Below are 72,089 nucleotides of genomic sequence, written 5' to 3'. Positions count from 1 at the left end.
CTGCAGCGATCGGACAGGATCAGACTCCCGCCTCATCGCTCCGGGAGCTGCCGGTAATTCAGCACATAAGTGAGTATTATTTTTTTTTTTTTCTACTGATGCATCAGCTGATTGTATAACCGGCTTTTATACAATCAGCTGCTGTGTGATGTGCTTCACATCCTTTAACCTAACACATCATCTGATCGGTATGCCTTCCAGCAAACCGATCAGATGATATTGGATCCGGATTGGACGGCGCGGGACCCTGACCCAGGATTACTGCGGAGGGGGGTTTATTTCAATAAAGATGGAGTCACTAATTGTGTTGTGTTTTATTTCTAATAAAAATATTTTTCTGTGTTGTGTTTTTTTTTAATCTTTACTAGAAATTCATGGTGGCCATGTCTAATATTGGCGTGACACCATGAATTTCGGGCTTAGGGCTAGCTGATAATATACAGCTAGCCCTAACTCCATTATTACCTGGCTAGCCACCCGGCATCAGGGCAGCCGGAAGAGTTGGATACAGCGCCAGAAGATGGCGCTTCTATGAAAGCGCCATTTTCTGGGGTGGCTGCGGGACTGCAATTCACAGCGGGGGTGCCCAGAAAGCATGGGCACCCTGCACTGTGGATTCCAATCCCCAGCTGCCTAGTTGTACCCGGCTGGACTCAAAAATGGGGCGAAGCCTACGTCATTTTTTTTTTAAAATTATTTCATGAAATTCATGAAATAATTTAAAAAAAAAGGGCTTCCCTATATTTTTGGTTCCCAGCCGGGTACAAATAGGCAGCTGGGGGTTGGGGGCAGCCCGTACCTGCCTGCTGTACCCGGCTAGCATACAAAAATATGGCGAAGCCCACGTCATTTTTTTTTTTTGGGGGGGCAAAGAAATCCTGCATACAGTCCTGGAAGGAGGATGCTGAGCCTTGTAGTTCGACAGCTGCTGTCTGCTGTCCTGCATACACTATTGGATCGAGGATGCTGAGCCTTGTAGTTCTGCAGCTGTCTGCTCTTCTGCATACACTAGTGGAGAATGAAGAACACATTGAAGAAGGAAATGACATCAGACCTTTTTTTTTTTTGTTCACTGATAAAAAACGCATAAGGACGCAGTGAGCAAAAACGCAGCAAAACGCAGCAAAAAAACGCACCAAACCGCGTTTTTTCGACGCAGGTGCGTTTTTGTGCGTTTTTAGCGGCCAAAAACGCACAAAAACGCAGCGTCAAAAAAACGCAGCGTGTGCACATAGCCTTAATAGGATTGCCAGTGAGAGCTGAGTGCTCAGCTCGTTTTCAGCTCTGCTGTAAAGGCCCCTTTACACACTGAGACTTTCAGCGATCCCACCAGCGATCCCAACCTGGCCGGGATCGCTACAAAGTCTCTGGTGAGTCGCTGGTGAGCTGTCAAACAGGCAAACCTGGCCAACGACGCAACAGCGATCCGGACCTGCAGAACGACCTAACTAGTCATTGGGGACGTTGTAAAGCAGCTTTTTGAAAGGGAAGTCGCTAACGAAGTCGCTGTAAAGTCCCCTTTATATACACTGAAAATTTCTAGCGATCATGCTGCACAGCGGGAAACAAAGGACCAAAGAATGGTCCTGAACGATTTGCAGCGATCAGCAACTTCACAGCAGGGGCCAGGTCGCTGATGTGTTTCACACACTGCAATGTCGCTGGGGAGGTCGCTATTACGTCACAAAACCGGTGACGTTACAGCGATGTCGTTTGCGATGTTGCAGTGTGTAAAGCCACCTTAAGGGTACCTTCACACTTTAGCGATGCAGCAGCGATCCGACCAGCGATCTGACCTGGTCAGGATCGCTGCTGCGTCGCTACATGGTCGCTGGTGAGCTGTCAAACAGGCAGATCTCACCAGCGACCAGTGACCAGCCCCGAGCCAGCAGCGACGTGCAAGCGACGCTGCGCTTGCACGGAGCCGGCATCTGGAAGCTGCGGACACTGGTAACTAAGGTAAACATCGGGTATGGTTACCCGATGTTTACCTTAGTTACCAGCTCACACCGCTTAACAGCGTGTGCAGGGAGCAGGAGCCGGCACTGGCAGCATGAGAGCTGCGGAGGCTGGTAACGAAGGTAAATATCGGGTAACCACCTTGGTTACCCGATGTTTACCTTGGTTACAGCTTACCGCAGGCTGTCAGACGCCGGCTCCTGCTCCCTTCACATTCAGAATTGTTGCTCTCTCGCTGTCACACACAGCGATGTGTGCTTATCAGCGGGAGAGCAACAATAAAAAAACGAACCAGCACTGTGTGTAACGAGCAGCGATCTCACAGCAGGGGCCAGATCGCTGCTCAGTGTCACACACAGCGAGATCGCTAATGAGGTCACAAAAACCGTGACTCAGCAGCGATCTCAGTAGCGATCTCGCTGTGTGTGAAGTACCCCTAAGAGTGCATGGAGCAGCAATGCACATGATTGACCAGAGCTTTATTCACATGGGGCTCTTAAGAAGCCTGGTTCTCGGGATTGGTGATGATTAGAGCGCTAGGATTACCAGCAACCAGGAAGCTATCCCTTAGATAGGGGATAGCTTTCAAATATGAGAGTACCACTGTAACAACAAAGAAGGGCAATGATGTGTCCATGACAGAGTCATTATTGCAGGGAGTGAAGGGTAGTCAATCTGATCGGATCACACTGAAGACCTTTAGTCTATGTCTAATTTGTGTTAGAACACACTGCACCTTGTGCCTGCTCGATAACAAAAAATTGCAATGAATAATTGAGCAATGCAAGATGATCTGGTCTGATTTATTACATTTTAGAAAAGCAGATGGCCGGTTGTCTGTGATTCATATCACGAGAGACCACCCCAAGAGATTCCACCGGGATCCAGGATGAGAAGGCCAGCCGCCGGAGGTGAGGGTTTCAATTGAATAATTTAAAATGAATACCCTCCCATACACAAAACTTGTATAAAGTGATAAAGTGCTCAAAATGTGCTTTGACTCAGGGAACATCATAGATTATGTTTTGAGGGAAAAATGTAATCTCGCGCTTTACAGTTATTCGCCAAAAAAACTGCTTACATTAAAGACAATGGATCTGAGAGCTACAGGTCATTAATAGCAACTTATTGGTTGCTATAGGCAACAAAGGACATTTTTAGTATAAAAAGCTTATGTGTGAGGTAATGTCATTTTAGTATAGACAGACACACAGAGACAAACACACATTCAAACACACAGACACAGAGACAGACAGACAGAGACGGACACAGAGGCAGACACACAGAGACCGACATAGAGACGCACAGAGACTGACAGAGACACACAGAGAAGACACACAGAGACAGACTCAGAAACACACAAAGACACAGAGACAGAGACACATACAGAGATTGAGACAGAGACAACGACACACAGAGACTGATACAGAGATAACAGAGACACACAAACACAGAGAGAGGGAGACAGACAGACAGACAGTGAGAGAGACAGAGAGACAGTTACTATCCCGGGCAACGCCGGGTACTACAGTTAGTGGTCAATTAAAACAGTTCAGTCTCACCATAAGATCTTCACGATGAGGCCATTCGGAGCTGAGGAAGCAGACTCTGGGCAAAGACAGGGGGAAGCCCTATTAACCCTGTCATGCCCCGTGCTTACTCTCCCGTTCTCACAAGGACAGAAGTCTCCACTGCTGCTCCCATTGTCTATTTTCCGCCGTATTGACTCACAACACTCAGTGAGCTCAGTGGTTTTGAGTGACTGAGGAAAAGGCGCCAAATTCAGTTATAGCCTGCAACACTGTCAACATGGCATCAGCGATGTAGACAAATACATACACCAGGAATAACGATGGAGATTCAGCACTAGACCTAGCGACTGGTGCGATAAGTACACGGAAAAAGGAATATTCTGAAACCAGAAATAAAATGTGCTGCTATCATCTTGAAGCAACATGGCACAGGATACCTTCAGAGATCTTGTAGTGTTGATGGGCCCAATTCATAATTGCCTTTATGCCCATTTTTGTCTAATTTTGTGTTGTGCCCATTTTTCTTTGCACTCAATTATTTTTTGAGCCTTTTTTAAAGTCTACTTTATATGCTTGCCTGTTTTGTTTATTTTGCGCTTTCTGGGCAAAGTTTAATAATTCCAGATATTTATGGCCGATTCATCAATTGTGACTTTTTATAAAGTTGCAAAATTTGTTGCCACTCTGCTCAAGGTCACCCCTAGTGTAGTCATATTTTCAAAGTTGCATCTTTTGTGGCATTTTTTAAAAAACTACGATTGTTTGCTCAAAAAGTCGCAAAAAATGGTTAATGACAGGAAAGAAGTCGGACGGACAACCCCTTTAAGAAGAGGATATGGAAACATAGAGGACAAGGAACTTGTAATCTAGACAACACCCTTTTGTATTCTTTATATATTAACTCCATATAAATCTAAGGGGCACTTTGCACGCTGCGACATTGCTAGCGATCTCGTTAGCGATGTGAAATGCTAGATCGCAAGTGTGATCTTTCGAGATCGCACGTGTGATCTTTCGAGATCGCACATGCGTAAAATGACCTATGTGCGCACTTGCGATCTAGAATTTCACATCGCTAACGAGATCGCTAACGATGTCGCAGCGTGCAAAGTGCCCCTTACTGTCTTGAGAATCGAATGTAAACCGGTAAGGCAGAAAAGTTGAAAATCTGTTCTATTTTCATCACTTTTCTTGACATTTCAATAGTTAGGAGTTAGAACCGGCAAACAGGGAAACACTGCCAATACTTCTGACGTGCCAGGCAACAGGACGTCAAATTTGCACAGATGGAAGTAATCTTCTGGTTGCGGATTAGCACATTCCACAGGCAATCGACGTCAGTATTATCATGGCTACAGCTTTGATATGAGCACGTAGCATTATATAAACCTTTGTATTATTCAGGACATCGACTTAGAACTAACAGCTTTTCACCATCAGACAAATTTTCATGTTGCTTCCCTTTTATCAAAGAGAAATACATTTTTTATTTTCCCATTGACAGCCATATGAGGGTTGTTTCTTTTCTGGAAAAGTTGTACTTTTGAACGACACAATTTCCTTCTTTCCAATTTCCAAGTGGTATCAAATAGGAAAACATCAAGCAATTCCACCATTGTTTTTTGGGGTTAGATTTTAAGCGTATGTGCACAATGTCTTTTTCAGCCTGGAATCTACCTGAAAAACGCTAAATAAACATTAAAAAGAATAAAAAGATGCACCGCAATGTCAAAACATCTTGTGCATATATTTCATCTTTTTCAGCTTCAGGCTTCGAAAGTCGTCATGAAGTGGCTAAAAGGAGAGGCTGGCTTCTAACTTAATATATAGTTAACAGAAATAAATAAAAATGCAGCAAAAACGTCAAGATACCATAGATGATGTTTCAGGAAAAACAATGCCTTATCGTGACGCGTTTTTTTCCTTTAGCAAATACTCAGCGGGTACACTCGCATTTATAAGGTACCATGTGCAGATACCCTAAACTGACCTGGCACCATGATTCTCCAGATCAGTACTCTTATGGCAACACGAGCTTTGTAAAAAGAAAAAACAAAACACAATTGAGAAGAACAAATGTATTTTTCTGGCGATGGACCTTTGTCAGGGGTTTTTTTTATGTCTTTTTTTATCGATACCATTTTAGGATACATACGTTTTGATCGCTTTTTTATGGACGGCAGAGTGGCTCAGTGGTTAGCACTGGAGTCCTGGGTTCAAATCCCCCCAAGGAGTCTGCAAGGAGTTTGTATGTTCTCCCCGTGTTTGTGTGGGTTTCCTCCCACACTCCAAAGACATACTGATAGGGAATTTAGATTGTGAGCCCCAATGGGAACAGTGTTGGTGCAGAATATGTTAGCACTAAATAAAAATTATTATTCCATTTTTTTGGGATGCAAAATGACAGAAAAAATGCAATTCAGACATATTAATTTTTCTTACTTTACGACAGTTCCCATATGGGTTAATTAGTATTATATTTTTGTTGATTGGACACAACAAAACCAAGTATGCCTAAGCAGCAGTAATCGTAGCTGGTTTTGGTCACCTGTCTGCATAAGGCTACTTTCACACATCAGTTTTCTGCATTCAGGCACAATCCTTTTTTTCCTGATCCAACGGATCCGGCAAAAAAATGTAAAAACCGTATCCACCGGATCCGTTTTTTAACGGATCCGTTATGCCGGATGCGTAAAGAAAGGGATCCGGTGGATCCATTTTGTCTGTTTTTTTTGCTGGATCCGGTTTTTCAAAACATTGGAGCATGCTCAGTTTACAAAAACGGATCCGGCAGCTGCATCCGTTTTTTGCCGCATTACGCAGTAGGCTTCCATTGTAAAACACGCCATATCGCGCCGAATCCGGCGCGATGCGGTTTTTTTGCCGCACAAAAAAAGTTACAAGATACGTTGCCTTCGGCCGCCGCTTTAATTAATTTTGCCACATCCGGAAAAAAACGGATGCAACGCAAAGCCATCAGGCACAATCCGGTAACAATGCAAATCTATGGGGATAAAACGGATGTGGTACCGGATCCGTTTTACCCGTGTTTTTTCGGATTGTGCCTGATGGAAAAAACCTGATGTGTGAAAGTAGCCTAACAAAGCCAGCACCTGTAGTGTATGGAGCAGGCTCATCACCTGTGCCTGCTCCATACCACATGTAGGACATTCATGTACTTTCTACATAAAGAACGTAAATCCTGGGCATACAGGACTTATACTTCTTGCTTATTTTACAGTATAGATAAATCCAGCATTAAACCAAATTCATACATCTGTTTGTAAAGTACAGCACATGTAAGTCATCCATTTTTTGTCCATTCCCATCACAGACTCACTCATTGAAATGTAGAAGTTTGTTCTACAATTTAGGCAATCTCGGATATAGATATGTATATATATATTTATGTTTGTCGTCCATCATTTTGCAAAAAAAATGACGACAAGTGCTAAAACCACAAAGGTAGTTGAAATATTACAAAGACCACGTGATATATTTCATCTTTATACAGTCACAGTTAACCAAAAATGCAGCTTTGCTTTATTGGTATGCTGTCACAGGTGTGTCAGGTGTGACAGACAGTCATGTGGTTTCTGGCCATCGAAGGACACAGCGTTTGGTTGTGTAGTATGCTCAATGACTTTACATTGTTGCTACTGTCAGTATGCCTTAGTATAGGTAGCTTTCCTGCTGGATTCATCTCTCTCCTTTTTAAACCCGGGGTAAAACTGTGGAGAGAAAAAGCGCAATAGGGTCTTATCCGGTACATATCCGGGGAAAATAATAGGAATGCACTCACCTTAAGGAGTTGTGACAGTCACAACTCCTATGAAAGCTTATGTTGTTGGGATGAAATCTGCTGCAGCCCCCGTGGTTGATAACAGAGAACAATAGAGAAGGAGTTTATGCCGCGCTATTCATCAGGAAGGAGAACAGAGAGATGATCAATGTTGCTTTATTGTGGCTTGCGTCTACGCGTTTCAGGAGCTCTGCTCCCTTCATCAGGACATACAGCACAAAAACAACATAGATATGTTGTTTTTGTGCTGTATGTCCTGATGAAGGGAGCAGAGCTCCTGAAACGCGTAGACGCAAGCCACAATAAAGGAACATTGATCATCTCTGTTCTCCTTCCTGATGAATAGCGCAGCATAAACCCCTTCTCTATTGTTCTCTGTTATCCTTTTTAAACCCAGCAGGAGCTCAACTTCCACCCAGCTGTCGATTAACGGTATTTCCTTGGTGTTTAAATACCCCTTCCTTCATTGGACTGTGCTGGTGATATTTTCAGTTCATTCAAGCTGAGGTTGCAAGCAGGTGGTTTGTACTCCTCTGTGATATCGCTGTTGAACGTCTACCTGAGTCATCTGTAGATAAGTAGTTCATGCTTTTCTTCCTGTGTGCTCCCCTTGTGTCTTCTATAGTTTAGTGGGGCTGACGAAGAGCTCATCCCATCCGTTCCCTATTTAGGGCCCAGCACTAAATATACCTAGGGTCAGGTATCCGGCTTGGCACATAGGTGCGGAACCTATCTAGGGTTGTGAGGGACCCCAGGGACCAGCAGTAATTTCAAGCAGGGGCCACCATCTTCCCTCTCCCTAGACACAGGGTTTCCCTTACCTTCTGCTTGGTACTTTCCCATACCTAGCGTGACATATGCTTACCCTGAAGATTCTGCAATGGAACACATCAAAGCAAAATTTTGTTCCATACACAGCATGGACTTACCGCACACAGCACTTCTGGACCAGCAGGAGAATGTAACTGGTCAGCATGCAGACTTAAATCAATTCAACACATTTCACACCCTTGAACAATCTTGGCCAGAACTCAGATACCTGTGGCTAAGGTGCAAGATTTGTGACATTTTGCTGTATACCAAGACACCTCGATTTAAATCAGTAATTAATTCATCAATAAAAGCAGATGATCTCTAATTAGGTGTAAAACTAAACTTAAGCTCAGCTTACACTGTACGATTTGTGGCTATGTTTGCGATTGGTAGTCATCTAATAGCCCGTATAGCCAGGCCTGACTGTGTGTAATATGCACACAGAACAATCAGTAATACAAAACTATTTCAGTGGACGAACCAGCAAGATGCTCGCAATTGACAGCCTAATTCCGTGCCCCATAGACTCCTATGAACAATACCTCCATGGTAAAGCCCATAAAATTAACATACTGGGCACACTACATAATGTCAATCTTTCCTAAACTATATAGTTCACTTGAGGTCTTAATTGTATAGCGGCACCAATCATATGTGCATGAAATGACTCGTCATGTACCGGAAGGCTGATTTAGGCCTCTTTCACACGTCCGTTAAAAACCACGCACGTTTTTCACGAACGTGTCAAAGGTGCGTTTTGCCCTCCGTGAGCCGTGTTTATGGCTCACGTGTGTTCTCCGTGTGTTATCTGTGATAACTTTCTACTCACCTGTCCCTGGCGTCGCTGTACGTGGTGCTGATCTTCGGTCTCCGGTCCTGCCGACTCCCCTCTGCTGCTGCTTTCGGCCACAGTGAAGTGAATACTCAATGAGCATAATGAGCGGCGGTCGGAAGCGAGTGACAGCAGCGGCAGAGACTGCAGGGCTGGAGAAGGTGAGTAATGTTTTGGGTTTTTTTCTCAGACACGTATTCTCTCCGGTGCGTGTCACATGGAACACATCCGTGTGGTCCGTGTGTGTTACGTGTTACACCCGTGACGCTGGAGAGAAAACGGACATGTCGGCGTGTGGAGCGCACGGACACACGCAAGTACGGAACAGACACACGTTCCGTGCCAATATACTTAAATGTGTCCAAATCCATAGGAATCCATAGGTCCACGTGTGTTTGTGTCTCCGGTACGTGAGAAAACTGCCAAACACGTACCGGAAGCACGTACGTGTGAAAGAGGCCTTAGAGTGGATGATAATGCAGACAAAAGTCAGACACCATGTTATAAGCCATTTAATAGCCTGATGATCTTGCAGAACTTGGTGCAGGGGTGAGCAGTAACCCAGGTATAGCACAATGCAAAACAGCATTAATACATACCACCTGCAAATTCAGTTCATCAAGTAAAAGGGTTTACAATGATCCACGAGAATGTGGGCATCAGATGCTTGGAAGGATAATGGTAAAACACACATGGGAATAGGATAGAGCTAGGGATTTTAAGGGAATTAAAAGTAGGACAACTCTGCCGAGTCCACACAGTACAGTCCACAAATTGTCCGTTTAGGTCATCAATGGGCAATGGAAGAGAATGAAAGTGGAGTCCAAAGTGTGCCAGTGGAAGGATCAATCAGTCGCAGGGGAATAACAAAATTATGACTTTTTCGGGTCTTGTGTGCTTCTTCTTTTCAGGTCATTGAGATCAACTGGCTTAAATGCTGAAAAAACAAAAGGCAAAATCTAATTAAAAAGAAACATTTTGAAATTCCCAGAAGAGGTCCTACACATTATGGAGCTCATTTTTATTCCCTCAGGAATGCTTCATCCATGCACTGATTATAGCATTTGTGGGGTTGTGATCTATTTTATCCAGAAAGCCTTCTACTGTGTGCTGAATCTTCTATTCCATAACACAACCCCCTGTACAGTCACCTACAGCCCCCTGTACACATACCACCCCCTGTACAGTCATATAAAGCCCCCTGTACAGTCACATACAGCCCCCAGTACACATACCACCCCCTGTACAGTCATATAAAGCCCCCTGTACAGTCACATACAGCCCCCAGTACACATACCATCCCCTGTATAGTCATATAAAGCCCCCTGTACAGTCACCTACAGCCCCCTGTACACATACCATCCCCTGTACAGTCATATAAAGCCCCCTGTACAGTCACCTACAGCCCCCTGTACACATACCATCCCCTGTACAGTCTTATAAACCCCCTGTACAGTCACATACAGCCCCCAGTACACATACCATCCCCTGTATAGTCATATAAAGCCCCCTGTACAGTCACCTACAGCCCCCTGTACACATTCCATCCCCTGTACAGTCATATAAAGCCCCCTGGAGAGTCACATACAGCCCCCTGTACAGTCATATACAGCCCCCACTACACATAACATCACCTGTATAGTCACATACAGCCCCCTGTACAGTCATATACAGCCCCCAGTACACATACCACCCCCTGTATTGTCACATACAGCCCCCAGTATACATACCATCCCCTGTACAGTCATATAACGCCCCCTGTACAGTCATATAAAGCCCCCAGTACACATACAATCCCCTGTATAGTCACATACAGCCCCCTGTACAGACACATACAGCCCCTCTGTACAGACAAATACAACCCCTCTGTAGACACATACAGCCCCTCTGTACAGACACATACAACCCCTCTGTACAGACACATACAGCCCCTCTGTACAGTCACATACAGCCCCTCTGTACAGACACATACAGTCCCTCTGTAAAGTCACATACAGCCCCTCTGTACAGACACATACAAACCCTCTGTACAGACACATACAGCCCCTCTGTACAGACACATACAGCCCCTCTGTACAGTCACATACAGACCCGTGTACAGTCACATACAACCCTCTGTACAGTCACATACAGCCCCTCTGTACAGTCACATACAACCCTCTGTACAGACACATACAGCCCCTCTGTACAGTCACATACAGCCCCTCTGTACAGTCACATACAGCCCCTCTGTACAGTCACATACAGCCCCTCTGTACAGTCACATACAGCCCCTCTGTACAGTCACATACAGCCCCTTGTACAGTCACATACAGCCCCTCTGTACAGTCACATACAGCCCCTCTGTACAGTCACATACAGCCCCTCTGTACAGTCACATACAACCCTCTGTACAGACACATACAACCCCTCTGTACAGTCACATACAGCCCCTCTGTACAGTCACATACAGCCCCTCTGTACAGTCACATACAGCCCCTCTGTACAGTCACATACAGCCCCTCTGTACAGTCACATACAACCCTCTGTACACACACATACAGCCCCTCTGTACAGTCACATACAGCCCCTTGTACAGTCACATACAGCCCCTCTGTACAGTCACATACAGCCCCTCTGTACAGTCACATACAGCCCCTTGTAGAGTCACATACAGCCCCTCTGTACAGACACATACAGCCCCTCTGTACAGTCACATACAGCCCCTCTGTACAGACACATACAGCCCCTCTGTACAGTCACATACAGCCCCTCTGTACAGTCACATACAGCCCCTCTGTACAGTCACATACAGACCCGTGTACAGTCACATACAACCCTCTGTACAGTCACATACAACCCTCTGTACAGTCACATACAGCCCCTCTGTACAGTCACATACAGACCCGTGTACAGTCACATACAGCCCCTCTGTACAGTCAAATACAGCCCCTCTGTACAGTCACATACAGCCCCTCTGTACAGTCACATACAGCCCCTCTGTACAGTCACATACAGACCCGTGTACAGTCACATACAACCCTCTGTACAGACACATACAGCCCCTCTGTACAGTCACATACAGCCCCTTGTACAGTCACATACAGCCCCTCTGTACAGTCACATACAGCCCCTCTGTACAGTCACATACAGCCCCTTGTACAGTCACATACAGCCCCTCTGTACAGTCACATACAGACCCTTGTACAGTCACATACAACCCTCTGTGCAGACACATACAGCCCCTTGTACAGACACATACAACCCTCTGTACAGACACATACAGCCCCTCTGTACAGTCACATACAGACCCGTGTACAGTCACATACAACCCTCTGTACAGACACATACAGCCCCTCTGTACAGTCACATACAGCCCCTTGTACAGTCACATACAGCCCCTCTGTACAGTCACATACAGCCCCTCTGTACAGTCACATACAGCCCCTTGTACAGTCACATACAGCCCCTCTGTACAGTCACATACAGCCCCTCTGTACAGTCACATACAGACCCTTGTACAGTCACATACAACCCTCTGTGCAGACACATACAGCCCCTTGTACAGACACATACAACCCTCTGTACAGTCACATACAGCCCCTCTGTACAGTCACATACAGACCCGTGTACAGTCACATACAGCCCCTCTGTACAGACACATACAGCCCCTCTGTACAGACACATACAGCCCCTTGTACAGTCACATACAACCCTCTGTACAGACACATACAGCCCCTCTGTACAGTCACATACAGCCCCTCTGTACAGTCACATATAGCCACTTGTACAGTCAGCTACTACAGGGCCCATAAGTTCCAGCTGAGTTTATAATGCAATTACTAGGGACGAAGCACCTGTTCTATGTAGCTGAAGGGTGGACCTTCAGTCTTATAGAGTCTGGTGTGCTCCAGGCATTCCAATGAGGAGATAATCCCTTTAACGATGAGCCCTGTTTATGCCTTGATGTCACACTTTTTATCCCCTTTCCATGTTTCAGCAGTAGTGATGAGCAACTCGCCACTGCTCGATCCTTAATCAAGCATTGGGGTGCTCTGCCGAGAATCACGGGGGCTCGGAAGTGTCATTTGTGAAACATCCAACACAAAGCACAGGCTCGGTTGAGTGAATGATATGAACCGGCACCCCAGTGACAGGCACTTGCAATCTCCGAATGACACTCACTGGAGGTAAAAAAATGTTTTCGGATAAAGTGTGTCCTAAAAACAAAACAAAACAAAAAAAAAACACACACAACACCCCCCACCTTCCCTCCCCTGGAAATACTGATTACAGCTGGCTGTATGTGGGTGGAAAGCCAAACTGTTCAAGCAGTGACTTCCATTTTCCATTATACTCGTTACACATTTTCATCATTAATTGTTATTTCAGTTGCTTGTATTCATATTAACTATAGGTTATTCCAAGTCTAAAAAAAGTTCTGCAATCTTGTAATTTTCTGGGGGGGGGTTTCTTTTCATTTTACACTGACAGTACTCACATTTCAAGTTGTTGCTTGGCTGCTTCTCCACATATTCTTCCACAAGTCCACGGTCCACACCAGATAGTTGGTTTCTTAAGTCCCGCTCCACACACTGCCACGCTACAGAGACAAACATACTACGGTATAAATCAGTGGAGCACTATCCGCCTCATCATACACAATAACGCACTACAATTATTTTCTATTGACGGAACCGGGAGCTGAGTGTCAATCTACTGTGCGCCGATATTGTGATCAGATCACAGGTGCGGAGAAGAGGGAGAGAGTATCCATCTCCTCCGCTGCCTGTCTGTGTATATCACACTACACTCGGATGACATCAGAGTGCAGTGCAATATTTCACATGCACCTATAAACTTGTATGTAAGGGGTCGATGGATTTAGCTTTAAAAGTACTGAATGCCCCTATCTGCTGATTGGTTGAGATTGATGATACTGAAAAATTCCCTTTAACTTGAGAAATAAATGTTGATCTAAACAGCCAATAAAGGATTGGCCATGTTGAGATCCGCCATCCTCAACTCTTGGCTCTCGTAAAACTCAGGCTGCTATCACACAGATAAGGCAACTGACAAGACTGGAGGGTATTTATCTAATGGTTTAATTTAATCGTATGAACGTATACCTTACCATCATATAAAAATAAACACCAGACAATAGACAGTGTTGAAAAATATCAAAAGGATAAAAATCAAAGTTGAATATCAAGATTTTCTATATATGCAATAGCGTTATCATTTACAAAATAGAAATCATTCTTGTCACCATGGTAGGATCTCAGGGGGCACTCCTCAACAATGTGCTGGATAGTTTGACGATCTGCTCCACAGTCACAGGTCGGAGTCATATTTTCCCCACTTATACATAAAATCTGCACAGACACCAAAGTTTGTTCTGATACGATTTAGAGTAACCCATGTTTTCCTTGGTAGATTGAAGCCTGGTGGAGGGTTTTGTAAATTAGGGAACATTTGGGGATCACCTTTTACTACACTGACCCAAAGTTCTCGCCATTTCTCCTCTAAATTAAAGTCTTGTTCATGCAAGGTGATTGCAGTTCGGATGGGTGGGTGTCTTGATTTCAATCGTTGTATTGTAACATCTCTGATATTTTGGCGTATTGGAAGTTTTTCATTATTCACTACTTTAGTGTATTCTTTAAGTAGGAGCTTTTGTCTTCTTAGATTTGTGGGTGCGATATGACCCAGCACAGGTAACCAGTGAACATGTGTTGGTCTAATGGCACCAGATATTAAACGCAAAGCGTTATTAAGCTGAGTGTCAATTAAGTTTACATGACAGCTATTTAACCATGCTGGAGCACAGTATTCTGCAGCAGAGTACACCAGGGCAAGAGTAGATGTTCTCAAAACAGATGTTGCTGAGCCCCATGAGGATCCACAAAGTTTCTGAATAATATTATTACGTGCTTTCAGTTTCTGTGCCAATTTATCCAGATGGGATTTAAAAGTTAGACTTCTATCAAGGGTTACACCTAAGTACTTAGGATTGAAATTGTGTTTAACAGATTGGCCTTCAAATTGTACTTTAAGTTCAGTCTTAGCACTTGCATTGTGTAAATGAAAGCAACAAACTCCAGTTTTTGATGGGTTAGGTTTTAATCTCCATTGTCGGAAGTACTTTCCCATTACACTAAGATCTTTTGTAAGAACATCTAATGGTTATGGCTAGCTTTACACAAGAGAATCTTTATCGTGGCTTCAGACGTCTTACCTTCGTATATAAAACGCACGTTCTCCTCATGAGCTGGGGTAAATATCTCGCTGCTGCTCGGAGAGCGTGTGCTGCTCGTAGGCCGCTTCCCGTTATACACTACACGAGACACTGGGGAGCTAATGAAAAAATAGGATATGTAGAAATGACTAGAAATTCTCATTGACGACTGACTTGGCACAGTATAATTTTTATTTTTTTTAACATTTTTGTATGCAAGTAGGATCTCGCAGAGGGGTTAGCTATGAAATAAAATACATTTATGTCAATTATCTTGCTCGTCTTTTTACCTGGTCATTGCTGAGCAGTCAGGGGTTTTGTCTGGAAAGTGATGAGCACCTCCTGGTCAGAAGACTTGAGATTCTGAGAAGAACATAGTTGTCAGACAAACAGCTTCCACATTGACAGAAGGTCAGGCCAGAACACTATGAGCATAGGGACAGCTTATCACATAACCCACACCTACAAGATCTGCACAGGACTGCGCATAGCTTGCTGGTGTGAAAGGTTGTGCGAGGACAGAGAAAAACAGGAGGATAACATGCAAGCATTTTCTGAAGGGGATTTAAAGGGATTTTGCAGGCTCCACATACATTTCTATAGCCACTCTATGTAACTAAAGATTGATGAATCCTAACAGTGTGCAATGTGCACACTGTCAGGAATCACCTTTCCTGGTCAGTACATGAGCACAAGTATGCAACTTTTCCCTGCATCTCTCAATGTTTTATTGAGAAAAGTGGATGAGAAGCTAGTCGGCACAAACCCGCCAATATGAAACTCACATATAAGCAGTCACATGACTACTCCCGCCGGCAATGGAGAGGAATCCTGACAGTGTGCGTATATACATGGCGCAAAATTTAAATTGCAACATCAAGGAAAGGATGTGGAATTCTGAAAATTACTGGACGGATAGACATGTTAATTGTAAGCAAATTAAGTAAAATAGAAAAACAAATTACTATTGAGTATGAGAGCCATGAACACAAATGCACACACATACTCACCTTTGCTGCTATCAATGTGGTTATTAATGGCTGTCTAAAGAATGTTCTCCTATGGTGAATGCATCTGGATACAGAAATCATCAAGATCTGCTACTGGCAGCAACCTTTGTAATGATCAATCAATGAGGTCCTAGATTTGTGCAATTGGAGACAAATCCGAAGATGCTGCAGGCCATGGTAGAATGTTTCGACCACACAGGCTGCTTACAGTAGCACCAGCAACGTGCAACCTAACGACGTTTTGTGGAAAAATGTCTCCTGTAACAATTTGGAGAAATTGCTGTATCACTGGTTATACAACCAAATCAATAAAATGTTGTATTGTTAGTACCTGAAATGAAGACTAGAGGGGTCCAGCTACCACACATTATGCCTATCCACAATATAGTCTTGGGAGTAGGACTGGTGTGACTTTCCCTCTTCATGGTGTTACCCACGTGGTCTCATCAGATTCGAAGAATGGCAAACAGTGATCCTTTCCATACTGCAAAGGAAACTGAATGTCACATACCTAGCCTAAAATGTCAGTGTCTACACAAATCAGGTGTTTGCACAACATTGGCCTACGAGCCAGACGTCCAGTTACCTGTTTTCCATTGACCTGACACCACTGCTCTCAAAAGCTATAATGCTGCAGAGCTAGATGGCAATAGAGGTGGGAGTGGAGGTCTGTCCTCTTCAGTGATGAGTCTCGCTTTTTTCTTGGACCCAATGATAACCGGAGATTGGTCTGGAGACCACGTGGGACACCATGAAGAGGCATTCACGAGGGAATGTGAAAGCGTCCCAGGAGCTATTTTGGAACACAACACCAGGCAAGTTACTCATGCTATTGTGAGTAGCCTGAGTGGCCTAAATGTGATTCCAACCTGGCCTGCAGCGTCTTTGGTCTCACATCTGAAAAGTCATTGATCACCAACTGCAAAGGAAGCGACCAGCAGAGAATCTTGAGGACTTACCCAAGTGCATTCAGTGTGGTAGAACACTCCTCACACAACCAATAACCTCAATGATAGCAACCAAGGAGTGTAAGTGCGGGGATTTCTACACATGGTGCTCATACCTGATGCTGAATAAATCAAGATGTTTTACAAATGTTGTCTCCATTTTTTCATAATTTCCATATCATTACCATGTCTATCAGTCCTATGATTTCCATCATTCCACGACTTTTCCTTCTTGGTGTTGCAATTTCATTGTTCAGGAGTGTATTTATGTATCACCTAGAACACTACACAGTACAGAAGCCTAAATCAATGCAATATTTAGGGCCATTTTCACTATTATCAAGTAAGGAAAGCTAATCTAGGTACTGTAGTCATTAACAGCACTGCCTTATATAGGGAATTAAGTAAAGATTCTTGGCGAAGAAGCCCCTTCCTAAAATTTCTAACAAGATCAGTAACCAGTCTAGCTGGAGTGAGCAATCACCCCTCACTCAAAGATAACAATAGGGGTACATCCACTTGGGACTGATTTACTAAAGGTCCAGTCACACTAAGCAACTTACCAGCGATCCCAACAACGATAGGGATCGCTGGTAAGTTGCTAGGAGGTTGCTGGTGAGATGTGACACTGCGACGCTCTAGCGATCTCACCAGCAACCTGACCTGGCAGGGATCGCTGGAGCGTCGCTACACAAGTTGCTGGTGAGCTGTCACCAGCAACCAGTGACCAGCCCCCAGCGCCGCGTGGAAGATGCTGCGCTTGGTAACTAAGGTAAATATCGGGTAACCAACCCGATATTTACCTTGGTTACCACCGCACGGAGCTACACGTGCAGAGAGCAGGGAGCAGCGCACACTGAGCGCTGGCTCCTTGCTCTCCTAGTTACAGCACACATCGGGTTAATTACCCGATGTGTGCTGCAGCTAAATGTGCACAGAGCAGGGAGCAGCGCACACTGCTTAGCGCTGGCTCCTTGCTCTCCTAGTTACAGCACACATCGGGTTAATTAACCCGATGTGTGCTGCAGCTACATGTGCACAGAGCAGGATCCGGCACTGACAGTGAGAGCGGCGGAGGCTGGTAACAAAGGTAAATATCGGGTAACCAAGGACAGGGCTTCTTGGTTACCCGATGTTTACATTGGTTACCAGCCTCCGCAGAAGCCGGCTCCTGCTACCTGCACATTTAGTTGTTGCTGTCTCGCTGTCACACACAGCGCTCTGTGCTTCACAGCGGGACAGCAACAACTAAAAAATGGCCCAGGACATTCAGCAACAACCAACGACCTCACAGCAGGGGCCAGGTTGTTGCTGGATGTCACACACAGCAACATCACTAGCAACGTCACAAAAGTTGTTCGTTAGCAGCGATGTTGCTAGCGATGTTGCTTAGTGTGACGGGGCCTTAAGGTGCTCCCCACAACTATGTGGTCAATCACATAAAGCCATGTGGATTCTGTTCCAGACTTTATTGTTGGTGTCAAATTCGACTGCAAAGCTTCTTTTTCTTTTTTACAGCGAATGGATAGGTTTTCTTAAAGGGAACTTGTCATCTAATAAAACAGTATTTACCTGAAGATATGGTGTTAATCTGCAAGTCAATAGAGTTTTGAATCTGCCCCCAACCCACATTGAGAGCCCTGCTGCCAGGAGGAAATTAACTTTATTCCTCCTGGCAACATTCGGCTTCCAGTCATATTAGTGGCATCGGCACGGCTTTGGTGACCACCCTGTGTATGGACAGCAGCGACTGTGACTGTAACTGTGCCCATGACACTAACTGACAGCCACCACTAATGCTGTGCTGGCTTTCAGGACGGGGGTGTCGGATACAGCCACCGATCACTATACACTAAAGGCCGCTTTACAAGCGATCTCGTTGGGGTCACGGAATTTGTGACGCACATCCGGTCGCTTTAGCGATGCCGTTGCATGTGACACCTATGAGCGATTTGCATCGTCGCAAAAACGTGCAAAATCGCTCATCGGTGACATGGGGGTCCATTCTCGAATATCGTTGCTGCTGCAGTAACAATGTAGTTCGTCGTTCCTGCGGCAGCACACATCGCTCCGTGTGACACCGCAGGAACGAGGAACCTCTCCTTACCTGCCTCCCGGCCACAATGCGGAAGGAAGGAGGTGGGCGGGATGTTCGTCCCGCTCATCTCCGCCCCTCCGCTTCTATTGGGCGGCAGTTCAGTGACGCTGCTGTGACGTAGCTATGACGCTGAACGAACCCCCCTTAGAAAGTAGGCGGTTCGCCGGTCACAGCGACGTCGCAGGGCAGGTAAGTACGCGTGACGGGTCCGCACAATGTTGTGCGCCATGGGCAGCGATTTGCCCGTGTCGCACAACCGATGGGGGCGGGTACCCACGCTAGCGATATCGGTACCGATATCACAGCGTGTAAAGCGGCCTTTAGCAGAGACTGAAGCTGAATGCTGCAGGGAAGGATAAAGTTCATTTCATCCTGGCAGCGAGACTCTCGATGCTGGAGCCAGGTTTAAAAAGCTAATAACCTGCAGATTAACCCCATATCTGCAAGTAAATAGCGATTTTCACATGACAGGTTCCCTTTAAACTCTCACCCACATTGTAGATACTGTAATATGCCACAGATTTTCTAGAAGACAATTTGCTGAATATCAGACCCATGTGGATGTACTGGATCCATCTCCCATCTTGTGTTATTTCTATTTTTAACAACAGATCAATGAACCTCAGCAGATAGATCGCTTACTACCAGTTTCTGCATGTACACTGCAATTTTCTGGCTCTGATATGGATGAAGAAGCTGCACATACAGTCCACATCTCCGTTCCCAGTAAGCAACGGGACTCGCATCCAATCAATAGGGCAAAAATGTCCCCGTCCTTTGTATCATAAGACCAGCCTGTGTGTCTTGTAACAGCGACAGTTGGCCATACATAGAAGTTGTCAAGGATTCCCAATGCCTGTGCCAGAAGCCATGTGTAGTGTTTCACTACTTTGTGCTCTATATAGGTGGTTTGGGGTAAAGCGTTGAACCTAAGAAGTGCACTTCAAGACTAAGTAAGTTGAAACTTGCTGAGGTCAATTTAAAAGGGAACCTGCTGCCTGATTTATGCTACCTAAACCACAGCCCATATGAATCAGAGCCTGGACTGTATGATTGCAGTCAGGTCCTTTCATAGTGTGAAGAGCTGGCTGCGGACCACAGATGTAACTGTTCTAGTGCTGCATCCAGTCTGCTTCTTCCTGCTCTGCTCCAAGTGATTGACAGCTGTCATATGTGTACGTAGGAACAAACCTGTCAATCACCAGGAGTAGGACAGGGAGAAGCAGAAGGGGCAACAGCAGACCAAAGGAGTATATATGACTGGTCTAGCACTGCCGACCGGCCCTGCTCCATGTGATTGACAGCTGTCATTTGTCCACATAGGAACAGACCTGTCAATCACCAGAAATAGAACAGCGAGAAGCAGATGGGGCCGCAGCAAACCATAGGAGCAGATGTGACGGGTCTAGCGCTGCCGACTGGCCCTGCTCCAGTTGATTGACAGCTGTCATGTGTGTATGTGGGAACAGACCTGTCAATCCCCAGGAGCAGAGCAGGTAGAGGTGGATGGGGGCAGCAGAAGACCATAGGAGTAGTTACGACTGGTCTAGTGCTGCAGCTGGCCGGCTTCATCCTGCCCTGCTCCAGGTGACTGACAGCTGTCATGTGTGTACACAGGAACAAACTGTCAATCACCAGGGGCAGGGCATGGAGAAGCAGATGGGGGCAGCAGCAGATCATAGGAATTGATGTGATTGGTCTAGCGCTGCCGCTGGTCGGCGTATCCCTGCCCTGCTCCAGGTACTTGACAGGTCTGTTCCTACGTGCACATGTGACAGCTGTCAATCACCTGGAGCAGGGCCAGTCGGCAGCGCTAGACCAGTTACATATACTCCTCTGGTCTGCTGCTGCTTCTCCATGCCCTGCTTCTGGTGAATGACAGATCTGTTCCTACATACACACACGACAGTTGTCAATCAGCTGGAGCAGGCAGGAAGAAGCTTGCCAGCAGCAGCACTAGACCAATCACAACTACTCCTATGGTCTCCCGGCCCTGCTCCAGGTGATTGACAGCTGTCATATGTGTATGTAGGAACAGACCTGTCAATCACTATGAGCAGGGCAGAGAGGAACGCATGGGGGCAGCAGCAGACCAGTCTCATCCATCCCTATGGACCCAACCATTACACATACCTGGCTGTTACCATGCAGCCAGGTTCTGATTCATACTGCCCAGGATTTGGGCAACTGAAAAGGCCTGCAGTCCCCTCTAATAGGGGCGGCACGGTGGCTCAGTGGTTAGCACTGAAGCCTTGCAGCGCTGGGGTCCTGGGCTCAAATCCCACCAAGGACAACATCTGCAAGGAGTTTGTATGTTCTCCCCGTGTTTGTGTGGGTTTCCTCCGGGTTCTCCGGTTTCCTCCCACACTCCAAAGACATACAGATAGGAAATTTAGATTGTGAGCCCCAATGGGGACAGAGCTGCCAATGAATGTAAAGCGCTGTGGATTTATATAATGCGCTATATAAATGAATAAGTATATTATTATTAATAGGGATGGGATACATCAGTTGTAATGGACATACATTACATCATGATTCCACTTCTTCCAGGCATTGTTCCCATCCTGCGTGTACAGCTGGGATTTGTTACAATGTATCAGTGCAGGTGCGCGCGCCCCTATCTCGCACGGTAACTTCAGCATGTGAATGGGTAAGTCACGGGCAGATCGGGGCAGAGGGAGTTTGTAGTCACAGCACGCCAGTCCCGGCTCATACAAGGCCAGGGCCACGCAGCGCACCCACCGGGGCTACAGACTCCCCCTCAGACTACTACAGCCTATATCCCCGCCTAACGGTGAAGAAGTCATCTTCCGGTTCCCGACCGCTACTTCCGGCGTCTTACCACTACTGCTGCTGTTATTGTTATTTCTCCGGTTCCCAGCTGGCAGGCCCGGAGCGGAAGTGACGTCACGGCAGACGCGCTCCCTAGCGGAAGTGGCAAAAGGTGACGCGCGCGCGCCTCTGAGAGTTGGAGGAGGAGTGATGTCAGCTGTTCCAGGCGGCTTCTCCCTGTCCGTGCTGCCATGGTCGTCTTCTGATGTGATGCGCAAGGCTGCATGTGCATGGAGGAACACTGACAGTAGCCATTCACAGCAGTGTCCTGGTGCAGCTGAGAGGGGCACTTCATTGGCACAAGTACAGTGGGTGGTGTTGTACAGCACGTATAACGTTAAAGTCTATAGCGCTGCCACAGCGGGCTACAAACTGGTGTTTTCAAATTCCTTGTCCTGGCTAAATCCACCAGCTGCAGGGCTTGTTTCCAAATCTCAGAGGCACGAAGGATCAGGTACCCCCTGTACACCAGGATTTAGGCTGCTGTAAAGGGCCAGATCTCTGTCCACCAGGATTTAAGCTGCTGTATAGGGCCAGGTCCCTCTCTCCACCAGGATTTAGGCTGCTGTAAAGGGCCAGGTCCCTCTCTCCACCAGGATACCAGGATTTAGGCTGCTGTAAAGGGCCAGGTCCCTCTCTCCACCAGGATACCAGGATTTAGGCTGCTGTAAAGGGCCAGGTCCCTCTGTCCACCAGGATTTAAGCTGCTGTATAGGGCCAGGTCCCTCTCTCCACCAGGATACCAGGATTTAGGCTGCTGTAAAGGGCCAGGTCCCTCTGTCCACCAGGATTTAAGCTGCTGTATAGGGCCAGGTCCCTCTCTCCACCAGGATACCAGGATTTAGGCTGCTGTAAAGGGCCAGGTCCCTCTGTCCACCAGGATTTAGGCTGCTGTAAAGGGTCAGGTCCCCCTGTACACCAGGATTTAAGCTGCTGTAAAGGGCCAGATCTCTGTCCACCAGGATTTAGGCTACTCTAAAGAACCAGGTCCCTCTTCACCAGGATTTAAGCTGCTGTAAAGGGCCAGATCTCTGTCCACCAGGATTTAGGTTGTGCTAAAGAACCAGGTCCATCTTCACCAGGATTTAGGCTGTACCAAAGAACCAGGTCCCTCTGTTCACCATGATTTAGGCTGCTCTAAAGAACCAGGTCCCTTTGTTCACCAGGATTTAGGCTGTACTAAAGAACCAGGTCCCTCTGTTCACCAGGATTTAGGCTGCTGTAAAGGGCAAAATCTCTGTCCACCAGGATTTAGGCTACTCTAAAGAACCAGGTCCCTCTTCACCAGGATTTAGGTTGTGCTAAAGAACCAGGTCCCTCTGTTCACCAGGATTTAGGCTGTGCTAAAGAACCAGGTCCCTCTTCACCAGGATTTAGGCTGCTCTAAAGAACCAGGTCCCTCTGTTCACCAGGATTTAGGCTGCTGTAAAGGGCCAGATCTCTGTCCACCAAGATTTAGGCTACTCTAAAAAACCAGGTCCCTCTTCACCAGGATTTAAGCTGCTGTAAAGGGCCAGATCTCTGTCCACCAGGAATTAGGTTGTGCTAAAGAACCAGGTCCATCTTCACCAGGATTTAGGCTGTACTAAAGAACCAGGTCCCTCTGTTCACCAGGATTTAGGCTGCTCTAAAGAACCAGGTCCCTCTGTTCACCAGGATTTAGGCTGTACTAAAGAACCAGGTCCCTCTGTCCACCAGGATTTAGGCTGCTCTAAAGAACCAGGTCCCTCTGTTCACCAGGATTTAGGCTGCTGTAAAGGGCAAGATCTCTGTCCACCAGGATTTAGGCTACTCTAAAGAACCAGGTCTCTCTTCACCAGGATTTAGGTTGTGCTAAAGAACCAGGTCCCTCTGTTCACCAGTATTTAGGCTGTGCTAAAGAACCAGGTCCCTCTTCACCAGGATTTAGGCTGCTCTAAAGAACCAGGTCCCTCTGTTCACCAGGATTTAGGCTGTGCTAAAGAACTAGGTCCCTCTTCACCAGGATTTAGGCTGCTGTAAAGGGCCAGATCTCTGTCCACCAGGATTTAGGTTGTGCTAAAGAACCAGGTCCATCTTCACCAGGATTTAGGCTGTACTAAAGAACCAGGTCCCTCTGTTCACCAGGATTTAGGCTGCTCTAAAGAACCAGGTCCCTCTGTTCACCAGGGTTTAGGCTGCTCTAAAGAACCAGGTCCCTCTGTTCACCAGGATTTAGGCTGCTCTAAAGAACCAGGTCCCTCTGTTCACCAGGATTTAGGCTGTACTAAAGAACCAGGTCCCTCTGTCCACCAGGATTTAGGCTGCTCTAAAGAACCAGGTCACTCTGTTCACCAGGATTTAGGCTGCTGTAAAGGGCAAGATCTCTGTCCACCAGGATTTAGGCTACTCTAAAGAACCAGGTCCCTCTTCACCAGGATTTAGGTTGTGCTAAAGAACCAGGTCCCTCTGTTCACCAGGATTTAGGCTGTGCTAAAGAACCAGGTCCCTCTTCACCAGGATTTAGGCTGCTCTAAAGAACCAGGTCCCTCTGTTCACCAGGATTTAGGCTGTACTAAAGAACCAGGTCCCTCTGTTCACCAGGATTTAGGCTGCTCTAAAGAACCAGGTCCCTCTGTTCACCAGGATTTAGGCTGTACTAAAGAACCAGGTCCCTCTGTTCACCAGGATTTAGGCTGTACTAAAGAACCAGGTCCCTCTGTCCACCAGGATTTAGGCTGCTCTAAAGAACCAGGTCCCTCTGTTCACCAGGATTTAGGCTGTACTAAAGAACCAGGTCCCTCTGTCCACCAGGATTTAGGCTGCTCTAAAGAACCAGGTCCCTCTGTCCACCAGGATTTAGGCTGCTCTAAAGAACCAGGTCCCTCTGTTCACCAGGATTTAGGCTGCTCTAAAGAACCAGGTCCCTCTGTTCACCATGATTTAGGCTGCTCTAAAGAACCAGGTCCCTCTGTTCACCAGGATTTAGGCAGTACTAAAGAACCAGGTCCCTCTGTTCACCAGGATTTAGGCTGCTGTAAAGGGCAAAATCTCTGTCCACCAGGATTTAGGCTACTCTAAAGAACCAGGTCCCTCTTCACCAGGATTTAGGTTGTGCTAAAGAACCAGGTCCCTCTGTTCACCAGGATTTAGGCTGTGCTAAAGAACCAGGTCCCTCTTCACCAGGATTTAGGCTGCTCTAAAGAACCAGGTCCCTCTGTTCACCAGGATTTAGGCTGTACTAAAGAACCAGGTCCCTCTTCACCAGGATTTAGGCTGCTGTAAAGGGCCAGATCTCTGTCCACCAGGATTTAGGCTACTCTAAAAAACCAGGTCCCTCTTCACCAGGATTTAAGCTGCTGTAAAGGGCCAGATCTCTGTCCACCAGGAATTAGGTTGTGCTAAAGAACCAGGTCCATCTTCACCAGGATTTAGGCTGTACTAAAGAACCAGGTCCCTCTGTTCACCAGGATTTAGGCTGCTCTAAAGAACCAGGTCCCTCTGTTCACCAGGATTTAGGCTGTACTAAAGAACCAGGTCCCTCTGTCCACCAGGATTTAGGCTGCTCTAAAGAACCAGGTCCCTCTGTTCACCAGGATTTAGGCTGCTGTAAAGGGCAAGATCTCTGTCCACCAGGATTTAGGCTACTCTAAAGAACCAGGTCTCTCTTCACCAGGATTTAGGTTGTGCTAAAGAACCAGGTCCCTCTGTTCACCAGTATTTAGGCTGTGCTAAAGAACCAGGTCCCTCTTCACCAGGATTTAGGCTGCTCTAAAGAACCAGGTCCCTCTGTTCACCAGGATTTAGGCTGTGCTAAAGAACTAGGTCCCTCTTCACCAGGATTTAGGCTGCTGTAAAGGGCCAGATCTCTGTCCACCAGGATTTAGGTTGTGCTAAAGAACCAGGTCCATCTTCACCAGGATTTAGGCTGTACTAAAGAACCAGGTCCCTCTGTTCACCAGGATTTAGGCTGCTCTAAAGAACCAGGTCCCTCTGTTCACCAGGGTTTAGGCTGCTCTAAAGAACCAGGTCCCTCTGTTCACCAGGATTTAGGCTGCTCTAAAGAACCAGGTCCCTCTGTTCACCAGGATTTAGGCTGTACTAAAGAACCAGGTCCCTCTGTCCACCAGGATTTAGGCTGCTCTAAAGAACCAGGTCACTCTGTTCACCAGGATTTAGGCTGCTGTAAAGGGCAAGATCTCTGTCCACCAGGATTTAGGCTACTCTAAAGAACCAGGTCCCTCTTCACCAGGATTTAGGTTGTGCTAAAGAACCAGGTCCCTCTGTTCACCAGGATTTAGGCTGTGCTAAAGAACCAGGTCCCTCTTCACCAGGATTTAGGCTGCTCTAAAGAACCAGGTCCCTCTGTTCACCAGGATTTAGGCTGTACTAAAGAACCAGGTCCCTCTGTTCACCAGGATTTAGGCTGCTCTAAAGAACCAGGTCCCTCTGTTCACCAGGATTTAGGCTGTACTAAAGAACCAGGTCCCTCTGTTCACCAGGATTTAGGCTGTATTAAAGAACCAGGTCCCTCTGTCCACCAGGATTTAGGCTGCTCTAAAGAACCAGGTCCCTCTGTTCACCAGGATTTAGGCTGTACTAAAGAACCAGGTCCCTCTGTCCACCAGGATTTAGGCTGCTCTAAAGAACCAGGTCCCTCTGTCCACCAGGATTTAGGCTGCTCTAAAGAACCAGGTCCCTCTGTTCACCAGGATTTAGGCTGCTGTAAAGGGCAAGATCTCTGTCCACCAGGATTTAGGCTGCTCTAAAGAACCAGGTCCCTCTGTTCACCAGGATTTAGGCTTCTGTAAAGGGCAAGATCTCTGTCCACCAGGATTTAGGCTACTCTAAAGAACCAGGTCCCTCTTCACCAGGATTTAGGTTGTGCTAAAGAACCAGGTCCCTCTGTTCACCAGGATTTAGGCTGTGCTAAAGAACCAGGTCCCTCTTCACCAGGATTTAGGCTGTACTAAAGAACCAGGTCCCTCTGTCCACCAGGATTTAGACTGTGCTAAAGAACCAGGTCCCTCTGTTCACCAGGATTTAGGCTGTGCTAAAGAACCAGGTCCCTCTGTTCACCAGGATTTAGGTTGTGCTAAAGAACCAGGTCCCTCTGTTCACCAGGATTTAGGTTGTACTAAAGAACCAGGTCCCTCTGTTCACCAGGATTTTAGTTGTGCTAAAGAACCAGGTCCCTTTGTCCACCAGGATTTAGGTTGTGCTACAGAACCAGGTCCCTCTGTTCACCAGGATTTAGGTTGTGTTTCGGTTGCTGTGGCACTAGAGTCTATGTCCAGATTTCTTGCTACTGCACATGTGCGAGCACTGGAGACTATGTCCAGATTTCTTGCTACTGCACATGTGCAAGCGCTGGAGACTAAGTCCTATCTTGGAGCCATTGCACATGTGCGGGTGACATCATCGCTGACACGAGGTCACATGTCTCTGACACCTTCTATGCCGATTGGCCGCTGGTCATGTGCTTGTGACACGTGGTCACATGTCTCTGACACCTTCTATGCCGATTGGTCGCTGGTCATGTGCTTGTGACGCTTTGCTCGGTGATAGGCCAGCGTGACGTCATTCCTGTCGTTCTGGCAGCGGATTGGCTCTGGTGTCCTCCATCTTGGATGAGGCACAGAGTCTATATAAGACCCTGACGCACGCCGCACGGCGCTCAGTCCTCTTGGTTCATGCATGAGAGTAGACGCTCTGTCCACGTTCCTCTAGGCATCTCTCTGTTTATGCTAGGTGAGCGCTACCGGCAGGGTAGCGTTCTTATACCTTACAGCTTCGGCTGCAGTCCGTATCCTTACCTCTTAGGGGAGCAGACATAGGCAGGTGCCTGAGGCACATGGTCCGGCTGGGCCTTGGGATTCTACTTGTAGGTGGACGTTGCCGCTAGGGTAACGTTCCTTATACTGCGTCTGGCAGTTGTTCATATCCTCGCACACTAGGGGAGCGAACAGAGGTAGGAGCTTTGTGCGGCTTATGCTGCTGGCTGTCTCTTTTGCATCACTAGAAGAGCGGACCTAGGCAGGTGCCATATCTAGTGGTTCGTGTCCTCGCACACTAGTGGAGCGAACTCAGGTAGGAGCTTTGTGCGGCTTACGCTGCTGTCCGTCTCCTGGCACCACTAGAGGAACGGACCTAGGTAGGTGCCATTTCACACTCACTGCCTTTGTCTCTGTGATTATTAACACAGACCATTCCACACCCTCCAAGTAAGGGAGGAATTGCCTTATTTACTAATTATATTCCTCTGTGAGTTTAACAGAGGTATTGCACTCTGCCATAGTCTGCAGCAGAGTCTTTGCACTGTGGACCCTGACTGTCTGATACTCCTTTAGGTTTTATAATCAGACAGCCCCCTGTAACAGGTTGTGCTAAAGAACCAGGTCCCTCTGTTCACCAGGATTTAGGTTGCTCTAAAGTACCAGCTCTCAGTGTCCACCAGGATTTAGGCTGCTGTAAAGAGCCATATCTCTGTGTCCATCAGGACTCATTGACAACTAGCATGTATGGGCAACTGTCTCTGTCACTGTTATAGAACTCACAGGCTGGTCTCATGTTTGATACAAAGGTCGGGGATATTTTTTCCCTATTAATTGGATGAGAGTCCCGTTGTAGGCATCTGCATCTCCCCACGCAAGTAACATCTGCAACTTCCTCACGAAGCCCCCCACCCAGCATGCAGCCCCATGCTAGTAACATTCTACTTCCTCGTGCAGCCCCATGCAAGTAACATATCCAAGTAACATATCCTACTTCCCCATGTTGCTGCCCTGCATGCAGAATCATGTGAGTAACATCTCCCTTTTCTCCATGCAGCTCCCCAGGTTGCAGCACTCTACGAATAACATCTCCTCTTTCCTATGAAGCCTTACATGAGTAACATCTGCCCTTCTTTCTCATGGAACGCCTTAGCACACAGCCCTTTGTAAGTAACATCACCCCCTTCCCCACACAGCTCCCCAGCACGCAGCCCAGCGTGAGAACCATCTCCCCTTCACTACACAGCATGCAGCCCTACGCTAGTAACATTAACTTCCTCACAAAGCTCCCCAGCACGCAGCACCACACGGGTAATATCTTCCCATGCAGTCACTTAGCACACAGCCCCACACAAGTAACATCTCCACCTTCCTCACATAGCCGTCCAGTATGCAGCCACATTAGAGTAACATTACCCCCTACCCACGCAGCTCCCCAACACACAGCCTCACTTTCCCTTTCGCCACGTAGCTCCCCAGCACGCAAACCACGCGAGTAACTGCCCCCCAGCTCGCAGCTACACTCGAATAACATTTCACCCTTCCACACGCAGTCCAACATGAGTAACAGCCCACCTTTCCCAACACAGCTCCCCAGCACGCAGCTCCACACAAGTAACATCTCCCCCTTCTCCACACAGCCCCACACTAGTAACATCAGCCCTTCCTGTGCACTGTGAGGATTCTCCAGCATCGGGAATGGCAATCACATGGCTGTATGTGTGATATGTATACTCCCAGCAAGAATCCGACTACATGGGCATGGCCTCTCAATGCAAGTATATTGCATGAGACCGCACCCATCTAGTCTGATTCTGACACTGAATATTCAAATCACATACTCGCAGCCATGTGACCGCTGTTCCCAGCTCTGAAACCGGAGACTCCTCACAGTGCCTGTGATGTGAGGATTCACAAATCTGCAGTCACATAAAGTGACTGTAGACTTGTCATTTTAGAGTGGACAACCCCTTTAACCGCAAGCCTAAATGACCCCTTTAATGCCTAGGACACACGGCGAGAAAAACGGAGCGAGTGGAATGCGATAAAAAGTCGCATTCCACTAGGACCAATATTAACCTATGTGCCCGCTCCCATGAGCGATTATTTTCTCAGCCCGAATTGGACCGAGAAAAGAGTCGCAGCATGCTACAGGTCCAATGCAATCTTGTTTCACTCGCACCCATTCAAGTCTATGGGGCAAGAGAAACATGGCACTGCACTCGCGTTACATCGATGTAATGCAAGTGCAGTGCGACAATTGCAATAGCCGGCAACAGAGGAAATAGGGAGATAAATCCCTCTCCTCCGCAGCGCTGGCACTCCCCTCCACAGCGTCGCCCTGGAATTCTTCTGGAATTTTTTTACACTTTATTCCACATCATAAGTATACAGGCGTAAATAAATAACGCGTTTCAGGTAATAGTGAGCCTTTTTCACATATGTGAAAATGGCTCACTATTAGCCGAAACGCGTTATTTACGCTTGTATACTTATGATGTGGAATAAAGTGTAAAAAATTCCAGATGATTTGGAGTGCCGGTCCTTTAAGTACTAGCAAATATAGGGAGATACAATTTCTGAAATAACTTAAGCCTCGTTTCAAGTTATTTTTCATAGGTGACTCGATATATACAAATTTGCCAGTAGAGCCAGTGTGTCACATCCTCACCAGAGTCCACTCTTGCGACTTCTGCTTCAGTCACCAGGCGTCACCGTATTCCCGCTGTGGACTGTGCTGGTGATGGGGGAGGAGTCGGTGCCAGTGGATCTGGTGGGCACAGGCTCCGCTCATCCACTAGGCTGGGTTTTCCTGACGCCTGCAGTACCAATGGCTGAGTGTAGGTGGCATGGGTCTTCCAGCTGAGGTTGCCACTATTCAGCTACAGCCAATGGGAAGACAACACACCCTTTTTATCCCCCCTTCTGTCTGCTGGCCATTGCCAGATATAGATTGTACACCTGCTAGACTCTGGTTCTCCCTAATCAGAGTATTGAATTCTGCTTTGACCCTGGCCTGCTCTTTGACTACTCTCCTGTCTGCCGTATTTGTACCTCCCTGCCCGATACGGATTTGACCTCTGCTTTGTTTTCTGATTACGTCCTTGCCTGCCTGATTCTGTCCCTGTTTTGTATTTCCCGGTTTGATCCTGCCTAGTTACTACTCTCATCAGACTGCAGCCTACCACAGGTAGTGATCTCCCGGGCCCTGTGTAATTCCAAATCCCTGTATAGGGGTTAAAGTTTTTCAGGTTCTTGGGGTCTTGCTTTGGGAGCGACTTTCCTCTAGCCTGTCAATCACAGCCAGAATGAGCCTGTGGTTCCAGGCAGGTGTTACACAGTGGTTTTAATGTACTATCTGATGGAAAGGTGTCACAAGTGTGTCACGTCTACATGTTACCTCTGGGGGATCTCGGATTAGGAGGTATCCATGCTTAATTGAACATAGGTCCTTTGTGGCCATGTGCCTGTTATTTTGTATTAGAGTGGTGTTACTTTCATTTGATGCTGAAGAGTTTAAGGTTTGGGACCCTTTTCCTTCTGGCTGAGATTACTCATAGCCTTAAACATAGTTGCAGCATTTTATCATCACTTCCTTCACCTATCTTTACCTCTCCTGGCTTCACTCCATGCCTGGTATTGTTCTTCTATATTGACTATTTTGAAGGATCCTGTCTCTGAAAAAGCTGAGGTGTACGTTTCAGTTACAGCTGAAATGTTTCCGGCTGGAGAATTCGAGGAGTGTTATTTGTTGTCCTTCCCCACCAGTTTGTCTTACCTGCTTCATGTTGTTTTATTTTCAATAGTGAGACTAGTGTTTCGCTGGTGTTCACACTAGTCAGGGTGAGTTCAGGGCCAGCGAGGGCCTAGAAACATGATGGCGCATGGGGAGAAGGATGCATCTAGGGAATGCAGTGATCAGACTCAGGTGAGTGTTAACAAGTAACCCCTCTTTCCTCTCCCTAAAACCAGGACCTTCCACTGTACTTCTTCCCTGGTTTATCCTTTGTGTTGCGCCACTCGCCGGCTGTCCTCATGCACTCGTCGTAATAAAAGGATGAACACATATGAATCCATTATACCAATCTAACAGATGTTAAAGGGGTTCTTGCCAGTGGTGTAAGTTGAGTTTGATGGACCCCGGTGCAAAGTTTGGACCTGACCCCCCTGCATGTTGGTCAGATGTATGTATAAATTTAGCATTCTAAATCCTATAAAGACATACAAGTTGCCCTCCCACCATTATGCAATAATGTCCATCATCCTGTTCAAATGTACCCCTTCCTGTGCTACTTGCTGGTAAATATGCCCCCATCCTGGTAGACATGTTACCTATCCTGGTAAATTTCACCTATCCTGGTAAATATGTCCCCCATCTTGGTATATATGCCTCCTATCCTGATAAAAAATGTCCCTCATTCTGGTATATATGCCCCACTTCCTGGAATATGTTTCCATCCTGGTATATATGCTCCCATCTTGTAAAGGTCCTCCATCCTGGTATATCTAATCCCATCCTGGTAAAAAATGTCCCCATCCTGGTATATATGTACCCATCCTGGTAAGTCTCTCATCCTGGTATAAATGTGCCCCTCCTGGTGTGTATATATATATATATATATATATATATATATATATACACTGTACTCACCCTCTACAGCTCCCACGTCAGGCAACATCCTCCTGTGTAGCCAGCCCACATTGGCTGGTAGCTTACATCTGTGTCTGTGCTATAGCAACAAATGACATCACTGACATGCTCTGTCCTCCGTTACAGGGACGGCAATGAAAGCTGCTGGCAGTGTGTACCGCAGTGCAAGGACCCGACAGCTCTCTTCACTACAATGAATTTCAACTGGATGTGCGCCCTCGGACAAATATCCAGCTGAAGCAGGTGCTAGAGTCGGCGGACCTCCTGCACCCCCGGGCCCGGTCGCAATCGCTGCCACCGTGATCATTCCACCCCTAGTTGTTACACTGTTTAGATATTAAATTCATATCCTTAAGTTGTTGGACCCCCCAACAAGCAGTGCTGCAGCTGGTTGAATGTAAATAGCACAGAGATGGAAGCGTACAGACATACATTGTGTAGTGACTATTCTAGGGCACCTCAGCTCCTTTTGATGACCCATTTTAAGAAGAGGTCATCAATATCTAAGCTTAAGACAAATAAGTTAAACAATGCACCACACACTATAATTCATCAACTATAAATTTATCATAAAAGCTAATACATTAAAGATCAGATGACAGACTTGTGGAAAAAATGCATTAGAAACATTGAAGCCAAGCAATATCTATGGTGCACCTTCAGTCTGATAGTGGAGTCTTGTACTCACTGACTGTCATAAATGTTTCTTTCACCAGGCGCAACCATATTCATTCTGTGGGCGGCACTGGTGGTGTAGGAGATGTCATGACCAGGAGCTCTGTGAGGCGCAGACTATATAAAGCCAGAGACTCCAGTCTGGCTAGGACCTGTAGTGTCCCCCAGTCTGGCGGTAGGAGAGTGTTCATACTGACGAGCAGTTGTAGCTGCACCACATCCTATTAAACATCCCAGCTGACTACTGGGAACTGCCAGTTATAGATTGTGCTAGCTCTGGTTCAGGCCTGTTTGATTCTCATTTAATTTTTACTTCAACCTGTGTTTTGACTCTCCTTCAGCCTGACCATTCTGTTCCATGTCTCTAACATTATGGTCTGCACTTCAGAATAAACTCCCTGAAATAGACAGGCTGTGACCAAGGTCCACAGATGACCGAAACATTGGCCATTATACATATTGGAGTTTTATACCGTTACTACCACAAAAAAGCCAAATTTAATTTTCCGATTGCATCTCTGGAAGTGCTATGGTTATTTTCTTCTACATTTGGGTTGATTTCCAATACCACTATTGCATCCTCACTGAACAAGTAATGCCCAGCTATTATTTTTAGTGACCTTCTGGTATTCATTTGGCTACCTGACAATCCTCTTTTAACCTGCTCCACCGACCAGTAGCCACCCTCTGGACCCAACACAGTGGTCCTCATAAAAGTCAAGATCCTTATACATGAGTTACCGTAAATGGCAATACCTGGGATCTGGTAGATACAGTGGCTAGCATTAAGCCTGTTCATGGATGCACTATCATAAGCTGCAAATATACAGTCAAATAAAAAAGTTTGGACACCCCTATTAATGTTAACCTTTTTTCTTTATAACAATTTGGGTTTTTGCAACAGCTATTTCAGTTTCATATATCTAATAACTGATGGACTGAGTAATATTTCTGGATTGAAATGAGGTTTATTGTACTAACAGAAAATGTGCAATCCGCATTTAAACAAAATTTGACCGGTGCAAAAGTATGGACACTCTTATCAATTTCTTGATTTGAACACTCCTAACTACTTTTTACTGACTTACTAAAGCACTAAATTGGTTTTGTAACCTCATTGAGCTTTGAACTTCATAGGCAGGTGTATCCAATCATGAGAAAAGGTATTTAAGGTGGCCACTTGCAAGTAGTTCTCCTATTTGAATCTCCTATGAAGAGTGGCATCATGGGCTCCTCAAAACAACTCTCAAATGATCTGAAAACAAAGATTATTCAACATAGTTGTTTAGGGGAAGGATACAAAAAGTTGTCTCAGAGATTTAAACTGTCAGTTTCAACTGTGAGGAACATAGTAAGGAAATGGAAGAACACAGGTACAGTTCTTGTTAAGCCCAGAAGTGGCAGGCTAAGAAAAGCACTTGCTACCCACAGTAAAATTTGGTGGAGGTTCCATAATGCTTTGGGGCTGTGTGGCCAATGTCGGCAGCGGGAATCTTGTTAAAGTTGAGGGTCGCATGGATTCAACTCAGTATCAACAGATTCTTGACAATAATGTGCAAGAATCAGTGACGAAGTTGAAGTTACGCAGGGGATGGATATTTCAGCAAGACAATGATCCAAAACACTGCTCCAAATCTCATGCATTCATGCATGGAACAATTACAATGTTCTGGAATGGCCATCCCGGTCCCCAGACCTGAATATCATTGAAAATCTATGGGATGATTTGAAGCGTGCTGTCCATGCTCGGCGACCATCAAACTTAACTGAACTGGAATTGTTTTGTAAACAGGAATGGTCAAAAATACCTTCATCCAGGATCCAGGAACTCATTAAAAGCTACAGAAAGCGACTAGAGGCTGTGATTTTTGCTAAAGGAGGATCTACAAAATATTAATGTCACTTTTATGTTGAGGTGTCCATACTTATGCACCTGTCAAATTTAGTTTTAAATGCAGATTGCACATTTTCTATTAGTACAATAAACCTCATTTCAATCCAGAAATATTACTGAGTCCATCAGTTATTAGATATATGAAACTGAAATAGCTGTTGCAAAAACCCAAAATGTTATAAAGAAAAAAGGTTAACATTAATAGGGGTGCCCAAACTTTTTCATATGACTGTACTATGCACAGTTCCCCTGACTCTGTTGTTCTGAAATTCCTAGGCAATGACATCTTGTATGATGTTTATTGGCAATAATTATTACTTTGAGTTCAATAACTAGAAGGCAGTTCTGATGACCATTAGAATATCACTAAAAGGGACTGTTAACACAAGATGACTGTTGAAATCATGTACAGGCGCTCGGTGCCTTATGGCAAGGTTAATCATTTAAATGCCCCTTCCAACCTGCTTGTTTTACCTCGATCTCCACACTCCACTCTTTTTTGATTGACAACTCTGGCATAATAGAGCAGTGTTCCCCATCTCCAGTCCTCAAGAGCAACCAACATATCATATTTTCAGAATTTTGTTAGTATGGCCTAGGTAAAAAAAAAAAGTGCGCTGAAATTGTTGGTCACAACAAGGGTGCACCGAGCACTTGTACTTGGTTTGAACAGTCACACTATACTGACAGACTCCCTTTAATGAGGAGAGCAGACTGCTGCTTTACTTATGGAAGTCAATAAATCGGCCATTGGCCACTGCAGATGAATGGGTTTTGGTCGCACAGCCAGCTGCGCAGTGTGATATCACACAGCCGTATAACTCAGACAAGGATTGCAACACAATGTTCCGACTGGCCATCTGCTCTCCTGAGCGTTACAAAAGTTGTCATGCTCTTTTGAGGAGGACCGACAGCCAGTCCAAGTATTGGGTTGTAATCCTTGTTCGAGTTATATGACCAAGTCACTTCTCTGAGATGCACTTTGGTGTAATTACAGGATTACACTTGTTACAGTGTCTTTGTCTTCTTACAATCTGTAGCTTCAGTCTCCAGCAACGATGCTCAATAATGGCTATCTCCAAAGGAAACCACCTCATTTATGTTTAAAGTTTCCCACATGCTCTGTAATTAGACGGTTACCCTCTTTAGGTGACATTTCTGATTAAGCAGTATCAAACAGTGCCTTTGCACAAGCGCATAGTTCAGCCGTTCATAGGGAAAATGAGCAGTGATTAACTGCTCAAGCAGCTGATGGGTGGGGCCCACCTGCATGTGATTTTACAGGACTGATAACCATAGTTCTGGGTCAGAAGGTTACAGAGATGGAAGGTGAACAGGACTGTCAAACTGTTCTTTTCAAATTAATGGGTTGTAGAGAGGTGGCCGATATCTAAGGAGTTGACTCCTCAGCCTGGAATATAACTATTGCAAATACTGGCAAGGCTCTGGTGGTCAGTCTCCTTGGCAACATTTATAAATAATGTAAGATAAAAGCTGTTATAGCAGTAGAACAACAGCAAAAAAGCAAGTCAAATGCAAACATGCTTATTTTCATGTTTTCTAACTAACAATTTATAACATGAGAATAACCCTTGAAGTGGAATGTTTTGATATGAGCACATAATAGTTGCAGAAAAAAAGGAAATGTAGTAGAGTTCAACACTATGGATTGGTTTGTGGGTGCAGACAGCAATAAATCAATAAGAACAAACTTTTTCGTATACCCTATTATACTGTTCCCCTCTTAGGCATGAGCAGACAATCCTGCATTTTGATTAAAATTAGTGATATGATATCTTTTAGTCACTTCATTATTGTACGCATCAGACATTGACATATCACTAATGATGTACATTGTATAGATCTAGCTAAAGAATTAGATGTTATATTATGTTACCATCTTTCTTTTCATTTTCTACTTTTTAATTATTTATCCTACGCAATCTATGAAGACACCAGTATACATATTCTCACAATGCAGTCAGTTCTGAATTCAGCAGGGTGCACATAAAAGCAGATTTATTAACATATAAAGTATATATTTGTAACCAAACAATTTTTTTTCAGGTTTTGGGTCTTTTGTTACTTACAAATTACTATAAAATAACATGTTAGAAGTAGTCTTTTTACAAAATATTGTTACTTTAATAATAACCCCAACACACCATTAGATGAGTTAGTTCAGCTTCACGATGACATTGACATAAATTTCTCCAGGGCTTTGAGTGGAATAATGCTTTTGCCTAAAGGAACCTGTCACCAGATTTGACCCCTATAACCCATGGCCACCACCAGTGAGCCATTATATACAGCATTCTAAAATATAGTATATATGCGCCAAAGCCAATCTGTATAATCTAAAAAAACAAGGTCAAAGAACGGCCGCGCATCGCGCACTACAATACTTTATTCTGCCCATGCATAGGAACGCAATGGAGGACTGTGTGGATGAAGTAGGGCGCGTCATCCACACGGAGCAGGGAAAGAGGACGGCGAAAGAAGAAAGATAGGAGGCGCAGGACCAAGACCAGTGACGCCAATCAGACCCGACCACCCTGCAGGTATAATAAAAGCTCTTTTTATGTTATACAGATCGGGCTGGGCACTTATATACAGTATTCTAAAATGATGTATATAAGAACTTACTGGTGGTGGCCACAGTTTATAGGGGACAAATCTGGTGACAGGTTCCCTTTAACTCAAAAAACAAACTGATGAACATGTGATATCAGCATGAAATACTGTCCGAGTTTGGGGATATATTGTGCCTTGAAAAAGTATTCATACCCTGTGAAATTTTCCACAATTTTTCAGGTTACACCCACAAATTTCATTTTGGGGCATCATACTACAAAGGGCCGAATAAAAATTCACATCACAATTTTTAGATTTATATTTTTAAAATATGAATCATTTCCTTTCCATTTGACAAATACTTGCAGCTTTGTGTTTGTTTATCACATTTACATTTGTGGGTGTAATATGAAAAAATGTGGAAAACTTCATGGGGTCTGAAGACTTTTTTAAGCCATTGTACTGTATATATATTACCAGTAAACCCACCACTCCTCTGTGCGGGAGAGGCCACCATACAGCAATAGACTGATTATATTCTGATTACCTGAAGTCTTCAGTACTGACAGATCCTTAGATATCTATTTATACAACAAGATTGAGGTGAATACGGTAGATTCTGTATGGCTACAGGCAGAAAGACATATCATTGGATTATAGCTGTGTGATATGTAGCAGAGAATTTAATTTCAAGATTTTTATAAAAGCAAAAATATTTTATGAAATAAATCCTTACATATTTTTTAATTTATTTAAATAAAAATAAATTATATGTACACATAAATCCTTTACTGTCCTAGTCCACTCCAGTTAATACAATGAACTATTTAATCATCTTATACCCCTAGAGCACAGGAATATTAAATATGCGCACATAACTTCCCTAGGCACAACCAATATTACGTTAACCACTGCACTACATTAGAACAGAGACATCGAAGGGAGTTTGGGATATTTAAAAATTGTGTTCAAACAGTTATGTGCAGTAAATGTAGTCTGCAGCCGCAATGCCTCTGTAAGCAAGTTTCAAATGCAGTTATATGACCATGCTCCAGGTGTTTATCCATTGTCTGTGAAACATCCAGTTCTCAGAACATATGAGTGTCTCCTCTCTGAAGCAGAGGATATCACACACTTTCTATCTCCACTGCTCCCAGCTGCCCTTTCCTTTTTACCTGTTTCTGGGTGGATCTTGTTGGGAGCATTCAGTGCAAATCAATCAGTAGTAGATTAGCATTGAACACATGAAGGAATCGGAGCACAAGGTTAAAAATTGTAGTAAAGGGATATGCAGGTAGCTGTAGTGGTAAGAGGGTAGAGGGATCATGGGAATATTTCTTTAAGGACTACAGTCCTGCACACTGATAGTATAAAACATTTGTATTGTGCAAGCTGGCATAGTGAAAATTTATATAGGGATTGAATTTTGACATTCCTGTTGTAAGAGCAACTTATTTGGAAATCCTAGGCAGGTGGGTAATTTATGTGCTGGGGTTCAGAAGGCACATGTATTTCTAATAAATCCTACTGCATGATTTAGTCTGATAGGTGTGTTCAGACACAGAGATTTGCTACGGCTGCCATGTGTGTTTGGTCACTTATTTTAAGGGATATAAAAGTTATAGGTATGAGAGTAAGTAGAATGGTTAATGGATGTATTGACCCATGTTTGATCAGTAGAGCAGAATTAGACATGAAGGTAATTTTGTTGGGTTGCTTCATCCCAGTTGGATGGCTAAAGTTATCTTCATGTCTATAGCCACCTTATATTTCACAGAGTTCTCTGCAGATATTCTATACAAATCTCAACCTTGTATCTGAAGTCACAGACAACTTAAACACATGGTTATATATAAACGTATGTACATTTCAAGACACTATGGTACACAAACATACTCAGCCCTGTACATGATGAATGGGACAGTCATCTGTCTCCTTCCTAGCACCTCCAAGAAGAGCCTCTTCTGTACCAGCGAAATGGTCACCTTGCTCCCACAGGGAATACAAACAGGCTTTCCACATGGAAGTAAAGATTAATGTTGCTCTGTCACCATCCTGTCTTTTCCAGTATTTATGTGACTGTATTTATTGGAACTCCTCAGGCATGAGATAGATTGAGAAAGTGAGAGCTTAGGAGGAAATCTCAGAAGTCTGCATTTTCTCACCTCAAAGGATTAGCAAAGGTTAAAAATGCCCACCCTGCTGGGGCTAGGATACAGTTCAAAAGTCAATTGCCGTCCTTTTTCGAGAATAGCTGTACTAGCTCCTCGCAGTCGGAGTCTATCAGTTCACATGGCTTCTCTCCATCACTGTTCACAACTTCTTTTTCAGCTCCAAGCGATAGTAGGTACCTGGTTGGAGACAAAGATTTTGGTGGAGACATGTTATATATGGATATACGGTTCGCACCCGTCTGTAGGGCACACAATGAGATATTGCAGTAGTTGGTTACTGTCCTCTATCAGTGGTGGAGAAAGTCATTGAAATCTAGGAGCCACTAATGTTTTAGGCTAGTTTCACACTTGCGTTGAACGGTATCCGTTGCATTGCGTTGTGTAACGGATGCAACGGATGTGTTGCATATAGTGGCGCAATGGATGCTGCAAAACAACGCAATTCGTTTTGATTTTTTTTTTTTTTTTTACAGTTTTACCAGCGGCAGACTATTGTGAACGATCAGCTGATCGCTCCCTGCAGCCGGCCGCCGGGTGATCAGCTGATCGCTCCCAGTAGCCGGCCGCCGGGTGATCAGCTGATCGCTCCCAGTAGTCGCCGCCGGGTGATCAGCTGATCGCTCCCTGCAGCCGGCCGCCGGGTGATCAGCTGATCGCTCCCAGTAGCCGGCCGCCGGGTGATCAGCTGATCGCTCCCTGCAGCCGGCCGCCGGGTGATCAGCTGATCGCTCCCAGTAGCCGGCCGCCGGGTGATCAGCTGATCGCTCCCTGCAGCCGGCCGCCGGGTGATCAGCTGATCGCTCCCAGTAGCCGGCCGCCGGGTGATCAGCTGATCGCTCCCAGTAGCCGGCCGCCGGGTGATCAGCTGATCGCTCCCTGCAGCCGACCGCCGGTGATCAGCTGAGCGCTGTCACTTGCCGGCCGCCGGGTGATCAGCTGATCGCTCCCTGCAGCCGACCGCCGGTGATCAGCTGAGCGCTGTCACTTGCCGGCCGCCGGGTGATCAGCTGATCGCTCCCTGCAGCCGACCGCCGGTGATCAGCTGATCGCTGTCACTTGCCGGCGGCCGGGCATGCCGGCGCCCGGGCATGCCGGCGGGCGGGCGCTCAGCTGAGCGCTGTGACTTGCCGGCGGCCGGGCATGCTGTTGGCCGGTCGCTCAGCTGAGCACTGTCGCTTGCCGACGGCCGGGCGCTCAGCTGAACGTTCGGCCACCGCGAGCCAAAATAAAGTTTGATTTAAAAAAAAAAAAGAGCATGCGCAGTGAAATCCAGAGGATTCCGCTGCTCAAAATAACGTTACATGCTGCGTTCCTCCCGCTGGGCGGAAGCAACGGAGCGTCGCCCAGCGGAAGCAACGCAGGTCCTTTTGGTACAATCCGTCACCCATACAAGTCTATGGGAAACAGCGGAATCCGTTAACGGATTCCGCTGTTTTCCAAAAGGGCAGATTGTAACGGAAGGAAATAAACGCAAGTGTGAAAGTACCCTTAGAGAGCTTGTTCCTTGTTCACGCACACTTCCACACATTGTAGGACCTTACTAGATTTGTATTGTTCTTACAAAAAATGGGACAATAATTATTTTTATTATGGAATCAGATCCTGTTTTCAGCATAATTAACCAGTACCCAAAATAGAGTCTTATGAAGGTGTCCTAATATGCAGTCTGAGTGAAATGACTTAGCACCAATGCTGCCAAGTTACTTGTCCTTTTCTCTGCTGCCAGCACAGCGTCAGTCCTACCGAGCTGATCGGCTGGCTCTTGTCTGACTGTCATGGCACTAGGGATACAGTGCTTTACAAACATAGTCTGTTAATGGGGTTTTCATGCACATCCCTAGCATCTCAAATTACTCAGCTCAAGGCAGATTTGCCATTGAACTGAGGGCAGATAAAGGGCATTGAGGCTCGGCTGGATTTAAGCTATGAATTTCTCTGCCTATCACTTCTACATTAGCCATTATGTATAAATAATTGTAAATAGATTACATCATTAAAGGGATTATCTGAAACAGACAATTCTTTCTCCACGTCAAGCTGTCCCGGTGATCAAGTAACACCACTACTAATACATTTATCAAGCATAGGTCGTAAATAAAAGCCGTAGCCTGCCATTCTGCATGCTATCACTGACCTGTATTAATGCCATTGATGAGAGCCCGTTTCTTCATGCAAGTTTTATACTTGGATGGACTGTGCTGTTACTAGTTATTGTCCAGAATTACCATTCTGATGTTTATGCTGTTCAATATTGGCATTACAATTACATGCAATGTAATCCTAGAAGAATTTAAAATGACTGGTAGTAGTGCCAATCATTTCTATGGGATTGAATTTTTAGTGACTTACTAATGTACCGTCTGTAGTTGAAATGCCCCTGTATGTCAGTCTCCCATACAGTCTTATGACCCTACTACTGGTGATGTCCCATGGACTGAACACAAGGGTCCTACTCCTCACTAGTGATGGGTGAACACTGAAATGCTTGAGTGCTCAGTACTCGAATTGAGCAGGCCCAACACTCGAATGAGCGTCACTTGAGTAATGAGCATAATGGAAGTCAATGGGAAACTCAAGCCTCTTTTTGGAAGGCCCTAACAAGAGGGCCGGAGAAGAGATCTCTCACATTTCTGTCCTCTCTCTCTCTAGTCCCCAACCCACCCGTTAGGGGCTTCCTTAAAAATGAAAGAAAAAGAATATGCTTGGCATGATATTGAGCACTCGCATGATATCGAGCGGTGCTGAGCATGCTCACTCATTACTAGTCCTCATACATCACAAGTCTCTTATCTCCTTGATCCCTGGCTCAGGTGGGATTGTGTTTCATACTGTAGGAAGCTGATCATGCACAGTTAGTGAGCAAGCAAATTTCAGAACAGACAGTTACAGGAGCGTGCAGACAGCTGTAAATAAAGTATTGCCTGTGAGTGCGGAGGGATTCATGAGGGCAGTAAGGTAGCTCAGTGGTTAGCATTGGAGTCCTGGGTTCAAATCAAAGCCTGGGTTCAAAAACAAATCAAGGACATCTGTATAGAGTTTGTATGTTCTCCTTGTCTTTGTGTGGGTATTTTCCAACACTAATGATATAGTAATAGGGAATCTAAATTGTGAGCCCCAATGGGGACAGTAATGATGTTTGTAATGCACTGTTGAATATGATGGAGCTATATAAGTGAGTAAAATCAATAAAAACTGTAAACAGCAATACTCTACAGAACTATGCAAGATAAAGAAAATAATTATCTGTTTTGCATTATCTCTTAAGCATACAGACATATTTAAGGGTTGCTTTTTTATAAGCTTTAAAAACTTTTAAAGGCTAAATCTGAAAAAGTTAGAACCCCTGAGAGACCCACTGATCTCCAGACGAGGCATTTTAACCCTGTGAGAATGGAGTGTCGGCATACATGCTCAACTGTCACTCGATTAATTCTGTATTTTGGAATTGCAGGAGCAGTGTCCACAGCTTTATTAGAGAATGAGTGGAGCAGTGGTCACATATGAGCACTGCCCACTCCATTCTGGTAATTGGTGCAGTCCCAGTGGTTTGACTGCCACCAATCTAGAAGTGATCACTTTTCTTTGGATAGGTGATGCCATCTTCCAATTGGAATACCCCTATAACACTGAAAATTGATATGATGGATATCTACGTAAAGGGGACTGCACATGTCCATGTTTCAACTGGACACACATCTGTGTTCTGTTCATTTATACGAGGGGCTGCTGATAAGTCTTTGGTTTTGTGAATTTTTTTTTGATTCTATGGTTATTCAAATGTTACATTACATGAAAGCTTTATGTGTCTAATATATGTTTTAAAAATTTTGTGTTTGCTTATAGTAACCGTGTTTTACGCACGCGGGAAAACAAAATGGCAGAGTCTAATACGATATTCAGAGCAACTGAGAGCAGAGGAGTGATAAAATTCTAGTTTCTGCAAGGAAAGTCCGCGAAGGATATTCATGGTGATATGTCGCAGACATTGGGGGGATCAATGCCCTTCATATTCTACAGTTAAGAACTGGGCTGCCAAATTTAAAATGGGCCACTTCAGCACCAATTATGAGGAACGTCCTGGACGACCGAGAGTGGTGGTTGTTCCGGAGATCATCGATGCTGTGCACAACCTCATACTGGAGAATCCACGAATTTCAGCTAAAGCAATAGCAGACATCATGTGGATTTCCCGTGAACGTGTTTGTGTCATTATCCATGAACATTTGGACATGAGAAAGCTATCTGCAAAGTGGGTCCCCAAATGTTTGACAACAGATCAGAGAAGCATGTGAGTGAAAACTTCCCGGTCCATTTGTCAGTGTTTCTGGACTGATAAGAACTTCCCAGATCGACTGGTCACTATGGATGAGACTTGGATTTATTTGTATGACTCTGAAAACAAGAAGCAGTCAAATGAGTAGAGGCACAGTGGTTCGCCTCGTCCAAAGAAGTTCAGGGTGCAAAAATCAGCCACTAAGGTGCTGGCATCTGTGTTCAGGGATAAAGAGGGCATGCTGCTAGTGGACTACCTTCAAAAGGGTTCCACCATCAATGCAAGGTATTACATTGAACTTTTGGACCAACTGAAGGCAGCTCTGAAGGCCAAAAGGCGCAGCAAGCTGTCCAAAGAAATCTTGTTCCTGCAAGACAACACCTCCGCTCACACTGCACAAGCGACTACGACAAAACTGGCAGAGCTGGGCTTCCAACTGGTTGACCACCCACCTTATTCACCAGATCTAGCTCCCTCCGATTATCATCTGTTTCCAAACCTGAAGAGACACCTCAAGGGTACCAAATTTCATACCATTTCTGATGCCATGGCTGCAACGGATGCCTGGTTGAGGCACAACCGAAATCCTTTTTGTTAGGCTTACAGAACTTGTAATACCGATGTAAGAAGTGTGTTAACATCAGTGGAGACTATGTGGAATAAATGTAAAGTTTCATCATCCTATCTCGTTTCTTTCTGGGTAAAACAAAAGACTTAGCAGCAGCCCCTCGTATCACAGAATCTAACACTTTTTTTCTTGAGTCTCATTAGTAAAAAAAAATGTCTAACTGCTATAAGGTGAAACTGGTCAGACATCATATAGCATCACAGCTCATTACATATACTTGTCCTTCTTTGCAGGTCCTTAAAATTGGAAGACATTGTAACCCCTTATTATCTGCTTCTGCATCCCCTCTCACCACAAGTTTTTTTTATTTATTTTGCATAATTGTAACATATTTTATTTAACTTAAATATATCTGGAAATAAGCTGTCTGCACCTAGGGCAAGAATAAGTGATAATATGCACCTGGCCCACAAGATGGCACTATATAACCACAGCTGTCTACACTCTATGAAACTAGTTTACTCGAAGAAGGAATCTGAGAAGGGGAGGAAATACCAGCAGGCATTTTAAGAAGCAGAAAGGTATGCTCAGCCTATTCTTGAAATGACGACTGGTCTTGCAGAAGACTATCATGTGAGGGAGAGAGGACAGAACGAGTCCAGCACATGATCTTTCCTCCTGCAGCCTATGAAGGTGTCATTCCAGAATTGCACAGGTTTCTAATTAATCCCGCCGAATAAATCTGTCATATTCTATTATAACTTATACCATTGCTTTTTATACAACTATGTGAGATATATCTCCAAGACTAAGGGATACTTTACACGCTGCGACATCGCTAGCATCGGCTAGCGATGCCGAGCGCGATAGTACCCGCCCCCGTCGCACATGTGATATGTGGTAATTGCTGCCGTAGCGAACATTATCGCTACGGCAGCTTCACACGCACATACCTGCTCGGCGACGTCAATGTGACTGCCGAACAATCCCTCCTTCAAGGGGGAGGTGCGTTCGGCGTCACCGCGACGTCACTAATCGGCCGGCCAATAGAAGCGGAGGGGCGGGGATGAGCGGGACATAACATCCCGCCCACCTTCTCCCGCATTACAGTTGGGATACAGGTAAGGAGATGTTTGTCGCTCCTGCGGGTTTACACACAGCGATGTGTGCTGCCGCAGGAGCTACAAACAACATCGTACCTGCGGTCGACCCGACATTATGAAAATGACCGACACTACACAGATCACCGATTTTCGACGCTTTTGCGATCGTTTATCGGCGCATCTAGGATTTACACGTTGCGATGTCGTTACCGGCGCCGGATGTGCGTCACGACGTGACCCCGACGATATTTCGGAAGCAATGTCGCAACGTGTAAAGCCCCCCTAACATTCGAAACATTGGCCCTGATTCATCAAAGTGTTTTTGCCAGAAATCTGGCATAAAACACTTTAATAATATGCAAAATTTTGAGCAACTTGAAGGTCAAAAATTTAGCGACTTTTGTTTTACACTTTTCTTCCAGCTCCAGTCCCTGAATCAGGAGCATCTGAATCCAGAACACCCCCACATCAAAACTGACGTGAAGAACACTAGCTTTGATCAGTTGGAGTCACTGTATATAGACCAGACCTGGGCAAGGGGCGGCCCGCGGGCCACATCCGGCCCGCCTACTCTCTGTGATCAGCCCGCCTGGTTCAGGGCGTCCTTGCTGGCCGGTCACTGATGAGGGCAATCTGACCTGTTGTCCGGAGCACCAGGCTCCAGGAGGCCCGTGGTCAGATTGCACACATCACACGCTGCGTGCCGGGCAGGGAACAGAGGACAGATCCTGCAGCGCCGCACAGTGTAGGCAGCGGAACGCAGGAATCTCTCCTCTGTTCCCTGCCCGACACTTTTCTCTGTGACACACGCGCGCCCTGATGTCGTCAGTACGGCGCGCGTGTGTCTTTTGAAAAGTTCCCGGCCGGCAGGAGAAGAAGCTGCAGCAGCCGGGGCCCATACGGAGAGAAGCAGCGGCGGGGGCTCCTAGGAATACAGCATCGGCGCAGCCTGGGCATGTAAAAGAGAAGCAGCTCAGCGGGGGGCTCATACGGAGGTGCCTGAGGAGGGGACAATAAGAAGAGAGGTGAGTGGTTACTAGTAACCTGCGGGGACAATGGGGGGGAGGGGGTTTTAACTGTTGACAAATATTTGGGGTGTAGTGGTGTAGTATATGGGAATATAGTTTTACAGGTGTTGTATATGGGGGGGTGTAGTAGTGTAGTATATAGTGGTGTAGTTTTATAGGGGTGTAGTATAATACAGGTGTATATAGGGGTGTAGTATAATACTACACCCCTATATACACCCCTATATACACCTGTATTATACTACAGCCCTATATACACCTGTATTATACTACACCCCTATATACACCTGTATTATACTACACCCTATATACACCTGTATTATACTACACCCCTATATACACCTGTATTATACTACACCCCTATATACACCTGTATAATGCAGGTGTATATAGGGGTTTAGTGGTGTAGTATAATACAGGTGTATATAGGGGTGTAGTGATGTAGTATATAGTGGTATAGTATATAGAGGTGTAGTTTATTACAGGTGTAGTGTATAGGGATGTATATTACAGGTGTAGTATGTGGCGGGTGTAGTGATGTAGTATATGGGGATTGTGTGTGTGTGTATACATTGTGTGTATACATATTATATACACACAGTATATATATGCGTATTTGTGTGTATATATATATATATATATATATATATATATGTGTATATATAATGTATATATGTAGAACCGAGTTAATTATATTAGTCCGGCCCTCTAAAACCATCCCAATTTCTTATGCGGCCCCATGGGAAAATTAATTGCCCACCCCTGATATAGACTGTGACCATGCAACATTCTCATCTGCTCACAAAAAAGTGCAAATTCAGCTATATGCAGAACAGCTGGGGTACATCTGACCGGGTGGTTGTTAGGAACATGCTGCCTAGCAACCATATTGTTGTTTAGCACTATGTGCTAAGTAACCTGTTTGTCTCAGATTGCTCAGGCTTTTTTGGTCCCTTATTTCAACATTAATTGATCATCCAAAACCACAAACCATGATCAAATAAAATAGTAAAGTATATAACCCTATATCTACTGTTGTTATTGTTGGCCCACCAACTCACCACGTACCAGAATGGATTATCAGCAACGTAGTGTGACGTTTTTGAGCCCCAACCTCTGTCACAAATCTTGAATAATATTAGTCTTAATTTATATGGGACAAAGAAACTTTGGGCCCCCTTAAGTTCCAGGGCCTGGGTGTGATTGCAACCTTTGCACCTACTATAGTTACACCCATGTGTCATCCTTCTGACATTGCGTCCATGTGGTCATGTGGCATAATCACTGTGACTTCACGACCCCTGGCTCAGCACATCAATATCTGCTCTGTACATATATTCACTAAACAAGTAATGGCCTGGTTAGTTGTTTATGTCACTCAAATGTGATGCCACATGGGTGTAATGACCATGATTGATTCAAAATGGTAGATCTAAGGGTAAGGGAGCATTTACATAGAAAGATTGTCGAGCACAAAGAATGCTCATTGCAAGGTAATCTTTCAGTATAAACAGCTGCCAATCACCCAATGAACGAGCAAAACGCTTGTACATTGGATAAAATAATCTTTTGCGCAGCACAAAAGATCGTTTTTTGCAATGCATTGCTCTGCATAAACACTTCCAAGAGCAATGGCAGTCTACGTGCACTGAGGACATGGGTCCTCACTAGTGATGAGCAAACACAAAAATGCTTGAGTGCCCAGTACTCAAATCGAGCAGGCCAGATGCCCGAATGGGCTTGACTTGAGTACTGCGCATAATGGAAGTCAATGGGAAACTCAATCCTTTTTCCGGAAGCCCCTAACAGGAGGGCAGAGAAGATATCTCTTGCCTTTCTGTCCTCCATCTCATCTTTCCATACTCTCTCTCTCTCATCCCCGATCCTCTCATTAGGGGCTTCTGGAAAAATTAAAGAGAAAGACTATGCTGGGCATTATATTGAGCACCCAAACGATACCGAGCGAACACATGGCTCAGTGCGCATCCTTTATTTCAGTCTGCCTGTGTGAACAGGCTATTAAATGACCGTCGATTGATAAAAGTTTACCGATTGACAGACGTTCAGTATCTCCGGTCAGTCTGTCTAAACTGACCCTTTGTAGCTGATTTTATTATTGTGTAAAAACAGTCCCATAAACCTGTCCCTGATTTATAAAGACTGGCATTTTACAATTAAGATGTGCTGAATTCATGAAGAAGCGAGTACATCCTAATTAATTTAGCGTATTTTTCATGTGCCAGTTAGGAAATTGAGTTCTTTTCTGCCCTAATTTACTCCACTTTTGTGAGGCGTTTGGAGGGCACTCTCAGCCACGCACTTCACCCACTTTTGAAATAGTTACTGAGACTGACTTAATGTTGCCAAGAGTCACCAAATATTTTGGGCAGGTCCGTGTTATGTAAAATTTTTGTTACATTTCAAACAAAAATTTAGGTAATTCTGGTCCCTTTATTTTTAGAAAAATACTTCTCTTCAAACTCTGAATGACAGTGATTATAGACATATCATACTACACAGGAAAGTGTTTAAAGGGAACCTGTCATCACTTTTTCGGCCTATAAGCTGCGGCCACCACCACGGGGCTCTTATATACAGCATTCTAATATGCTGTATATAAGAGGCCAGGCCGGGGGTATAACATAAAAAGCACTTTATAATACTTAACTAATGGTCGCACTGTGGCCTTACGGGCGTCTCCGTTGTCCGGTGCTGGCGCCGCCTCTTTTGGCCATCTTTGTTCTCCTTCTTCGCTAGCCGCGGTTCATGACGGGTCCGAAGTCATACACACTCGCAGGCATTCAGGTCCTGAGCAGGGCAGATCAAAATATTGTAGTGCACCTGCGCAGTACCGGCGAGTGTGTATGACGTAGCCGCGTCATGCACCCAGGCTTCAGAAAAAGGACGAAGATGGCCGAAAGAGGAGGCGCCGGTACCGGACAACGGAGACGCCCATAAGGCCCAAAGCTCGACCATTAGGTTAGTATTATAAAGTGTTTTTTATGTTATACCCCCGGCCTGCGCTCTTATAGATAGCATGTTAGAATGCTGTATATAAGAGCCCGGTGGTGGCCGCAGCTTATAGGCCAAAAAAGTGGTGACAGGTTCCCTTTAAGCACCTTGTCATCCACCACCGCTAGTGCCTAACAAATGTTTCTAGCCCTTTTACCATATATACAGTGAAGATTCTCTGAAAATCAAGTTGACTGATAGAAAACGTGTCTCTAGATTACATGTGGCTTGCGGGCCCATGATGTGTGGCGCGGGACTGTCTGCCAGCTTGGTGCCTTAACACCACTTCTGGCAAATAGCTATGAAGAGCAGGTCTTCAGATGGTGACTTTTGTGAGTAATACCACACAAAACAGCAGATCTGGATGGAGGTAAGGCAGAAATCCCTGGATCTCTGTATATCGCCTCATTGTGATTCCTGTGGAAATGCTTTGGCTATCATTATACTGGTAAACGGGGGCTCTGGGTGTCACTACTGTGAGGGACGGGAGCTAGATATGGCCCCAAAACCTCTTTCAGAGCTGATGTGGCTCTCAAGGTCAGAAAGGTTGGGGACCTCTGCTTTAGAACAAGGGTGAGTAATAACTAAATCCCTGAAAGGGGTTGGTCCAAGTTTATGAGTTATCCTGAGAACAGCTTATTTATCATTGGGGGTCCGACTGCTGGGACCTCCACCAATCCCAATAAACTTGGTGTTACATAGAGGTCAAGCATCAGCATCTAGGCTCTATCCATTTTCTATGGGCTTGCCAGAGATAGCCGAACGCTGTACTTACTTGGACCTACAGTGATCTGTAAGTTATCCCTTACGCTATGGGAGGGGGATAACTTAAAAACTTGCTAAAACTCTTGTGGATAATTTATTTTCTAAATGAGAACCTAAGTGCTGCAAGTCTGGCAGCTGAAAAACCTGATGCAGGAGAAATGTAGAGTTATATGGTTCCCATTCATATAAATGAGTGACCATGTTTACACTGACGCTCGGATTCATCAGTGTTTACGTAAAGATACTGGCGTAAAACACTCTGTAAAATCGCAAAACTTTAGCACAACTTTTGTGACTTTTAGCATTTTCATGATAATTTGGCACAGCTTTGTCAAAATTAGCCAAAATGGAGGGAGTCGAGACAGGGTGTGCAACGCCGGGTCCTTAAATACATCATAGTGGCAGCATTTTTTTACATTAGAAATGTTACTCCAGTCTCTGGGGTAACATTCTTGTCAAAGCGCAAGTGGCGCATGCCACTAAAGATTTGTCAAATCCAGTGCCTTCTCCTCCAAAACGCCCCTTCTTTATAACTTTAGTGTACAAAGGCAGTCTTAATGAGTCGGACTCTGAGTTTTCTAGAGGATTCCATTTCCCCTCTCTAATGTCCATATAATTAACTTCAATAACCCTGTAAAGTACTCTGTACACGCTAGTGAAAGAGTTTTTTGGTGGTGGATTCCAGGATCTGACAACTACCATGTGATGCCTGATGGTTGTAGGACAAGATGAGCCTTTACAGAAACAAGAAAAGCATAAATATAACATTTACAGCCACTGTTAGGTACAAGCTTGCTGCCTATTTCCAACAGGAACCTGCTGAGATATAGCTATATTGTGCTATAATATAAGCAGTAACTTAGGATTAGTGCAGGATAAGTTATAAAATGTAATTACTGTTGCTCTGCTTTATATATAGCTATGTGTGTATATGAGCTGTAAAATGGTGTTCAAAGGTGAACACAATCTAAAGAACATATTCTTGTTCCGCAATTAAACTCGTAAACACTGTATCCACCCATTTATATATCAAGGTCAATGTCGAGAAATTTTCTCAATATCAAACTGCAGAAGCACACCGTTACCCTGCTTCTCAGTTTCCTGCTTGCCAGGGAGCGGTGTGTTCCTGAACATTGGCAGTTTGAGCCAGCAACATTTCTACCTGCACACTCTCCAATGTTATCAGCAGATGAAGTGTTCCCCCAGAAGCATCTGTGGAGCTCAGGGGGACTGAAGCTGGCCCGGATGCAGCAATTTTGACAGCTTCTTAGCAGCATTTCCACGCTGTATTGCAAAGAACATGTGTAACGCCCCTTGACTTCAGGCGCCACCAGGTATTACACCACTTTTAAGGGGTAATATCTATCCCGGGTAAGGAGGGGGATAACTGCCAGTGCCTTCACAAAACCACACACACAAGACAATAAGGTGCTTCCCACAGGTTCTGGATAGCAACCGAGGGACACTTCACTGGAAAGATTTTCACGGGCAACGGTGGTGACCGCCGACTATCCGGGATCGGCTGGAGCCCATCGTGGCAGAGATCGGTATTCTGGGGCAGCGCCTGAACTACTTGTGAGTAAAAGACCTGGAACCGCAGCCCCTGCCTCTGCCTGTCATTTGCCGATGCCGTTGCCCAGCGCTGCGGCGCCAATGGGGACTACCACCACCCCCGTCCATCCTCCATCATCCTCCCCGGGGTAATCCAGCTCCGCTTGTGGGGAGCAACACCATCCCGGCTGCGACCATTCCCATCAGCCCCGGAGAGCAGCACTCGCAGCGGAGGCCCATCCCTGGCCACGGACCACAGGTGGCATCACGATCTAAAAAGACTTTCCTAACCATCACTACCACCCCCATCCTCAATCCTTCCTCCCATACTCCGCCATTCTTCCCCTCCTGTATGTCTCATGGTCACGAAATCGGGTCAGGCCAGCCCATGATGGCGCAGAGGATCTGCACCCCCAGCCCGGCGACGTTTTGGGTGAAATTCCCTCAACCCCGGGGTGTTATATTTGGCGTCACGAACAGGATCTTCATGTCCGCAACAATCGGGTACTCTGCACCTATTGAACTTTCTGTTTATGAACTGTGTGTGGCGTATTAGCAAAATCAGTAGAAGCCATTACTGCAAAGAGCGGGAACAGAGGAGGCGTGCCATCGTGGGCTGAGCCCACAGAAAAGGGTACGAAAAGGAGTTCCGCTGCAGAACCAGTCAGAGAGCAAATACCACAAGTAATATGTCCACTGAGGAGGAAGCAGAGGCTGTCCCTGCTGCAGTAGCCGCCTATCCGGTACTCCCGTTTACTATCCCCTACCTTCTGGGAGTGACCTGGCTACCCTGGTATTCCGGAGAAGCCTACACTTTATCTGACTTTAAGGAGCAACTATATGGCGTATTCCATATCTACCCCCTAATGGAGAGCCAGTAAGCCAACATCCTCATTGCTCAGCTAACCGGAGCAGCCCGGAAAGAGGTCAGGTCTTGGCCGGAGACTGATAAGAGGGTGGCGAAGGACATTTTGGCTAAGCTGGAGGTAATCTTTGATACCTGTACACCATCTGAGATAAAAATTCGGTTTTATGGATGCAAGCAAAGGGCCCAAGAGAGCATACGTGATTACGCCTTAAACCTGCAGGAGGCAATGAGAGCAGTCAAACAGCTGGCATCAGCAGAAGTGGAGGATTTCCAGTTTCTGGAGGGGCTACTGATTGATGCCCACTGGACCCAGCTGCGCATTATGGCTATGCAACACCCAGACATTAGCTTTGCCGAATTCAAAGACCAAGCCATCCGAGTGCTGCGTGAACCATCTCGGCCCAATCCTGTGTCAACTACATACCACTAGGGGGCGAGCACCACTTGGGCTAAGAAGCCCACAGGGTATTACATCACTTTTAAGGGGTAATATCTATCCGGGTACGGAGCGGGATAACTGCCGATGCCTTCACAAAACCACACACACAAAACAATAAAGTGCTTCCTACAGGGGGGTGGACTAGGGCAGACAGGGAAGGGGAAGTTAGCCATCACGAAGCATGGGACTTCCCCAATCGCTAGGACAAGCACTGGGGGCAGGCAACAGTTGGGGTAAGAAGCAGGCGCAACCATCCTACTAGAGCAGTCTTTCCCGGGCACACCTTGGGCTAACATCAGACACAGACAACAGGAGTTGAGCGTTCCTCTCGCTACTTGGGCCCTTGGCTTGGAGCTGGAGGCTCAGCCCGGGTTCCGGATAGCAACTAAGGGACGCTTCACTAGAAAGACTTTCATTGACACCAGCGATGACCGCCGACTATGCGGGGTCGATTGGAGCCCATCGTGGCAGAGATCGGTAGTCTGGGGCAGCGCCTGAACTACCTGTGAGTAAAAGACCTGGAACCGCAGCCCCTGCCTCTGCTTCTTATTTGTCGGCGCCCAGCGCTGCGGCGCCAACGGGGACTACCACCACCCCGTCCATCCTCCATCATTTTCCCCGGGGTAATCCCACTCCGCCTGTGGGGAGCGACACCATCCCGGCTGCGACCATTACCATGAGCCCTGGAGAGCTGCACCCGCAGCGGCGGCCCATCCCTGGCCGCAGACCACCGGTGACGTCATGATCTAAACACACTTTCCTAACCGTCACTACCACCCCCACCCTCCATCCTTCCTTCCGTACTCCCCCATCCTTCCCCTCCTGTATGTCTCGGGGTCACAAAACCGGGTCAGGACAGCCTCTTACGATGCAGAGGATCTGCACCCCTGGCCCGGCGATGTGTCGGGTGAAATTCCCGGTGTGTTACACATGCAATCCCTTTAATATTTTAAAAGTACACATTTTCCACTCTTTGCAACCCTCACTACACTAATTTTAATGCAGAGTCACCTTAGCAAACATTGGCTTAAATATTAATGAATTCAATCTTTATACTTGCTGCCTCTCTTTACAGGCAAAATACATTTTTCTAATAGTGTACTGCAGATGTAGGACAAGCATATTCCCTGCAATTGTTCACCCTGATCCTGCAGAATTTAGACATAGCGTTTTTCTCCAAAAATAAGACAGGGTCTTATATTATTTTTGGCTCCAAAAGATGCACTAGGGCTTATTTTCATGGGATGTCTTATATTTTGTATTGGCGTCAGTGATTGGTACGCCGGTTAATTGAAAATTAATATTCACTCCCTTCTCCCGCCTACTCCTCTGTGCCGTCATCAGTGATTGGAATGTGTATTAATGGAAAATAAATGTTACATATCCTGAAAAGGCTTCCCAAGCCCTGTTATAGTATGGTACGCAACTAGGGCTTATTTTTGGAGTAGGGCTTATATTAAAAGTATACTACGAAAAAAATACCAAATCCTGCTAGGGCTTATTTTCAGAGTAGGTCTTATTTTCAAAGAAACATGGTAGTAGTAGAGACAGACACATGCAGAAGAGGGCACCTATACAAGAACAGCATATGGGCCCTTTGCAGTCCAATAGCTCATAATGATGCACAATTCCACCTGCTTTGGAAGTGGCCCCCTTACCTCTTGGGCCTTCTGCACAGGTTGCAGCAATGGTATGTCCATCCCTGCTTATATGAGAATATGATGCAATTCTAGAGTTCCTTTATGTTCTCTTACCTGGCAATGTGCGGATGTGCATCACTACATGCCATATGCAACGGAGTCCAGCCATTTTCATCCCTTAGTTCTATGTCTGCTCCGTATTTCACTAACAGCTTCACACACTCTAGATTCCCGGAGAGGACTGCTTCATGCAGAGCACCCATGCCTGAGGGTTGAGAACAAGCGTCAGCTGCAAACGTTCATCAGCTTTTGTTTCTATAAAATATACAACTATAGGACATATATTATAATATATAATAGAATAAACTCATAATTAACATCTACCAATATTCACCATTGTAAAATGTAATAACCCTTTTAGTTCTATTGCACAGAGAATTTTTACATCTAAGACTGAGGCAATCTAGATATGCAATGTGACACTTCCCCACCAAGAATAAGTTTTAAGAGCCAGATAGCACTAGGATGATGATGATGATACTAGTAAAAACGTAGCATATAGCTCTACGTAGTGTGATGCAGAAGCTCTGCCATGGGCAGCCTTCTCATGGTATGTTCACATGTGGTATTTTGATTATGTTTTTGGAGCAGATGCTTCAAATACTTCTTGAATGCTTAGTCAAACGTCCTTTTCATACATCCGTGTATTAAACACACGTGTTTGACTGTCCATGGTGCAGGTTCTTATGGCCATCCGTGTGTCCCTGTGTGTGTTCACCATGTGCTGTTCGTGTGCTATCCAGATAGCACACAAACAACATGAATTTGTACACTTACCTGTCTCTGGCACTGCTGTCACATTTGCTTTGGGGTCCGCAGTCAGTGCAGTGAACATTCACGAAGCATAATGAGCAGACCCGGAAGCAACAGCAGCGCCAGTGACAGGCAGGTATAAAAATCCATTTAATTTCAGTGAATAGGTGTCCTCCGGTACGCGTCACACTGTTTTCACACAGATCACATCAGTATGCGGTCCACGTGACATCTGTGCTGCTGGCCAAAAACAGACATGTCACTGTGTGGAGTACACAGACACACGTGTGCTACACACGGACACACAGAGCGTGCCAAAACATGGACGTGTGAGCAAATTCATTGATTTTAATGGGTCCATGTGTGTCCTTGTCTCAGGTACGTGTGGAAACACGACCGTGTGAAAGGGGCCAAACTACACATGGTGCTGCCCTTTCCATGTATTTTGGAAAACGAAAGCAGCTTGTTATATTTTGAATTGTGTATGCCTGAAAATAAGCTCCAAATTTGGCCACTGAATAAAAGAGAAAAAACAGCTCACACACAAAAACTACAGATTTTCTGGCAGAATAATCCTTGTCAAAAAATTCTGTGGGAATATACCATAAGGTTACATGGGCACACTGCATTTTTGTTGCGTTTTTTGGTGCAGCTTTGTTGTCAGAACTTTCTGCCATTTGACTTCCCAGCAAAGTCTATGTGAAGTCAGATTTTCTATGTGCACATTGCAGTTTGTCAGCATTTTCTTTGACAAAAGTTTGTGACAAAAAAGAAGCAGCATGTTCATTCTTCTAGCGTTTTTGTCAACATTTGTCACAAAAAAACGCATCAAAAATGCATGCTGTCAATTTGGTGCATTTGTGATGCGTCTTTCATGCATTTTTGGTGCATTTTTGTCACAAAAAATGCATCAAAAATGCTTCAAAAACGCACCTACATTACAAGCTTTTTTTTTTACATTTCCAGGCTCTCTCTGACAAGGTGCAGTTTTGGTTGCAGTTTCTGTGCAGCGTAACTGCAGGCGTCCTGCGTCCCCTGCACAGTCTATGGAGATTGTGCAGGGGCCGTGCGCACGTGGCATATTAGAACGCAGCGATTCGGCTGCTGCCCGAATCGCTGCGTTCTAAGAAGTGACATGTCACTTCTTTCGTGCGGTTTGCATGCTGTCTATAGGGAGGGGCAGCATGCAGAGCGCACGTTCTCTGCCGGCACCATGCGCTTCAGAACGGAGCTTTTCAGCTGCGCTCTGAAGCGCACCTTTTAGTGCGGTGCAGAGCGCACACGTGCGCACATAGACTAACTGTAATCCCTTAACGTGCCGCTTTATGCATTGGTTCTATGTCCTACATATTTGTATAGTTAGAGGTCCTTCAGGATGATTTTTTTTTACATTTGATACGTAAATGCACCTGCACATTACACTGATATAGTTGTGTTGTTTTCTAAAGTTCGGGAAGAAGGGATTCAACAAATTTTCAAGAAGTCAAGACATTGAAACTGTTGAGTCATTGTATTGTGCACTTAGGGTATATTTTTACAGAATTTTTGAGCGGTTTTTGGGGCAGAAACTAAGCTGAAAAGCTCCAAATCATCTTGTTTTAAAAAAGAAAGAAAGAAATGCAACACTCCTCAAAAACTTTCCACTCCATTTCTACTCCAAAATGTAAGCAACAACTCAGTGTGAACACGCCTTTATGATAGAATTACGCAAACCTTTTATTAATTTTTGTAACTCCGTAGGCTAGTATCACACCTATGTGAAGCAAAGGTAGGTACTCAAATCCCAATATACAGTCCAACTGGTCTTTTGCCCTCAATTTACTACTTCATATATGCCTATTTGGCAGTTAGCTCATTCAGAGACCTGGCGTGCAGGCCGAATATTGCATTCAGAGCACAGTCCATGTTTCTCGGACTTGTGAAAGTGGCCTTAAAAAAGTTCAGTCCCATTCTTATCCATAAAGTGGGATGATTCCTTCTCACTTGTCATCCATGTGCTGTCCGTATGCAATTTGTTTTATAACTCAGCAGCTATTAATCTTTCACACTATCCCATCTTTAAGAATTGTAATTTATCTGTAAAAATCGGATTCCATACTAATGGTCCATCCAATTTTTTTTCTCGCACTGCACTGATTTCAAAGTCCATGCTGCGATTTTCTTTTTCTCATGCAAAATACAGCTGAGAAAAAAATGCAGATCTGCATTGCCTCATTGAATAACATTGGTCCTAGTGCTATCCCTTTTTTTTATCAGATTGCACTCGTTAGATTTATACGCTCATGTGAGCAAGCCCTAAGAAACGAAATTTCAATGGCCACCATCAGTCCTTCCCCTAAAGTATCGTTTATTAATTAACCTTAGACTGTAGCCTAAAATATATTGCCAATATCAAATGATTGTTAATTTGGCTGCAGTTAGAAAACGGAGAAAAATAAGATATGTGCCATCTTTCTTCTCTGTTCCTTGAGCGCTTAGTGAATGACTATTTAAGAAATGGCTTAAAAGGTAATTAAGGTGTTGATCCACTTGGCTCATTCTTAATCGGATGTTCTATACCACAAGTATATCGAAGGACGGGTTCATACAGGAAGCTATCTATATTGATAAGCACCAATATTCTGGAGGTATATATACCTAGATATATATCTAGTATACCCAGGTTGTTGATGTTGCTCACACTTTGAGTTTCAGCGTGAATGTTTTCTTGTAACAGTGCGACTCAACAACAGCAAATAAACAACTGTCACATACGGCTCCGATGTCATTGGTGGAGCGCCCCTGGCAAATATGCCCAAGACTGGACAAGTCCCAGGAGTCAGGGAGCCATGGTGCATAACATTTCTGGCTATTTTTACTTATGGTTACCCTTACACCACTTCCTTAATAAAAAAAGAAACTCATATTTCACTTGATATTAACTCTCTTCCTCAAAGTGGGACGAGACACTATACCCTCACCTGTTAAGTAGATTGTGTCCATCGTCACCTTTCGAGCTCTTATGAATCTCCCCACTTGCTCCAGGTCACCCTGTCGGATATGATCCAGAAAAAGCACGTCGTTTGGAAAACGCACAGTCCGTGTCGACCTCAGACTGCGTGAAGTCCTATGGGAAGAGTAATACCTCATCTTGAGGATGCCGTGATCAGGGGTCGCGGAAGGTGAACTTAGCGCCAGCGCTGTCAATTAAGTTATTTTCACTTGAGCAGAATCCGGTTTCTCCCCTTTCCACAAATTGTGGTAAATTCCCAAGCCACCTTTAGGGTTTGTAACTCTGTAACTCCGATCCGAATACTGATTACCAATTCCACACATAGAGCTGCGGCACACAAAACCCCCTTTTTATAGCTCTGCCTTCCCATCTATTTAAGGGACTCTCATCTCATCGCACTGTAAGGCAAACGACTAGTGCAGACGCCCACTGCAGTTGAAGAGAGGCTCATCTTACCAGGTCAACTGATCGTGAGAGCAGCTGCTACTCAGAGCTTTGCAGGGTCACAGCGAAGATACAAAAATTGGCTGCAAGTTTGGGGTGGAGAGAGTTCTACCACAGTAATCAGTGACAGCAGGGTAGACATGATCAGGCAGTTATCTGTCCACCCACATAGTAGGAAGTTAGAAGGTGCCTCTCTAAATAGGGGTCAATAAAGCTAGGTCAATCCGTCTAGCCAGGTCTGAAATTATACACATCACAATAAAGTGCACAGGCAAGATTTCATGTTGAAGCAAAATGGCTCCCCTAGTGCCAAGAAAGAAATCTCCCCGCTGACAAATGGTACATGGTTGAAATTGCAAGACAGATTATGAAAAGAATTAGAAGACTTTAATGCGTTTGACTTGAAAGGAAACGACAAGCCTTACAAAACAAGTCACAAGTAATTCACGAGCAACTAAACTTGCTGTTTGAACTATTTTAGCTTATTGAGGTCAACTATATAATAAAAATGCCCAATTACAAGTGGACAACATATTTGTGAAATTGTAGAAGAAATTAGTGAGATGGACATTTGCATTTAAGGTTCTCACCTATGTTTTTTTTTTTTTACAAGAACCCGATGATTATGTTTTTTTAGAATGTCAGTAACTGGATTTCTGTACTGAAAACGGTTTTTTTAGCCTTTTCTGATTTAGCTTCAGCCTTGGCTTGTCCTTCAGCTGTAGAGATGTGTTATATGTGTCAAATTGGTTGCTAATGATGTAAAGCCTCATATAAAAGTCTGTAGCCACTTAACAGTGTTTCCTTAGCTGTGGATCTGACTTATAAATATATTTTCAGCTCAGAGCCAGACTACATAGGGCAACAGTTTGTACAGTTGTCAGTCAATCTCTCGATCATCCAACAACTATTGCTCCAGAGCCCTCGTCTTCTGAATTGGTGAAGGAGGAGAGGGGCAGCATTACCTGCCTGATACCTCTGGCAGCAGCTTATCTCCCCAAAAGGATCAAACAAACACATTAGATGGATGAACTGTTCCGCTGACTCAAAGTTCTGCCATTGTTTTGACATAATGATCAGTCTGTATAAAGCCCACTGCCACATCACAGCGAACCTCTGAGTGGGTCCCTAACTTATATGAAGCCTTAAAAGTGCGGCGCCGCGTGCCAACCATCGCCACACCAACAGTGCAAGGGCTTATGATTTGGTGCCTCACAACACCAATGCTGCAAGGCTAAGTCCCCAAGACTCCAAGCTACACCTCCCCACTGACACAAAACCACCACAACAATGGTCGCCACACAGCACAAACACCATGTGAAAGGAACTGAATAATTCACCTTCCACAAGCTCCCAGTATGTGAACTGAGAGCAAAAAAAGACAGACCCCTCTTGCAGTCTCCTGCTAATTAACGCCTGTGCCAAATGGGAGGACTGCTGGTTCAAGTAAAAAAAACAGAGGGGAAGGACAGACCATGCAATGCAACATAGCTGAGGAAATAGATATGAACCGCTCATCCAAAAATCATAAGTTAATCTAAAGCCACTAGACAAAAAATTATATCCCTGAACATGAGGTTCTTGGTTTAACATTCTGATCTTTTGCTTGAAGCAGCACTCCTCCCATTTGGCACAGGGTTTTTAATCAGCAGGAAACCACGGCCATTGTTGTGATGGTTTTGTGTCAGTGTGGCCTGGAGTAATGGGGATCCAGCCTTGCAGCATGTTTGTTGTCAGGCATCAGGTCACCTGCAATGCTGGTGCACTATCGCTGTGGTTGTGGTTGTCACACAGCGAAGCACCTTTAAGGCTTCAAATAAGCTAGTGACCCACTCAGAGGTTTGCCGTGATGTGGCATTTGGCTTCGTACAGTCTGATCAGAATTTAAAGCTAAGAATCTCATGTTCAGGTACATAAATGTTTGCTTAACCGCAGTAGATCAACGTATGATTTTTGGAAGTGCGATTCATTTCTATTTCTCCAACTTTCTCCTTTCTCTCTATTGCTTGTGCTAATACCTGGTATGTTTAATCAGGCACCCTACTTTCCCAATTAATCTGACCTGTTCTTTCTTTGCTTCAATATCTCTGTGGTGTGCTCCAACTTCTCACTGTGACCTCTCCCCCCTGTTCCCCACCTTCTTTTTATGATGTTTGTTTACTCAGCTCATGTTATGCTGCATCTGGTTTCTTTGATGGAGTGACCAAGAGGTTCTTGTTGCACCCCACACCTTCACAGCTGATTTCACTTGTATATGGATATATTGGGGCCTCGAAAGTCTGCACAAGACTTTTAGTCTGCACCAATAAAAGTATGCACCATATAAATATGATGCATTAAATTAGGCCCGAATTGGGCCGGAAAGAACCAGAAGGTAACTGGATACATAGAATCTGTAAACAATGTTTGTGTTTCTCTTCACTTTCACGCCTATAATACTTCATTTTTTACTCACCCCTCTGATCCCTAAACCCAATAATGACCTGGTCATCTCTCCCTCCCTCCACCCACCTCACATTCTACTCAGATATTTTCCTCCACATAACACCCTGTGTCTCCAGACACACACGACCACCTCATGGCCTCTCCTGTTCCCACCTACTAACACTCTCTCTGCTTCTCCTCACTGCTGGAGATATTTCTCCTAATCCTGGCCCTCCTCACCACATTCCTATTGTCCCTTTGAACCCTCATCCACGATCTATGACAAACTCTCACACCCTTTCTAACCTCATACCCATTCACCCAGCCCGCGCTCCCCTAGTCCATTGAACAGTCTGCAACAAACTTTCCTACATCCATGATCTTTTCATCACTAATAAACTCTCTTTCCTCGCCATCACTGAAACCTGGCTCACCCATTCTGGCATAGCCTCTCCTGCTGCACTTTCTTATGGCTTTCTCCATCTCTCTAACACCCCCCGCCCTAGTAACAAGCATGGTGGAGGAGTTGGTTTGCTCCTGTCCAACCAATGCTCCTTTACACTAATTCCACTGCCACCCTCTATTACTCTCCCCTCTTTTGAGGTGCACTCCGTCCGCATCTACTCCCCCTCCAACCGGCTGTCATTTATCACCCTCCAGGGCCAGCCACCTCCTTTTTTGACCATTTCACCACTGGCTACTACACTTTCTTTCCACCGACATCCCCACTATCATCATAGGCGATTTCAACATCCCCATTGACACTTCTCACTCATCTGTCTCTAAACATTTAACACTCACTTCCTCCTTTGGCCTCACTCAATGGTCTGCTTCAGCTACTCATAAATATGGTCCCACGCTGGACCTCATCTTCACTCATCTCTGTTCCTCATCTAACCTCTCTAACTCACCTCTCCCCCTGTGACCACAACCTTTTCACATTCTCTTCCCTCTGTTTTCCAAATACACAATGCCCCTTCACAAATTTTTGCACTCTCGCAGACATTTCAATCACCTTGATTTACACTCCCTTTCTCAGTCCCTTCTCCCTCTCGCAGACATTGCTTCTTTACACGATGCAGATGTTGTAGCCACTTTATATAACACTACAATCTCTGCAGCTCTTGAATCGGCCGCCCCCTCACACATACCAAAACTCGCACAATAACCAGGCAACCTTGGCACACAAGCAAGACTAAAAAACTGAGACAGGCTTCCAGAATTGCTGAGCACAGATGGAAGAGGTCTCATTCCACTGAGCACTTCATTATATATAAAGAGTCCCTCACCACTTTCAAGTCCGCACTCACTGCTGCAAAACAAACCTACTTCTCATTTTTCATATCCTCCCTATCTCACAGCCCTAAACAGCTATTAAACACTTTAAATTCTCTCCTCTGTCCCCCAGCACCATCTCCCTCTCCTCTCATCTCAGCTGAAGACTTTGCCTCTTTCTTCTGACAGGAGATCATCTTTCCACTCTACTCTCAAGATAACATCTAACCACCTGTACACTTGACCCGCTCCCGTCGCACCTCATCCCCAACATCCCCGCAGTCCTCATACCAACCCTAACCCATCTCTTCAACCTATCACTATCAACTAGTGTATTCCCTTCATGCTTTAAACATGCTTCGATCACACCCATCCTCAAAAACCCATCCTCTGTGTCTAGCTACCTCCCCATATCACTTCTCCCCTATGCCTCAAAACTACTAGAACAGCATATCCATCTTGAACTGTCCTCATACCTCTCCTTCTGCTCCCTCTTGGACCGGCTTAAATCTGGCTTCCGACCACATCACTGTACTACTGAAACTGCCCTAACTAAAGTCATCAATGACCTACTAACCGCCAAAGCCAAGCGACACGACTCTGTCCTCCTCCTCCTGGACCTGTCTTCTGCCTTCGACACAGTAGCCCACTCCGTCCTACTACAGATTCTCTCATCTCTAGGCATCACAAACTTGGCCCTATCTTGGATCTCTTCATACCTAACTGACCGAACTTTCAGCGTCTCCCATTCTCACACCACCTCCTCATCTCACCCTCTATCCGTTGGTGTCCCCCAAGGTTCAGTTCTTGGACCTCTGCTGTTCTTCATCTTCACCTTTGGCCTAGGACAGCTCATAGAGTCCCGCGGCTTTCAGTATCATCTCTACGCTGATGATATGCAGATCTACCTCTCTGGATCTGACATTACCTCCTTGCTAACCAAAATCCCACAATGTATATCTGCTATTTCATCCTTCTCTGCATGATTGCTAAAGCTTAACATGAACAAAACAGAATTCATTGTCTTTCCTCCTCATTCAATTCCTCCACCAAGCCTATCCATCAAAGTTGATGGCTGCTCACTCTCCTCAGTCTCACAAGCTCATTGTCTTGTAGTAACCCTCGACTCTGCTCTATCCTCCGAGCCGCACATCCAAGCTCTCTTCACCTCATGCCGACTACAACTCAAAAATATCTCCGTGCTTTCAAGAATCAGCAAAAATATTAGTACATGCCCTCATCATCTCCTCCCGCCTTGACTACTGCAACCCCCTGCTCTGTGGCCTTCCTTCCAACACTCTTGCACCCCTCCAACCTATCCTAAACTCTGCGGCCCGCTTAATCCACCTCTCCCCTCGCTATTCCCCAGCCTTGCCACTCTGCAAATTCCTTCACTGGCTTCACAGTGCCCAAAGACTCCAGTTTAAAACATTAATCAGGACATACAAAGCCATCCACAACCTGTCCCCTCCTTTCATCTGTGACCTAGTCTCCCGGTACCTACCTGCACACAACCTCAGATACTAACAAGATCTCCTTCTTTACTCCTCTCTTATCTCCTCTTCCCACAATCACATACAAGATTTCTCCCGTGCCTCCCCCATACTCTGGAACGCTCTACCCCAACATAGCAGACTCTCTCCTACCATGGAAAGCTTCAAGAGGAACCTGAAGACCCACCTCTTCCAACAAGCCTAAAACCTACAATTACCCTCAGTCCAGTACACGACTGCGCAACCAGCTCTGTCCTCACCTATTTTACCCTCATCCATCCCCTGTAGACTGTGAGCCCTCGCGGGCAGGGTCCTCTCTCCTCCTGTACCAGTCTGTTTTGTACTGTTAATAATTGTTGTACTTTACTGTTTTTATGTATATTATTTTCCCTTGTAAAGTGCCATGGAATAAACGACGCTATAATAAATAATAATTGCATGGTCTGCCCCCTTTGTTTTTTTACTTGAACCTGCATTCCTCCCATTTGCCACAGGTGTTGTTAATTAGCAGGAGACTGCAAGAGGGATCTGCCTTTTTTACTCTCAGTTCATATACTGGGAGCAGGTGGAAGGTGAGTTATTCAACTTCTTTCACAGGGTGTTTGTGCTGTGTGGCAGCCATTGTTGTGGTGGTTATGTGTCAGTGGGGCGGTGTAGTCTGCAGTCATGGGGACTCAGCCTTGCAGCATGGGTGTTGTCAGGCATCAGGTCGCCTGCCCTGTTGGTGCACTGTCGCTGCAGCGCTGGTTGGCATGTGATGCCGCAGCTTTAAGGCTTCAAATAAGTTAGTGACCCACTCAGAGGTTCGCCGTGACGTGGCAGTGGGCTTCAGACAGTCTGATCAGAATATTAAACCCAGAACCTCATGTTTAGGCACATAAATTTTTGCCTGGCAGTATTAGATCAACTTATGATTGTTGGATGTGCGGTTGATGTCTATTTCTCCAGCTATGTTTCAGTACTCAAATCGAGCTGATCAAGTGCTCGGAGCGGCTCAATTCAAGTAACGCGTATAATGGAAATCAGTGAGGAACTCAAGCATTTTTACGGAAGCCCCTACCAGGAGAGGTGAAATGGATGAAAATAGCGCTCAAATGGAATGGGGATAGATGCCTGGACGCATCTCTGACTCCCAGGTCGCAGCTGGGAACAAAGTCTTCAGAATATTACTTCACTTTTACGGACTGACAATAACACATACAAGACCGAAGATAAAATGGATTTTAAAATGTTAGGAAACATTATTTCCTGTATAATGACTTGTATTTAAGGCAAAATTAAAAAGAGGGGAAAAAAACCGCCTCCTCCATCTCCTAATAGCCAGGCTATGTTTCACCGTATTTCCTTGCCTCTTATGACTACAGTAGATGACTTACTAGAGGGGGAAATTAAACAACACCCAGCAGTAGTCACTGGTAAATGTGATTTTAACATTTTACTACTTTATCTACTCATGTGTTGAGTGTGACATCCTATTTAATTTATTAAGGAGGGACTCTGAAACTCACAAAGCCTATGCGGACAATGCAAGAACTGACAAAAATTAGAAGGAAGAGGGACTTCCAATACACCCTGTATTAGACATAAAGATAGGCCTCATACACATTTTGATAAAATTGTTAGGTATTGGGATTCCTAGGCTAATAAAGCCTAAGCACCAAATGCTGCCAAAAATTAGAAGGAGGGACTTCAATACACTCTGGAAGACATGTAGAGGAAGGCTTCAGAAAACTTTTTTTTTTTTTTTCCATTTTTAAGGAGTGTGACTCGTAGACTGGTAAAGACTTATTGCAAGGGCTGAAAAACATTTACCCCTGGGGGGTGTACAGTGAGTAAAATGAAGTATTTGATACACTGCCAATTCTTCAAATCTTCCCATTTACAAAGAATGGAGAATTAAACTGTGACAGACGGAATAACAAAAAAAGCCAGAAAATCACATTGTATGATTTTTAAATAATTACTTTGCATTTTATTTCATGAAATAAGTATTTGATTACCTACTTACCAGCAAAAATTCTGGCTCTCACAGACCTCTTATTTTTTCTTTAAACCTTTCAGGACCGGCCGATTTTGCGCTTTCTGGTTTTTTTTTTCGCCATTCTTTTTCTGAGAGAGGTAACTTTTTTATTTTTCAGTCAATATGGTCATGTAAGGGCTTGTTTTTTGCAGAACGAGCTGTAATTTTAAATGAAACCATGCATTTTACCATATAGTGTATGGAAAATGGCAAAAAAAATCCAAATGCGGAAAAAAGGTGCGATAACGCAAAATTTTTGGCAACCAAAAAATGTAATTTTTCGCATTTGAAATTTTTTGCCACTATGCCGTGTACCAATCAGATTAATTGATTTTATATTTTGATAGATCGGGCTTTTCTGAATACGGCGATACCAAATATGTGTCTATTTTTTATTTTTTTTAATCCTTTAATTTTCAATGGGGTGAATGGGGGGGATTTGAACTTTTAGGTTTTTTATTTTTTTAAATTTTTTAAAACTTATTTTAAACTTTTTTTTTTTTAATTTTACTAGGTCCCCTAGGGGACTATATAGATCAGCTGTCTGATGGCTCTGCCATATCTGCTGATCACAGCTACACAGCTGTGAACAGCAGATATGCTCATTTCATGTCTCACCTAGCTCTGGGGCGGGTGAAACAGAAAGTGAGTCATGTGAGCTACAGGAGTCATCACATGACCCTGTGCTATCATGACAACCACCGAAAGTCACGTGATCACGTCACATGACTTCCGGTATTGGTGGTATGTAATCGTTTGCCGCACTCACAATCATAATGGCGCTGTCACTTATTGACAGCGCCAGTTAAGGAGTTAAATGGCATGGGTGAATAACGATTCCGCTCGTGCCTAGCAGGTACACATCTCAGCTGTATAATTCAGCTGAGATGTGTGCCGATCTCCCACTCCTGCCGCCGGCAGGAGTGGGAGATTATCCCTATGACCTATAAGACGTAATTTTACCGCTCGCGGTCGTTAAGGGGTTAAGAAGCCCTCCTACTCTGCACTTATTATTATTACCTGTATTAATTGCATCTGTTTAAACATGTTCTCTGTATAAAAGACACCTGTCCTCACAATCAATCACAGTCTAACCTCTCCACCATAGCCAAGACCAGAGAGCTGTTTAAGAACACTGGGGACAAAATTGTAGACCTGCAGAAGCTGGGATGAACTACAGTACAATAGGCAAGATACTTGGTGAGAAGGCAACAACTGTTGGCACAATTATTAAAAAATGTAAGAAACACAAGATGACTGTTAATCTTACTCGGTCTGGGGTTTCGTGCAAGCTCTCGCCTTGTGGGGTAAGGATGATTCTGAGAGAGATCAGGAATCAGCCCAGAACTACACAGGAGGACCTGGTGAATGACCTGAAGAGAGCTGGGACCACAGTTTCAAAGATTACAGCCTCCTCCTTACGCATTATCACCCAAGCCACGCTGAGAAGATGAAATGAGGCTGGGTCACCATCTTGATTAATTCCTCAAAGTTTTGTAGAACCTCACAGATGTCAAACATCCATGGCCACTCGTCCATTCTTATGTGCGGGAGCTGACTGGATACCGACTGACAATGTGTAGTTGTATTTAACTACTGCCCTCTATTGCTCACAAGACCTTGCCAACAGTTGTAATGTGAAGTTTCAGCGAATGAGCATGTTGCACACCAGTCGGTGAGCTGGCACTTGCAAGTGCTGTTGCAGCACCACCAGACCAGTGAGAACTTGCACACTCTGTGCCCTTTCACAAGTTGCTCAGACAAATCTTTGTAGGTTTGCAGAAACTGTTGAACCACTAAGTTAAGGACGTGAGCCAGGCACGGTACATGTGCAAGCTCTCCAAGCTTCTAAGCTGTCACCAGGTTACATCTATTATCACACACAACCATGCCTGGTTGTAGGTTCAGAGGCAAGAGCCACAGATCTGTCTGATCTGTTATACCTTTCAACAACTCTGCGGCGGTGTGCTGTTTGTCACCTAAAGACATTAGCCTCAGCAGAGCCTATTGCCGCTTCACTGAGACAGTGCTGCAGTTCTTCCAGCTTGTGACTGATATGGATGATGTGCTCCAAGATGAGAATTTGGAGTGTTTGGATAAGGAAGAGGAGGGGTACAGGAACTGGCATAAGAGGTGGAGGAAACCCTAATGGAACTAGGGTCCATAATTCTCAGCATCGGTAGCACATGTGCCGTTCCAGGGTTCGACTCGGTCCTGGCGTTCATAAGGTTCCCCAGTGTGCTAAAATGGAAATGTAGCGTCCCTGGCAACAAGTGTACCTTCCCAGTAACTGCATTGGTCAGGGCACCGGTGATGTTATGGGACACGTGCTGGTGTAAGGTGGAGACGGCACACTGGGAAAAATAGTGGCGGCTGGGGACTGAGTACTGAGGAATAGTTGCCGTCAGGCTGTGGAAAGCCACAGTGCCCACAAGCCTAAATGGCAACATTTCCAAGGCAAGGAGTCTGGAAATGGGCCCCTTTTGTGTTTGGGCCTTTTGGTGGGTGGCTGGGTATTCACGTTTGTGTTCCAAGTCCTGGGGAAGAGACAGCTGAACTCTGCGCTGGGACAAAGAACTGGACGTGCTTGTGAGTGTGCAACAACAGATACAGGGTGGACTGCGTCCACCAAGAATAATATATATACTTGGCTTAAGCTTTTTTCAGACACTTAATAGCCATAAAAGCAGCCTTTCCTGAAGTTGCATAAGTCCACAAAAAGAACCGAAAAAAATATCAAAACGGTGCTGAAGTCCAGATAAATATTTTTAGTTTTTTATATTCTGTAATGAATCAATCATCTAGCAAAATATATACAACCAATACTGTGATGAACATAGTTCTAAAATAGGATCTCCAGAGTCTTGACCATACGAGACAATTAAGTCCACCATGTTACTGCAGCTGAAACCATATTTGAATCAACTCCTTATAAAAGTATGGCATATCTACTCCATGTCCTGCAATCTTTACCATCAGAGTATACTTTCCTTTTTAACAATTCTCAAGGATTTGCTGGGTATTCTGTGCTCTCATTTACTTGCAGATGTACAGATGTAGAATTCCTTAGCGATATCCTTAAAGTATATATGGATGTGTTATCCATATATTGCACTGTCGGCCTTGTAAAGAAATAACTTTGAATACTTAGAAAATGTTCATGCTCTCAGCACTAAAGATATATCCATGCGCTCACAGAACTACAAGTATATTGGCACGTTTGGCGATCCGTAGGCAAGACAAGGAGCTGAATTCATCAATAGTGAATACATATGGTGTGGAAAGCCGATGCTGTCAGTGTCTAAATCATCTGCAAAAAAAATGTTTAAAAGAACTGAGAGTCCTCCTCAGTGGTTGATACCTTTTAATGGCTAACTGAAAAGATGGTAATAATAGCAAACTTTCCAGACTACTCACGTCTCTTCATCAGGCTCATCTGCAGAGACTCACTGACAATAACCTGATTGTGGTGGTGCCAGAATGGACTGCCACGTTACAACGTGTGTGAAGAGGTAAGAAATCAAATAATATGTCCTAAGGACCAAGGAAATGTTGCATTGTACAAGATAGACCTCAACATTTGATTGACCAGAACACGCAATACAGTTCACCTACAGGTAGCTGAGGGTGCATTACAGTGAGGAGTCTGTGACACTCCAAGACTTTCAATGTGTTATTGAGGAATTGTATTGACGTACCCCAAGGAGCGGGGTTGATTAGTCAGTTGGGAACTGAGAGTAGCTGTGAGTGGCGATAGCGTTACACCTTGACCTCTGCAGTCTTTGCAAGGGAAGATAAAGATTCTCAAAATTGTTGGCTTGATTGTTATGGGATACAAGAGTATGACAAGAATGGAGTGTCATTATATGTAAATGTGAAGTGTCCATGCCTGCTTTATGCAAGTGAAACATTTTTGAAGCATTGTAGTTTCTAGCAAGTTGAAGTTCAGAAAAGAATGTAATTTGGAACTTTGGTCTCCCTCGTTGATCTTCATGTCATTTGATTCTGACCTGCCCAGTTCAATGGCACCATGCAATCTGTAGAAGTGCATTGCTCAGGTAACAACCACTATAAAGGCACACACCTAGCCAGGACCCCCATTTTCATGTAGCCTGGTGGGGAGTAGAAGACAAGTACCCCACCCACTGACATGATTAGTCTGCATCTAAAGAGGAGTGATAACACCTTGGAGACCTGTTGCACCAAGTTGACTGACATGAATCATGAGAGATGTCAATTGAAACAAATGAGAAGATTATCAAACTCTTAAAAGAGGGTAAATCATCATGCAATGTTGCAAAAGATGTTGGTTGTTCACTGTCAGCTGTGTCTAAAATCTGGACCAAATACAAACAACATGGGAAGGTTGTTAAAGGCAAACATACTGGTAGACCAAGGAAGACATCAAAGCGTCAAGACAGGAAACTTAAAGCAATATGTCTCCAAAACAGGAAATGCACAATAAAACAAATGAGGAACGAATGGAAGGAAACTGGAGTTAATGTCTGTGACCGAACTGTAAGAAATGGGATTTACATACAGAAAAGCTAAACAATAAAAAGATGAGTGCCTGAAGAGAACATTTACATTTCCACAGTCATTGATGATATGGGGCTGCATGTCAGGTAAAGGCACTGGGGAAATGGCTGTCATTACATCTTCAATAAATGCCAAGTTTACATTGAAATTTTGGACACTTTTCTTATTCCATAAATTGAAAGGCTGTTTGGGGATGATGAAATCATTTATCAAGATGATAATGCATCCTGCCATAGAGCAAAAACTGTGAAAACATTCCTTGAAAGAAGACACATAAGGTCAATGACATGGCCTGCAAATAGTCCGGATCTCAATCCAATTGAAAATCTTTGGTGGAAGTTGAAGAAAATGGTCCATGACAAGGCTACAACCTGCAAAGCTGATCTGGCAACAGCAATCAGAGAAATTTGGAGCCAGATTGATGATGAGTACTGTTTGTCACTCATTAAAGGGTGGTTTACACGCTGCGACATCGCTAGCATTTGCTAGCGATGTCTAGCTCGATAGCACCCGCCCCCGTCGTACGTGCGATATGTGGTGATCGCTGCCGTAGCGAACATTATCGCTACGGCAGCGTCACACGCACATACCTTGTCAGCGACGTCGCTGTGACCGCCGAACAATCCCTCCCTCAAGGGTGAGGTGCGTTCGGCGTCATAGCGACGTCACTGCGGCGTCACTAAGCGGCCGGCTACTAGAAGCGGAGGGGCGGAGATGAGCAGGACGTAACATCCTGCTCACCTCCTTCCTTCCGCATTGCCGGTGGACGCAGGTAAGGAGATGTTCCTCGCTTCTGCGGTGTCACACATAGCAATGTGTGATGCCGCAGGAACGAGGAACAATATCGCTAGTGCCCAAACAACGATTTTTGTTTCAGAACGACCTCTCCGTTGCAAACAATTTTGACCACTTTTGCGATCAATTAAGGTCGCTCGTATGTGTCACACGCTGCGATGTCGCTAATGGAGCCGGATGTGCGTCAGAAACACTGTGACCCCGACGATATATTGTTAGCGATATTACAGCGTGTAAAGCACCCTTAAGCCCATGCTTCAGAGACTGCAAGCTGTTATAAAAGCCAGAGGTAATGCAACAAA

The 72,089-nt window shown here is 45.1% G+C and overlaps 2 protein-coding genes across 2 annotated transcripts; both read right to left on the bottom strand.

Moving 5' to 3' along the window:
• Positions 1 to 9,434: 9,434 nt before the first annotated feature.
• Positions 9,435 to 22,159, bottom strand: MCRIP1 (MAPK regulated corepressor interacting protein 1). Its single transcript, XM_075347449.1, has 5 exons — positions 22,056 to 22,159; positions 15,446 to 15,518; positions 15,156 to 15,274; positions 13,419 to 13,520; positions 9,435 to 9,875 (listed from the first exon to the last, which is right to left on the bottom strand). Exons 2-5 carry the CDS (start codon positions 15,451 to 15,453, stop codon positions 9,811 to 9,813), a joined length of 294 nt encoding a protein of 97 aa, XP_075203564.1. The 5' UTR covers positions 15,454 to 15,518; positions 22,056 to 22,159; the 3' UTR covers positions 9,435 to 9,810.
• A 14,823-nt stretch (positions 22,160 to 36,982) lies between these two features.
• On the bottom strand, positions 36,983 to 59,131 carry PPP1R27 (protein phosphatase 1 regulatory subunit 27). The gene is made up of 3 exons (XM_075349512.1): positions 58,766 to 59,131; positions 55,107 to 55,257; positions 36,983 to 39,922 (listed from the first exon to the last, which is right to left on the bottom strand). The coding sequence occupies exons 1-3, from the start codon at positions 58,932 to 58,934 to the stop codon at positions 39,799 to 39,801; spliced, it is 444 nt and encodes a 147-aa protein (XP_075205627.1). The 5' UTR covers positions 58,935 to 59,131; the 3' UTR covers positions 36,983 to 39,798.
• Positions 59,132 to 72,089: the final 12,958 nt, after the last annotated feature.

Source organism: Anomaloglossus baeobatrachus, chromosome 5, assembly GCF_048569485.1.
Source record: "Anomaloglossus baeobatrachus isolate aAnoBae1 chromosome 5, aAnoBae1.hap1, whole genome shotgun sequence".
Lineage (NCBI taxonomy): Eukaryota > Metazoa > Chordata > Amphibia > Anura > Aromobatidae > Anomaloglossus > Anomaloglossus baeobatrachus.
The sequence above is the reverse complement of the archived record's forward strand: the minus strand, read 5'-3'. Positions and strand labels throughout refer to the sequence as shown.

What these genes read in the sequence shown, in the direction of transcription:
- MCRIP1 (XM_075347449.1), bottom strand. An exon ending in CGTGCGTTTTATATACGAAG is followed by an intron (nt 13,521 to 15,155) that starts GTAAGACGTCTG and finishes TTGTCTCTGTAG; the next exon opens with CGTGGCAGTGTGTGGAGCGG. An exon ending in GCCAAGCAACAACTTGAAAT is followed by an intron (nt 9,876 to 13,418) that starts GTGAGTACTGTC and finishes TTGTTTTTTCAG; the next exon opens with CATTTAAGCCAGTTGATCTC.
- PPP1R27 (XM_075349512.1), bottom strand. Translation starts at nt 58,934, where the DNA reads ATGAGGTATTACTCTTCCCATAGGACTTCACGCAGTCTGAGGTCGACA. An exon ending in GGACACAATCTACTTAACAG is followed by an intron (nt 55,258 to 58,765) that starts GTGAGGGTATAG and finishes CTCAACCCTCAG; the next exon opens with GCATGGGTGCTCTGCATGAA. An exon ending in GCACATCCGCACATTGCCAG is followed by an intron (nt 39,923 to 55,106) that starts GTAAGAGAACAT and finishes GTCTCCAACCAG; the next exon opens with GTACCTACTATCGCTTGGAG.